Source organism: Phoca vitulina, unplaced genomic scaffold (genome assembly GCF_004348235.1).
Source record: "Phoca vitulina isolate PV1807 unplaced genomic scaffold, GSC_HSeal_1.0 scaffold40, whole genome shotgun sequence".
Classification (NCBI taxonomy): domain Eukaryota; kingdom Metazoa; phylum Chordata; class Mammalia; order Carnivora; family Phocidae; genus Phoca; species Phoca vitulina.
In genome coordinates this window covers 19,333,624-19,398,244 of record NW_022589743.1, presented here as the reverse complement: position 1 = coordinate 19,398,244, position 64,621 = coordinate 19,333,624, and the positions used below count along the sequence as shown (strand labels likewise).

The following is a 64,621-nucleotide window of genomic DNA, read 5'->3' as shown; positions in this document are numbered from 1 at the left end:
AAGTGTCGGGCTTTGGCTCAGGTCATGATCCCAGGGTCCTGGAATCAAGTCCTGCATCAGGCTCCCTCCTCCACAGGGAGTCTGCTTCTCCCTCTGCACCCCACCCCCCCCGCTTGTGCTCTTGTGCTCTCTCTCGCTCTCTCTCTCAAATAAATAAATAAATAAATCTTAAAAAAAAAAAGCCAGCTCATCTGATCATACCTATAGTAGGGATAGCACCCCACTAATGAGTTACCCATGCTGAAAACCTTCAATTAGCTTTAACAATTTTTAAAAACAGCTTTATTGAGTATAACTGATTTGTAATAAACTGCCAAGTATACAGTTTGATGAACTTTTTCCTAAGTAGATACCTGTGGAACCATCACCAAGATAAACATTTCCCTCACTTCCCAGAGTTTCTGTATAATCCATCCCTCCTTCAACCCCTGAATTCAAGTAAGGACTGATCTGCTTTCTGTCTTTAGAGATTCATTTGCATTTTCTCTAATTTTAAATAAATTTAATCATACAATGTGTACTCTTTTTTTCATCTGGCTTATTTTACTCAGTATAAGGATTTTGAGATTCATCCATGTTTCATTTCTTTTTTATTGCTGAGTAGTATTCCATAATATGGATGTATCACAATGTGTCTATTCATTTGCCTTCTGATGGGCTGTTCCCAGTTTTTTACTATTACAAATAAAGCTGCTATGAACATTTGTGTACAGGTATACAATTCTTTATAATATAACTATACTGGGAAGGTGGGAAGAGAGAAAGCATGGAGGGTGGTGTTATAAGAGAATGAAGTCCTTAACCAACATAAAAGGACATTAATGAATACTGTTTAAAATTGTTAAATCAAGAAATAGCTGTATAAGCATATTGCTCTATTTAAAAATAAGGAGATAGGCGCCTGGGTGGCTCAGTTGATTAAGCAGTTGGCTCTTGATTTCAGCTCTGGTCATGATGTCAGGGTCCTGGGATCAAGCCCCACATCAGGCTCCACTCTCAGCGTGGAGTCTGCTCCAGTTTCTCTCTCTCTTTCATTCTGCCTCTCCCCCTGCTTATGCGTGAGCACTCTCTTTCTCTCTTTCTCAAATAAATAAATAAAAATGCTTTAGGGGCGCCTGGGTGGCTCAGTTGTTAAGCATCTGCCTTCGGCTCAGGTCATGATCCTAGGGTCCTGGGATCGAGCCCCGCATCGGGCTCCCTGCTCAGCGGGAAGCCTGCTTCTCCCTCTCCTGCTCCCCCTGCTTGTGTTCCCTCTCTAGCTGTCTCTCTCTCTGTGTCAAATAAATAAATAAAATCTTAAAAAAAAAATCCTTTAAAAAAATAAGGAGATATTTATAGTGCTAGAAGAGTTTTGAAAGTGGCTGCCTCTGGGAAATTATACTAGGGTATGACATAGAAATCAGCTCTTTTTGGGGGCACCTGACTGGCTCAGTCAGTAGATCATGTGACTCTTTTTTTTTCCTTTTTTAAAAATTTATTTATTTGAGAGAGAGAGAGAGAGGTACAAGCAGGGGGAGTGGCAGGCAGAGAGAGAGAGGGAGAAGCAGGCTCCCTGCTGAGGAAGGAGCCCAATTCGGGGCTCGATCCCAGGACCCTGGAATCATGACCTGAGCCGAAGGCAGACGCTTAACCAACTGAGCCACCCAGGTGTCCCAAGATGGTGTAACTCTTGACCTCAGGGTGGTGAGTTCAAGCCCTACACTGAGCATAGAGCCTACTTAATTTTTTTTGAAAATTTATTTGTCAGAGAGAGAGCACAAGCAGGGGGAGTGGCAGGCAGAGGGAGAAGCAGGTCCCTGCTGAGCAAGGAGCCCGATTCGGGGCTTGATCCCAGGATTCTGGGATCATAACCCTAGCCGAAGGCAGATGCTTAACCAACTGAGCCACCCAGGCATCCCAAGCCTACTTAAAAAGAAAAAAAAGAAATAAGCTCTTTTTTTTTTTTTTTTTTAAGATTTATTGATTTATTTTAGGGAGAGAGAGAGCGAGCAAGCACGAACAGGGGGAAGGGCAGAGGTAGAAAGAGAGGGTGAGAATCGCAAGCAGACTCCCCACTGAGTGTGGAGCTTGACGTGGGGCTCAGTCTCAACCCTAAGATCATGACCTGAGCTGAGATCATGTCGGATGCTTCACTGACTGAGCCACCCAGGTGCTCCAGCTCTTTTCTGATAGTAAGTTTTGTAATGCTCTTTGACATTTATTAACCAAATACAGGCATTACTTTGATAAATATAAAAGTTAATAACTTTTGAAAAGGGGTGGGGCACCTGGGTGGCTCAGTCAGTTAAGCCTTGATTTCGTCTCAGATCATGATCTCAGAGTCCTGGGATTGAGACCCGTGGTGGGCTCCGCACTCAGTATGGAGTCTGCTTATCCCTCTCCCTCTGCTCCTCCCCCCAAACCCCTTTTTTTTTAAAGCAATCAATCAATCAATCAATCATTAAAAGTAGGGGTTAGCCAGATGGGGAAGATAATAAAAAACCCCATGGACACATCATAAATGCTAAATTGCTATACAAATATGAGAGCTCATTTAATTTAAAACTTATAAATGCCATGAACTCCTAAAGAAGAGTTGTGTAAAACACTAACTACATATTTAAAAATAAACTCAGTGCAAATGCTTAACAAACCAGTGCCGTTTAAATGCTTAGTAATTTTTTTAAAAAGATTTTATTCATTTATTTGACAGAGAGAAACACAGCGAGAGGGAACACAAGCAGGGGAAGTGGCAGAGGGAGAAGCAGGCTTCCCGCCGAGCAGGGAGCCCGATGTGGGGCTCGATCCCAGAACCCTGGGATCACGACCCGAGCCGAATAAAAAGCACTAGAGATATATACCCTGATAACCCAGCAATTCCACTTCTAGGTGTGTCTTCTGGAGAAACATTACACATGTTCAAGGAGATATAGAAAAGTGTGTCCACCTATTCACTGAAACAGAAAATTGGAGACAACATGAAGGAAATGAATAAATAAAATGTGCCTAGTTGGATGGAATGCTGAGGAATGAAAGGGAGTGAATCAGATCTATGTGTATCATGGATAGCTCTTGAAAACAATAATGAATGAAAAAAGCAGGAGGCTGAGTGATATTTACAGTGTTACCTTTTCTATAATTAAAAACAACACTAAAGATTTTTCTATGGATACATACATGTATCCATATAAAAGTATAAATGTTTGCAGTGCTACCCACGAAATAGGAAATAATGGCCACTATTGGGGCCAAGAGGAAGACACTGAGTTTGGGGGTCGAAGTCAAGGGGACTTTCAGTTTTCTCTGTAATTTTCTCTTTTATTTCTCTGCCTTGTCCTCTTCCTCATCCGTCTCCTTGGGCAATGTTCTTAGTCTACCGTGAGTAATAATAATAATAATAATAATAATAATAATAATAAAACAGAACAACGAAACAATATATAGAAGACTGAAGGTAGTGCAGTCTCCCTGAAAAACCTTATCCGGGCTAATAATTTTAAAAGAAAAAATAATTACCTCCAGTTTCATCGGAGAAATTTGTACCCTTTATGCTGTCAAAACAACAGCAATACCATCTTTATGGTATAAAGATGGACACAATTACGTCAATAGTTCAAAAGAGTATGCATAACCCGACGTAACAAGGTGGCTTCCCTTATTATTTGACGTATCCTTTTACTTGCCCTACTTTGCACTTAATACCATGCAGTCAAAACTATGCACTCAAAGTAAACATACTCTATATTATTGTCACTGCAACTGATGTAAAAAAAAAAAAGTCAAAGCTAAACCAATCCACGAAAACAATGTAAATGACGTATGAGATTATCATCACTACAAACCAGCAAAATACTGGTACCCTGCGACAGCTGAGCACTCCAACCAGCTGCCCGCGAGGACGAAGTCCATGGGAAGAAACTCCTCTTTAGCTCAATTAAGGGTTAAAAATCGCAATCTCGGATCCCGAAAGAGTGTATTTCGAGGTAGGACGCTTGCCAAAATAACATTCCGTCTGGGAGAAATGTAATCAATTACTTCCTTTCCTGCATTTTTCAAATTTCCAGTTTTGAAAAAGGGTTAGCCTGGGGCATCAAAAATCTAGGATTTTAATTCTGCGACCAACGGGCTTCAGTCATGTTCTCATCCGTGAAACTGGGCGTGAGAAGTTCGAATCTCCAAAATTCCCGCTAGTTTGAAATCCCACGGTGAGACCAATCCCGCCTCCTGCAGTTTCGCCCGAGAAGTATTTTGACCCTCTCTGTTTACCGTCCGCGCAGCCTCCCGAAGCAATCGTAAGCTCCGCCCCCTGCGCTCCGGACGGCGCGAAAACCCAATTGACAAGAACTCTCTCCGAAGCCCGCGGGTCCGATCTGCGTTGGGCCTGCTTTCCTAGCCGGGGTCACAGTCCCCGGCGCTCAGCCTGGGGCGCCCGCGTCGAGAGCACCCCGCGCTCGCCGGCCGCGTCCCAGAGTCCTCGCTGCCCGCGCTTTCTTACCGCCTCTTCCCGCGTCCGACTCGGCTGAGCTGGGCCCAGCCTCCGCGACCGTTCCGTCCCGGTGGGCGCGGGGGAGTCAGAGACGGACCCCGCGGCCGGGCTGCTCCCTCGGCGGGAGCCGGCCGCCTCCATGGCCTCCAGGCTGGCGGGGCTCGGCCGCATAACGCCCTAGGAGCCGGCATTCCGGGAAGCTGGGAGCATGGTGGGGGTCCTGGCCATGGCGGCGGCAGCTGCTCCCCCTCCGGTGAAGGACTACGAGATTGAGGTGAGCTAGTGTATCTCTGTCTGTACGAGGTGGGTAAAAGGTAATTCCGACTTTGGCTCTAGGAAGGGAAAGGAGAGACCTGCTGAGGCCCCGCAGTTGACATTGTGTGCAACAATTGCTGGAATGTGTCGCTTCCTAAAGTCGTGATAGGTATTAACAAACATTGAGATTGTGAGATGTTTGCGGGCCAGGAAAGTCAGGATTGAAAAGATATCTCGACCAGTTCCCAGATACTGAAATGTTGGTGGAACCTGATGTTTTGGACTTGTGAAGTGTCACAGAGGATCCCAGGATCAAGTGTGGGTTCATAGTAAGGAATCAGAATTTTAGCTTGAAAAGACTCTTTAAGTTCAACTAGTCTGTCCACCTACCTGTTCTAGGACTACCGCTTAGATTGTCACTACAGGAGTCAAACAAAGTAATTTTATTTAAAAAGCCAGTTTCTCGGGGCGCCTAGGTGGCTCAGTCGTTAAGCGTCTGCCTTCGGCTCAGGTCATGATCCCAGGGTCCTGGGATCGAGCCCCACATCAGGCTCCCTCCTCGGTGGGAAGCCTGCTCCTCTCTCTCCCAGTCCCCCTGCTTGTGTTCCTGCTCTCGCTGTCTCTCTCTCTCTGTCAAATAAATAAATAAAATCTTAAAAAAAAAAAAAAAATCAGTTTCTCATGGCTCTAGAGCTTAAGATACTGCAGTTAGTATCTATGGAATGCTGCTATTATGTATTCACCAAGTTTCAGTGAAATGCACTGAGCAGTCGTTACAAAGATACTTTAATGCCATGAACCTAATGGAGTAGCATCTCAAAGTGATGGTTGCTGTATTTTTACACCTTTTCATCTCAAGCTAGCATTCTAACTGAAATACACATACTCGTGTCCTTGAAGTGAGCTAAAATGTACCTTCACTTATTTAACTGGGACTCTTTCTTATTTTTTAGAATTGAATAACTTTTGTCTACTTGCTAATAGTTGTTATGCTGATATTTGCTAAATCAAGGCAGTTGCTCAGCTTTCTTGGGTGTGAAGAAGGACTTTTGGTACTTGAATTAGACAGTTCTTGATTTTTGTTATGGTCAGTTTATCAAGCTTTACCTTAGAGTTTCTGCTTTTGGTGCCCTGCTTACCTTATTTCATAGTAATGATACTTTCCTTTTAGTATTGCAAGGGTAAGGGCCTTGTATACATTATTTTGCTTAATATCAACCCTGTGCTGAGGTATCATTATCTGTATCCATACGGATGACGGAAGAAGGTAAAAAAATAAAGTGGGGTGCCTGGGTGGCTCAGTCTGTTAGGTGTCTGTCCTCAGCTCAGGTCATGATCCTGGGGTCCTGGGATAGAGCCCCACATCGGGCTCCCTGCTCAGCGGAGAGCCTGCTTCTCCCTCTCCCTCTGCCTGCTGCTCCTCCTGCTTATACTTTCTCTTTCCGTCAAATAAATAAATAAAATCTTTAAAAAGAAAAGAAAAAGTAAATTAGAAAGTTAAAAGTGGGCACCTGGGTGGCTCAGTTGGTTAAGCGTCCAACTCTTGATCTCAGCTCAGGTCTTGATCTCAGGGTTGTGAGTTTAAGCCCTGCATTGGGCTCTGCACTGTGGAGCCTACTTTAAAAAAAATTTTTTTTAAAGTTAAAAGTAATATGCTTAGGGTCCCATACTAGTAGATGTCAGAGCCAGCACTTGAACTTAGATCTGCCTGACTCCAGAGCCGGTAGTATCATGCTTTTGATACCATCTCAGGGTAATGATAATACTAACAGCTCATTAGCATTTTCTTCTAATGCTTTTACCATTTCATTTTAACATATAAAATTTTAATCTGTAATTTATTTTGCCTCATATTTATCCAACTGGTTAGAAATTTGTCCCAATACCATTTATTAATTACTTATTGGCTCACTAACTTGAATGCTACTGTTCTCATATACCAAGTTCTTAAATATTTACTTATTTCTTTTTCTGGTTTTCTAATCCATTCCATTACGTTGGCTACCTTATTCATGTATCAGTACTATGCCTTTTTTTCTTTTTTTTTTAAGTAATCTCTGCACCCAGTGTGGGGCTTAAACTCACAACCCCAAGATCAAGAGTCGCAAGCTCCACTGACTGAGCCAGCCAGGTGCCCCCAGTACTTTGTTTTTTTGTTTTTTTTAATATATTTTATATATATTTTAATATTTTATTGTCATGTTAATCAGCATACATTACATCATTAGTTTTAGATGTAGTGTTCCATGATTCATTGTTTGTGCATAACACCCAGTGCTCCATGCAGAACGTGCCCTCTTTAATACCCATCACCAGGCTAACCCATCCTCCCACCCCCCTCCCCTCTAGAACCCTCAGTTTGTTTCTCAGAGTCCATCGTCTCTCATGGTTCGTCTCCCCCTCCGATTTACCCCCTCATTCTTCCCCTCCTGCTGTCTTCTTTTTTTCCCCCAGTACTTTGTGTTTAATGATGATGGCTTTGTGATCCTTTCAATTTTCTATAAGTATATTTCCCCCATTCATTACTTTTCTTTTTTTCTTTTTTTTTTTTGAGATTTTTAAGTAATCTCTACACTCAACTTGGGGCTGGAACCCACAACCCTGAGATCAAGAGTCGCATGCTTTACTGACTGAGCCAACCAGACACCCCTCATTACTTATCTTTTTCTAAAAATTTCCTTGTCATTCTGGAAAGTTTATTTTAACAAATGAACCGAGGGAAGTTAAAATGAAAGAAAAGACTGATGGAGCTTTTTGTAGCTAATAATTTTTTTCTATTATGTAAGTTACTAATTTATGACCAACAGAAATACAACTTTATAGTATTATATATATTTATAGTCAACTTGATATGTGAGGGTAATAACATAGAGGCAGGCAGTAACTTTTAATAACAAAACACTGGAAAGTTTTGTTTTTTTTAATTTGTGGTAAGTGTCCTTCACCATAATTTTTACTTGATTAGTAAATTTGAGGATCGGGGCGCCTGGGTGGCTCAGTCGTTAAGCGTCTGCCTTCGGCTCAGGTCATGATTCCAGGTCCTGGGATCAAGCCCCGCATCGGGCTCCCTGCTCGGCGGGAAGCCTGCTTCTCCCTCTCCCACTCCCCCTACTTGTGTTCCCTCTCTCGCTGTGTCTCTCTGTCAAATAAATAAATACAAAAATATTAAAAAAAAAAAAAATTTGAGGATCATACGTTTGTTCACTGTGTGTCTGTTTCTTAGAAATAGAACAATTTTTTTTAAGATTTATTTGTTTATTTTAGAGAGAAGGAGAGAGTTCAGGAGGGGGAAGGACTGAAGGAGAAGGAGAGAGAGAATCTCTTTGCTTTTTTAAAAAGGCAAAAAAAGCACAGAGCCCAATGACCAGGGGCTTGATCCCATGACCCTGAAATCATGACCTGAGCTGAAATCAAGAGATGGATGCTTAACTGACTGAGCCACCCCCAAGAATAATTTGTTTTTAACTAAAAAAGGAAAAAGGGAATGGAATTAATATTTGTAGAGTCCCCACCATGCATTTGACTTCACATATTTTTATGCAATGTGTTTGTTACAAATTTTGTGGGGTGGGTGGTACTATTCAATGGTTATAGAGTAAACAGAGGCCAACAGAAATGAACACGATTTGTACATAAGTATAGTGGCCTTGGAACTTTTTATTTAAGTATATATAAAGTAAAATACACAAATTATAAGTGTATGGCCTGATGTGATGTTGAGATTTGAATGTAGATTTAATTTTAAAGCTCTTTCTTCAGGGCGCCTGGGTGGCCTGGTCTGTTAAGTGTCTGCCTTCGGCTCAGATCATGATCCCAGGGTCCTGGGATGGAGCCCCTTGTCGGGCTTCTTGCTCAGCGGGGAGCCTGTTTCTCTCTCTGCCTGCCGTTCCTCCTGCTTGTGCTCTCTCTCTCTGACAAATTTTTTAAAAAAGCAAAAAAAGCTCTTTTTTCTAATACATCAGGTTCATTACCTAGGGGAGCCTTCCTTTTTTTATCCAGTTAGGTAAAATATTAGATATGTGTTTACAATTTATGTTTTGAATTATTTTATTTGAAATAACTGCTTTTTTTTTCTCTTAAATTGATAGGCATGCAAAAAGCGAAGGAAAGATGATGACAGATCTTCCTGCAAAACGATTACAAAATATTTATCACCAATAGGGAAGACTGGAGACAGTGTTTTCTCTTCACCAAAATCCAGTAATATTCTGGATTATTTTAGAAAGACTTCCCCCACAAATGAGAAGACACAATCAGCAAAAGAGTGCAAGCTAAAGTCATCTGCACCATGGCCTGCTGACAGTGGCAAAGGCTGTAAAACACCTTTGGAAGTGTTCTCAAATCTAGAGTTTAAGAAGAGAGGAAAGAGAGTTAATTTATCTCATCGACTAAATAGTGTTAAAACTGAAAATGAATCTCCAATTAAAATTAGTAGTGATAGCAAAGAAGACACTAGTCTAAATAATGATTTTGTAGAAAGTAGTACTTCTGTTTTACTCTGCAAGAATCATGTGGAGGTACTTGCAGAAAGTATTCAAGATAAAAAACACTCAAGCACTATGACCTCCATAAAAAGCTCTAAGAAAGTGAATCCTAAACAAAGGATCACAAAAAATGATTGCAAAAAAATGAGAAAAAGGAAGCACAGGGATATAATAGATCTATCTGAAAGCATACCATTGGCTGAGGAGCTAAATCTCCATCAAAAAGATGGTAAAGATAGGGAACAGATAACCCCTTCCCTAACTAATGAGATCGAGAGTACTGCAAATGACTCCAGAGGTGGTATAACTAAAACAGCCCACTTAAATGATAGTACAATTACTGTCTCCTATGAGGAATTTTTAAAAAGTCACAAGGAAAATAAAGCAGAACACATACCAGACTCTACAATGTCGATTTGTATTCCCTCTGAAACTGTTGAAGATATGGTCAAAAGTGGTTGTATAAGTGACCCAGGAACCTGTGAAATTTCCCAACATGTACGCTATAAGACTGTTACTGTTCTTGCACAAGTTCACCCTATTCCCCCCAGAAAGACAAGGAAAATACCCTCCATTTTCTTGAAACAGAAGCAGTTGGAAATGGAAAATAGTTTGTCTGATCCTGAGAATGAGCAGACTGTTCAGAAAAGAAAATCTAACGTTGTCATACAGGAGGAAGAGTTAGAATTGGCAGTGCTGGAAGCTGGAAATGCTGAGGCTGTGAAACCGAAATGCACCCTAGAAGAAAGACAGCAGTTTATGAAAGCATTTAGGCAGCCGGCATCTGATGCACTTAAAAATGGAGTCAGAAAGTCTTCTGAGAAGCAGAAAGAGCTCAATGAAAAATCTTTAAACGAGGAAGGAAGACACAAGAATTCTAAAAAAATCACAGAAAATCCTAACATTCAGGTGGTTTCAAATGATGGCAGTTCACCGTCACACACTGAGAAAGGAAGTTTTCCTAACGAGAAAAGTAAAAAGCTGAAGAAAAAGGATAAGAAAATGTTAGGTACTGGTACTACCCCAGGTGGAAACAGACAGGGAAATACTCAAAAGAAAGCAGCAACTTTTTCCTTTAGAGATAAACAGAATCAAAATAGACTTCGAATGAGTTTAAGACAAAAGAAAACAGAAGTTTTCAAAAACAGCACATTACTTAACAGTGAAAGTCTTACTTGTAAAGATTTAGTAAATGATGACCCTGTAAAAATTTCTTCTCCGTGTAACAAGAAGTCTTCAAGAAAAACCAGCATACCAGTTAAGGATAAGGTTATACATTCTAAAGCTGAAACTGAAGACAGTTTGGTAAATGTTTCCACACCCAAGCCAACCAGAAGAGCTGTAAGAACCAGCAGCACACCTACTACAATAGTCCTTAGCGGTACCGATTCTGAAGATGGTAGTCCAGCAAAGGCTTCCACTCCAAAAGCAGCCAACTTACTAGAAAAGCATAGTTTATATACAGCAGAATTAATAACAGTACCTTCTGACTCAGAGAGCCCTATTAGGTAAAGTTTTGTTTTTGTTCTGAAGCTCTGAATATTCTGCATATATTATTAGCTGGGAAGGAAAATACTTTGAGGATTGGAGAGTGTTATTTTTTCTAGAACACAGCTGATTTATAAGAAAACAGTTTCAAAAATGCTGTTTATTTTCCACATTTAATTTAAAGCCAGGCATGATTTTAGAAGAATTCTGGATGTATTTTAGATGAGTTCAAACTCTTATCACGGTTATTAATTCCCTGGAGAAATATTTTTCAAATATGAATTTTAGGGGCACTTGGGTGGCTCAGTGGGTTAGCCTCTGCCTTCGGCTCTGGTCGTGATCCCAGGGTCCTGGGATCAAGCCCCACGTCGGGCTTCCCACTCGGCAGGGAGTCTGCTTCTCCCTCTTCCTCTGCCACTCCCCCTACTTGTGCTCTCTCTCTCTGTCAAATAAATAAAATCTTAAAAATATATATATATATATATATATATATATATATGAATTCTGTGCATCTAACAAACATGAGATTAAAAATAAGTAAGAGTTTTATTTCTTGGGTAAACGGAGCCATATATTTGAGGTATATACTTGCATGCTGGTTTTGGCCAATGGAAGAGTGATCTTAGGAGGTAATTTTCTGTAAAGCTTATGATTTCTAAAAGGAAACATTTTCTGAGAGTTTAGCTTTGAGTTTGGCTTACTTTGGATCAGTAGTTTGAATCTAACTGGGAGTATTTTTTTTTTAAGAACTGTCCAGAAATTGGAGCCCTAGTTGGTTCTTTTCTATATTTAATTGAAATTCTTACACATAATCATAGAAATGCTTCTGAATGTCTTTTTTTTTTTCCAGAATGAAATTCACCAGAATTAGTACTCCTAAGAAATCCAAGAAAAAATCTAAGAAAAGATGTGAGAAATCTGAAGCAACTGATGGAGATTTTACTTCTCAGACTAGAAAGGTAATTGAGATATTAGGGGGTTGTGTAAGTGGTATTCTGTTTCCTAAAACAGCAACTACTTTTAGAAGTAGTATGCCAAAAGAAGATACACATATTTTATAGATTGGTTATGTTAACTACAGCCATATACTGTTGCTCACTATTATTCTATTCCTCTGACTAGTTTATTGATCAGTCAACATATCTTACGGTGAGATGGAAGCAATTAATAAGGACAGTATAATTTACTTAGAAAAAGTTTTCTTGGGGACGCCTGGGTGGCTCAGTCAGTTAAGTGTTCAACCCTTGGTTTCAACTCAGGTCGTGATCTCAGTATTGTGAGATTGAGCCCTGTGTCGGGCTCCACACTCAGCCCTGAGTCCGCTTGTCCCTCTCCCTTTGCACCTCCCCATGCTTGCATGTATGCGTGCTCTCTCTCTCTAAAATAAATAAACAAAATCTTTAGAAGAGGAAAAAAAAGGTTTTTTGGTAAGAGTTACATTCTAATCATTTTCCTTAAGGCTGCTTATAGGTCATGATTGAATTTTTGGTTTATTTCTATAGATCAGAGGCTAAAAAGTGGGGTCTGTAACTCTGGTACAGGTCTAAAAACCCTGGTACTGTTGACATTTTGGGCTGGATAATTCTTTGTTATAGGGGACTGATTGTGCATTGTAGGATGTTTAGCAATAACCTGGGCCTCTACCCATGGAAATGCCAGTAGCTCTCCAGCTCCCTTGGTTATGATAACCAAAAATGTCTCCACACATAACAAATATCCCTGGGAGGGAAAGAAATCCACCCTCTCACCCTGCCCTATTGAAAACCACTACCCTAAAGGGAGAGGTAGGATGATATGTAAGAATAATTTAGCTGCTTTTACAAACTAATCTGCTGTTCTCCACTGTGAGAGAATTGAATTCTCTCCAGGGTGAGTAGGTACAGGTATGTGTATGTTGAAAAGCCCCCAATGTGACTGTGACATAATCCTTGGGTGAATACCACTGCGACAGAAGATTGGTGTCTCTTTTTTTGTTATTTAACAGCTATCATGTTTTTTGACTGTGTATCACATTCCAGGCGCTATGCTTAATACTTACCATTAATCTCATAAATATTTAACCCTGTTTTGAAGGAACAGTGGAGCCAAAGGAGGTGAGAACATTTTTAAGAGTAGTTGAAGTGGTGTACAGTGGGATCCAAGCTGCGTGGGGTGGAGTAGAGGCTGGTAAACAGGGAGAAAGTAAAGAGTGCTATCAAGAGAGGTTTCTGATGTAGTCAGGAGTAATCAAGTAAGGCTGGGAGGATGGGTGACTAGGTCAGAAAGTAGGGTGTTGGAAATGACTATTTTCAAGGTGATAGGATTATGATTGGTTTTAGTTTTCTTTATTTTTCTGTTTTGTTTTTTTATAAACATGAACTTTTTAAAATTTTTATCAGAAAAAAATAACTGGGGCGCCTGGGTGGCTCAGTCAGTTAAGCGTCCAACTCTTGGTTTTAGCTCAGGTCATGATCTTAGGGTTGAGAGATTAAGCCCTGGGTGGGGCTCTGTGCTAAACATGAAGTCTGCTCGAAATTCTCTCTCCCTCTCCCTCCCTCCCCCCCGCCACTTACTTGCGCTCTCTCTCGAATAAATAAATAAAATCTTTTTAAAAAAACAACTATTAGAAAAAAACAGTTTTCAAGTAATAGCAGAATTACTTGCCAAAATGTGTATGTGTATGGTTTTTTCCCACACCTTCACTAAAACATCTTTCTGTGTAACAGTTTCTTTCAATAATTGAGTTGTTAATTTAAATTTAGGTCAATTATTTTGTAAGAATTTATAAGATTTGATCAGCCTGCCAAAAATTTTGCTAGCAGAACAACAAATCTATTGCTCTACTGTACAGAAGCAAATCTTTATGTTTTCCTAACCCTTTTACATATATTTTGGATATCCATGCCTATGCTTTTCAGTACTTTTTAAAAAACAGCAAACATTGGTTAAAAAAACCAGAAATTCATAAAATTAAAAGTGAAAACTTTTCATCTTCTACTCTCTAGAGGTAACCCACTTTATTATTTTAAAGATTTTATTTATATATTTGAGAGAGAGTGAGTGAGCTTGAGCAGGAGTAAGGGCAGTGGGAGAGGGACAAGCAGACTGAGCTGAATGCAGAGCCTGACTTGGGCTCGACCCTGAGATCATGACCTGAGCTGAAATTAAGAGTCAGACGCTTAACCTACTGAGCCACCCAGGTGCCCCTGGATTTTTTTTTTTTTTAAGATTTTATTTATTTATTTGAGAGAGAAAGAGAGCACAGAGGGAGAGGGAGAAGCAGACCCCTGCTGAGCAGGGAGCCCGATGCAGGGCTTGATCCCAGCACCCTGGGATCATGACCCGAGCCGAAGGCAGACGCTTAACCGACTAAGCCACCCAGGTGCCCCCGGTGCTCCTGGATGTTTTTAATCTAAACATATAAGCCTATAGAATTCAGAATATGGAAAGCACATTGTCTGGAAGATAATATTTAAATGTGCAAGATCACTTAGTACATCAATGGCAAAGTCAGGCCTAAAGGCCAGACTTTATTCTTATCTAGTGCTCTTTTCCATTATTAGTACCTTTTCAGCCTCTCTCCAATGGATTCATCTTAAACGTGACTAAAATCAAAGAACAGATGCCATGAAGGTGGTGGGGAAATAACCAACAATTCTTTCTAATCCATGTGGACATGTAATATAGACATCTCTCTTGGTGTTTTTCACAAATGTAGTTATATTTATCTGAATAAATTTCCAGTTAGAAATAAAGGCAAACCAAGTATAACTAGACACATTGTAATTTAATTTCCTTGCTAAGATTTGAGTAACTGTTTCTTTGTCTTTTATTTAACATGATTTGTGATTATAGTCTTACATATATTTTTTAATGGACTTTATTTTCTTTAGATTGATTTTTTTTTTTTAATTTGACAGAGAGAGACACAGCGAGAGAGGGAACACAAGCAGGGGGAGTGGGAGAGGGAGAAGCAGGCTTCCCGCAGAGCAGGGAGCCCAATGCGGGGCTCAATCCCAGGACCCTGGGATCATGACCTGAGCCGAAGGCAGACGCTTAACGACTGAGCCACCCAGGCGCCCCTGAACTTTATTTTTTAGAACAGTTTTAGCTTGGGGTGCCTGGGTGGCTCAGTCCTTAAGTGTCTGCCTTCGGCTCAGGTCATGATCCCAGGGTCCTGGGATCGAGACCCGCATCAGGCTCCCTGTTTGGTAGGAAGCCTGCTTCTCCCTCTCCCACTCCCCCTGCTTGTGTTCCCTCTCTCGCTGTCTCTCTCTCTCTCTCTCTCTCGGCAAATAAATAAATAAAATCTTTAAAAAAAAAAAAAAGAACAGTTTTAGCTTCACAGCAAAACTGAGTGGAAGATACCAAGATTTCCCATATACCTCCTGCCCCCACACTGCATAGCCTCCCACATTATCAATACCAGAGTACATTTGTTACAATTGATAAACCTACATTGTCAGATCATTATCACCCAGAGTCTGTAGTTTACATTAGGGTTCACTCTTGGTCTTGTATATTCTGTGGGTTTAGATGTACATCATGGCATGTATTCACCATTAGAGTATCATCCATATAGTACGATATCACTGCCTTAAACATGCTCTATGCTGTGCCTGTTCATCCCTTCCTCCCCACTTAACTCCTGGCAACCACTGACCTTTTTTACTGTCTCCAAGGTTTTGCCTTTTCTAATTTTTTTTATTATTAAATATGAAATGTTTGCCACTGACCTAAATTAATATTTCATATTTTATTGTTTAGGCAAGCAGTGCTTCCAAAAATGTATTTAAAGCAAAACAATTGATTGAAAAAGCAAAAGCTTTACACATTAGTAGGTCAAAAGCTACTGAAGAAATAGTGACACCCTTGAGACGTTCATCTAGACATCAGACACTTCCTGAAAGGAAGCAATCGTCAGAAACAGAAGTAAGTAGTAGAAATATTTATTGGTATGAGTTCTGTCCTATTTTGCTGCTTGGAGTGGGAGAAGGAAACCATTATAAAGTTATAGGGTAGAACTGTAAGATACCCTTGAGGTGGTAGAAAGAATAGTATTTTCAGTTCTGTTTTAGAAGCTTTTGGTTCTTTTGCCTGTAGAATAATACAGTCTGAATCCTTATTAAGTCATTCGAGATCCTTTATAGGCTGAATTAGCCCTTCCCTTTCCTCAAAACAACCACCTTCCTCATACACTATTTGCTCTAGTCACACTAAATTATTTATTTCTCCCCAAATGGTGCAATTTTTACTTTTTCCACTTTGTAGTCTCAGCTTGAAATGCATATTCCAAGTACTCTCTTTTACCTGAGGAATTCCTACTCAAACATTAAGTCCTGCTAAATGCTAACACTTCCTCTTTTTTTAAAACCAGCTTTATTATAGAGATATAAGTCACATACCATACAATTCACTCTTTAAAGTGTACAATTCATTGGCTTTTAATATAGTCACAGAGTTGTGCATCCATCACCACAATTTTAGAACATTTCATTACCCCAAAAAGAACCCCCGTTCCCCTTAGCTGTCACTTCCTAATCTCCCCTCCCCCAGCCGCAGCCAACCACTAATCTACTTCCTGTCTCTATAGATTTGCCTATTCTGAACATTTCATATAAATGGTATCATACATACAAGATACAGTCCTTTGTGTCTGGCTTCACTCATCATCATGTTCTCAAGGTTCATCCATGTGGTAGCATCAGTATTTCATTTCTTTTTATTGCCAAATACCCCATTGTATGGATATATATCACATTTTATTTACCTATTACCTATTGATGGACATTTGGGTTGTTTCTGCTTTTTGGCTATTAGGAATAATGCCTCCACTTGAAAGCTTTACTGATGCCTTCAAGGCAAGTAGACTTACATGGTTTTTTGTATTTTGGTCAATACTGCTCTCACCATACTGTTTCAGAACTACCTGCTTATAGACTAGCTCTCCTTCTGTCCCCTAAGCCCTGGTGTAATCTTGAAGCCAACTCTTGTTTCATCTGTCTGTGTGCTCTCAGTGCCTGCGGTATTGCCTGACATGGAATAGATGCTCAGGAAATGCATGCTGACCACATGGAAATGGATCAGACTTCATCTAATACATTTATAGGACGTATAGCTTTCAAAGAGTATAGCTAAAATTTTTATAGTTTGGTCATATTGATTCTTTTGTCTGGAATAAAGTCTGTTGGTTGCTTCTTTAAAAAAGAAGACCCATGGTCATAATAAATCCACTCTTTGATATGGGAACTTGTATGATGTAGTGTAGGCTATTGTCACTATATGTTTTCTGTATTAGTCAGGTAGTGTCTGATGGAGAGAGGTATGGAGCTGCTAATGTCATTATCTTACCTATGGCTTCTAGCATCATAATCCTTTTGATATTTTAAAACATCAATTGCATGACATATTTTTAAAATGTTTTTCTTATTCTGTCTTAGGACTCTGTAATAATAATCGATTCAAATCATACTTCTTTAAAGCATCCTGAGAAAAATCAGAAGAAACTTCAGTGTCTGAATGATGTGCTAGGAAAAAAACTAAACAAGACTCCTAAAAATGTACCTGGTAATCAAATTTGATAATGTTTATGATGAACATTAGAATGTTTTAGAGGGATTATATTGCTCTGAATGCTGTCATTTTAATTTAATTCCCTGTCTTCTACAGTGTACACTTTTAATTATATTAAGTGTTCCTATTTTAATAAGTAAAGTTAGAAGGTAGTGAAGAGTTTTATAAAGGTAATTGAGTCCCTTCAGGTTATTTCATTTCTACCTATCTATTTAGCCTCAGTTAAGTTTAGAGGTTCCCAAACCTGATGGATCATCAAAATCACCAGAGTAAATTAAAAAGTTTCTTAAATCTTTAGGCCTTTCCCTAGGCATATTGACTAAGAATCTCTGGAGGTGGGTTGTGGGAATCTGTAGTTTAAAAAAAAGTTGCCAGGAGATTCTGATAATGATACTGGGAGACCAGATCATTATATAGAAATTTTTTAAATTAAAAAGTTAGGTTTTTTAAGGTTAAAAAAAGTTAAATGGGTTAATTTTTTTTAAGTTTAAGAAGGTAGAGGTATAATTTGAAAGCAACTGGAAGTAAGTAGAGATTATAAACACTGACACTAACCTAAGTATTTATTTTTCTAAGGGAAAATGAAAGTTGCTCCTTTATTTCTTACCAGAAAGGCTCAAAAAACAGCTGATCCTGTTCTTGGTTTTGATGAAAGCAGGTCAGTCCAATACAAATTTTTAAATGCCGAAGTATCTTACAGAATGTTTTTTGTATTTTTTCCTTTACTTTGATGAGAAAGCATGTACGTTATCATTTGAGGCTTTAATAAATGCACTTTTAAAGATGACGATATTGACAGTGCTACAACTGCAATTTGAAGATCAGACACTTTGTGGCCCATTTCTAGATGAAACTGTGGAGAAATAAACAAACCAAAATCACTGAAGAACTGATTATGAACTTATTCAGTAAATATTTAAATACCTGCTATGGAGCGCCTGGCTGGCTCAGTCGAGGAGCGTGCAACTCTTGATCTCGAAGTCATGAGTTTGAGCCCCACACTGGGGGTAGAGATTACATTAAAAAAAAATAAGTAAAAATAAATGAATAAAATAAAATCTTTAAATACCTACTATGTACCAGGCAGTGTATTTGGCACTGGGAATATTATGGGAAAAAAACAAGACACATTCTCTGTCCTCATGAGGCTTATACTCTAGAGGAAAGATAATCTATGATTAAACATTAATTGGGCCAACAAATGAAAAATTGCAGTTGTATTAAGGAGAGGTACTAAGTTCTACTAAAGTTTATATTAAGTGGATTTGGTCTGGTCAAGTAAGGCTTTGCTGAGGAAATGTCACCTGAACTGAAGGATGAACAGGAGTTCATTGGGGTGGAACAGTGTTCTAACCAGAGGGAACAGTCTGCAGAGTCCCTGTAGCTGGAAGGAGCATGGCAAATAGAGAAGGTTGAAAGAATGCCAGTGTGACTTGAGCACAGAGAGCAGAGGGGAGAGAAATGTAGGATTAAGCTGGAGAGGTGGATGCCAGCCCACGTAGCACCTTTGGACCAAGAATTTTGGTCCAAGAATTTTGTCATTACACCAAGGGCAATAAGAAGCAGTCAGAGGGTTTTAAACATAAGTATGGACGTAAACATTTGGAATTTTGGAAAGTTTATTCTGACTGCTGGATCAGTTTGCTAGATCAAAATCCATAATGATTAATTAGATCTGGGGGCTGGGGGTAGGAGAGAGGAAGGTGTGAGGATGACACTTTAGTTCTGGTATCCCTGTGCAAGTGTATGGCATGATGGCAGAAGACCAGGTTTAGGGACATCATGGTTCAGGTTATTTTTTCCTCTTCCACTTTTATTGAGGTATAATTACATATTGTTAAATGCACAAATCTTTTTTGTATTGAAGTATAATTGACATACAATATCCTGTTAGTTTGAGATGTACATAATAGTGATTCGATACTTTTATACGTTACAAAAAGATCCCCATGATAAGTTACCATCTGTCACTGTACAGAAAGTTGCTGCAGTTGATGACTATACTTGCTGTGCTGTACATTTCATCCCCGTGACTTAACTGGTTTATGACTTGAAGTTTGTACCTGTTAATCCCCTTCCCCTATTTTGTCTGCCCCCTCCCCTTCCCCACTCTGGTAGCCAACACTTCGTTTCCTGTGTCATCAGTCTGTTTCTGTTTTGTTTGTTCATTGGCTTTGTTAAATGCATCATTCTTCAGCATAACGGTTTTCAAAAGTACATTAAATCAAGATTTAACCTATTTCTTTTACTCCTGAAAGGTTACTCTTTTTCTGTTACTCCCATCCTACCACAACAAAAGGTTACCACTATCCTGATTTCATCACCATTGATTAGTTTCATTTCTGTCACCATGGATTAGTTTTGTCAGTTTCAGAACTTCGTGTAAACTTTATATTTCTTTTATATCTAATTGCTTTTGCTCAGTACACACACTTTTTTTAAAAATCAACTTTATTCAGGTATAATGTACATACAATCATATGCATACAATATCAAGTAAATAGTTTGAGGTTTAACAAATGCACACATCTGTGTAATCTCCCCAACAATAAAGAGAAAGCATTTTCATCACACTCAAAAAAGTTCCTTTGTGCCTCTTTGCAGTTAATCCCTGCCCCCAACTCCCGTGCAATTTCTGATCTGTTTTCTGTTGATTTAGATTGGTTTGCCTTTTCTAGAATTTCATAGAAATGAAATCATACAGGATTTTGAAATGAAATCATACAGGACTTTTGTCTCTGGCTTCTTTCAGTCAGGGTAATGTATCAGTAGTCTGTTCTTTTTTATTGCTGAATAGTATTCCTTATATGAAAATACCACAGTTTGTTTATCCATTCTTTTATTGATGGTCATTTGGGTTGTTTCCAGTATTTGGCTATTATTAATTAGGCTGCTGTGAACATTCCATACACGTGTGTAAACAGTGTTCTCATTTCTCTTGAGTAAATACCTAGAAATGGAATTGCTCTGTCACTGGGTGGGTGTATGTTTAACATTATAAGAATCTGCCGAGCTTTTTTCCCAAGTGGTTGTTCCATTTTACATTCCCACAGGCAGTGTATGAGAGTTCCAGTCCCTAACACTTGGCATTTCAGACTTTTTAAATTTTAGCCATTCTATATAGGTTTACAGTGGTATATTATTTTTTATTCTTTTACCTTTTATTATTTTTAATCGATTAGTTAAATTTTTAAACCTCATTGAGGTATAATTTACATATAGTCACCTTTATTGAAAGCATGTAGCTTGATGAGCTTTGTCAGTTGGATATGTAGTGAACGCACCACCCCTGCCATACAGATACGGATTTATTTCCATTGCCCTCCGAAAGACTCCTCATGCCCTCCAGCAGTCCTCCTTCTAGTCCCGGCCCAGACAAGTGCCAATCTCTTTTTCTCTATGTTAATTTGCATTTTCTAGAATTCTTTATTAGTGAAATCATATGTACTCTTTTTTTAACCTGGCCTCTTTCATTCAGTGTGCTGATTTTGAGGTTTATTCATGTCCTTAAATACAGTCAACTCTTTTTTTTTTTTTTAAGATTTTATTTATTTATTTGACAGAGAGAGACACACAGAGAGAGGGAACACAAGCAGGGGGAGTGGGAGAGGGAGAAGCAGGCTTCCCGCGGAGCAGGGAGCCTGATGCGGGGCTCGATCCCAGGACCTGGAATCATGACCTGAGCCGAAGGCAGACACTTAACGACTGAGCCACCTAGGCGCCCCAAATACAGTCAACTCTTGAACAACATGGCTTGAATGGCGCAGGCCCCCTTACATGGATGTTTTACATTATGGTGCTGTAAAATGTATTTTCCTTAGGACTTTCTTACTATTTTTGTCTCTAGCTTACTTTATTGTAAAGAATATAGCATATAATACACACAACTTAGACTATGTGTTAAATCAACGGTTAATGTGAGTCAGGAAGGCTTCTGGTCCACGGTAAGCTATTATTAGTAGGTAAATTTTGGGGGAGTCAAACATTACACATGCATCTTTGACTGCACAGGGGGTCGGCACCCAAACTCCCACGTTCAAGGGTCAACTATGTATCGGTAGTTCATTGTTATGTTTTTGCTGAGTAATATTCCACTGTATGGATACACCACTTTTGTCCGTCTCTTCTCCTGTTGGTGGACATTTGGGTTGTTTCCAGTTTTAAGCTATTATGAATAAAGATGTTAGGAACTTCATGTAGAATTCTGCTGGGATTTTGCTAATGATTGTATTAAATTGTGAGAGAATTGATATCTTAATAATATTAAGTCTTCTGATCCAAGAACATGGTATATATTTCTATTTGTTTTTAATTTCTGTGGTTCTCAATGTAGAGGTTTTATACGTGTTGTGTTAAATTTATCTCTGAGTATTTCATGTATTTAATATTATTGTAAACGGTATTATTTTCTAATTGTTGATTTGGAGTATATAGAAATACAATTGATTTTTTTTTTTTAACCTATAGATCCCACAGTCTACCATTTCATCTTATATGCATTTGCTTTAGCCAGTAGAATTGTTTGAAGGAAGAAATTTGCTGGTTTTGGACTACTTAAGTTTATTAGAATTATTCTTATGTTCCTAAATTGGTGTGCGATGAAAGAATTTAAAAAATAATTTATGTTGAAATAACTTTAAGAAAGTTGCCAGAATACTACAAAGAACTCCATATCCCCTTCACCAAGATTTCCCATTTCCTTGACCGTTTTTATTGACGTGCGCAGACTGCGTTTGTTGTAGGATGACTCTCAACCTGGGTCTGTCTGATACTTCCTCACTATGAGACTACGGTTCTACATTCTTGTCAGGATTACCACAGAAACGGTACTCTGCTCTTCTCAGTACATCACATACAGTGGTGTATGTGACCTTAACCCCTCTCCTCACCAGTGATGCCGACCTTGAGCAGCTGGACTCTTGACATCTGCTGTATTTCTCCACCTTAAATTCACCCTTTCCCTTTGAAACTGATTCATATTTGGGGGAAGGCATTCTAAGATAATGCCAATATCTTGTTCTTCAGCAGACTTCCAGTTATTAGCATTAACATTGATGGCTTCCACCTGGATTAACCACACTGTGATCATTGTCAAATGGTGATTACTAGCTGTTGCTGATTATCTCTTGTTTTTCTATTTGTTGGCTGCTATGAGAAAGTGCTTTTACATATCTCATTTACCTATTTATTCATTTATTCATTATTTCCTATTTTTTTATGGAATTTTAATCCATTAATTTTTATTTTGATACTCAGATTGTTTCTCATTTAGCCAGTGGGAGGCTTTCACCTTGGTTTCTGTGCCCCTTTGACACATCCCCGTCATTTATTCAGCATTCCTTACTTTCTGAAACAGGAAGATGTTCCAGGTTCATCTTTGATTTGCCCTGTCCCAGCTTTGTAAAACAGCCTTTTCTCCACAGAGCCCTGGTTCCTTTTAGTGGAGGATGGTATTTAGAAACCAAGATCTAGGTGCTTATTTTACTCATTGCTCCTGAGGTATCAATGCTTCTAGGCCTTCTTAGCAGATAAAGCTAGGAAATACACACATACACACACACGCACACACACACACACCCAAACTATTTATAACTGTATATAACACATATTGTATAACATATATATAATATGTATATATTTTACATTACTACCTTAAAGTTTACCTTCTGCTATAGGCACATACTCTTTTTTTTCTAAGATTTTATTTTTAAGTAATCTCTACAGCCAACATGGGGCTCAAACTTACAACTCCGAGATCAAGAGTTGCATGCTCTACCAACTGAGCCAGCCAGGCACCCCAGGCACATATTCATTTAGCTACAGCTTCACCCATCTTTTCCTCCTTCTTCCAATTAACAGTAAAAAAGGTACACCACCTCTTTTCTAAGATTAATTCCTTCACTCTGGCTTTAGATCTCATCTTTCCCTCATTTCTCTCAAATAGAAAAGGAAACGAGAAATGGAAGTTTTTGTAGCCTCTTTTTAATTACCAACCCAAATTTCTGTTTGTAGAGAATATGACAATCCTCACTCTGTATATGACAGGCTAGGAAGGGCAAATAAGCTGTGATACCACACTCTCCCCCCTCCACTACTCCAGCATCCCATCCTCCCCTACCCCCTCACCTCCCTCCCACTGAAGTCAAGACTCTTAGATTAGCAATATGAAGATAAGCCAGGTAAAACTGAGGCATCAGTAGTAAAGGCCCTAATGTTCTTGCTATTATTTGGGAAACAGTATCACATTAGAAATTTTTGCATTAACTTTTTGAAATATAACACTTATTTTGTTTTCTGATTATAATATAAATGCTTGTTTTTTAAAAAAGAAGACAAAAGACATAAGGGAAAAAACTCACCACTCAAAGATAGTCTCTGTTAACATTTTGGTGGATGTCCTTCAAATGATTTTTCTATATATACTTATTTTTACTTAATTTCTTACAACTGATAGACTTGTTTTTATGATAAGCAAAAATGAATTTGACCAGCTAACATTTCAGGAAGCTGATTTTTTCAAATTAAATTAGAAGTGTTTTATAGTTTATTTTTTTTTAAGTGTGTATAACCTTAGCTTTCTTCTTTCACATCATTTTCTTGAAAGTCAAGATACATCCGAAAAGACTCAGGATTATGATGTGCAGTTTAAAGCAAAGCGTGACTTTCTAATGAGTGGGTTGCCGGATTTGCTGAAACGACAGATCGCAAAGAAAGCTGCTGCATTAGATGTGTACAGTGCAGCGAGTGCTGGTTTCCAGAGAGTCGTCCATGTACGACAAAAAGATGATGGTGAGTTTGTCATAATGAAATATTTTTAAATGTTGGAAGTAATGTGAAACCGTAAGTTGACTTAAAATGAGGCTAAGGTTTAAAGATAATTCTTAAGGGGATTTTAGTGGGAATTCGAAGGATGTGTTTCATTCTCTCTTCCTCAGTCTTGTACCCACTTTCCGAGGTTGGGGGGGGTCGGGGCAAGAGAGTCAGCAGCATCCTCATCCCTTAGCCGCTGTGCACCCCCTGTGCTGGTGAAGAACAGGCACGTGGGTGGGACCCCAGCGGATATTGTTCTCCAGAGAGGCACTGTGTTCTAAATGGAACGCAGTGCTCTTTACACACGTAGCCTGTGTGTGAACAGATGATTGCTAAGACTTTCTCAGAGGAGCTCCAGCTCTATTCTTTCCAATGGGCTGTTGAATGTTCAAGGGCAGTCTGTTTGCCTCCTTTCCAGAACAGCTTTTCCTCTCTCAAACCGTATAAATATCTGCTGGAGTAGGTAACAAGTCGCAGTGCTGCACGCTCCACTTCACCCTTTCCTCACATGCACCGTGCACAAGGGTGAGCTGCTTGCACAAGCCACTTGCACAGTGGTCTTAGCTTGATCAGAACCTGCTTCTGTTTGGATTCAAATGCTGTAGCAACCACAATCTTATTTTACTTATCTAGTTTTTAATTACCAAAGGTGTATAAAGCTTTATATCTTTCTCATCATTGTCCCTGCCTAGAGGTGTTTTTTTTTGTTTTTGTTTTGTTTTGTTTCTTTGCCAGCACAAAAGCCCTTATATTCTTCTTAACTGGCTTTGTGGTTTGGTTTAATGCACTCCCTCTACTCACGAAATATATTCTGTGTTCTCTTTTCATTTTGTGTTTCTGACCTTGGTAGTTTTTTGTTTGTTTTTTTTAAAGATTTTATTTATTTATTTGACAGAGAGAGACACAGCGGGAGGGAACACAAGCGGGGGAGTGGGAAAGGGAGAAGCAGGCGGCCCCGCCATGGTCCTGGGACCATGACCCGAGCCGAAGGCAGACGCTTAACGACTGAGCCACCCAGGCGCCCCTGACCTTGGTAGTTTTTGAGTTTTCTTCAGCCTCCCATTTAGTTTTTTTTATTTATTTATTTATTTATTTATTTATTTATTATTTATTTATTTATGAGAGAAAGAGCATGAGCAGGGGGAGAGGGACAAGTAGACTCCCCGCTGAATGGGGGGCCCGACACAGGGCTCGATCCCAAGACCCCGAGATCATGACCTGAGCTGAAATCAGATGCTCAACCGACTGAGCCACCCAGGCGCCTCTCATCCTCCCATTTATACAGGCAAATTCCTAGCCAGTCTTTCTAATGATATTTTACTTTCCCTTTCTTCCCTAGTTCAGCCATTGGCCAGTCAGTTGATGAAACTTTTCTTGTTATTTTCACCAGTTCAGTTTTATACAGCATCTTTTTTTTTTTTTTAAGATTTTTATTTATTATTTGACATAGAGAGACACAGGAAGAGAGGGAACACAAGCAGGGGGAGTGGGAGAGGGAGAAGCAGGCCTCCCACAGAGCAGGGAGCCTGATGCGGGGCTCGATCCCAGGACCCTGGGATCATGACCTAAGCCGAAGGCAGACGCTCAACGACTGAGCCACCCAGGCACCCCTACAGCATTTTTTAATAGTATATTCAACTATAGAAATTACTTCTGTTTTTCTTCCCTGATATTAATAAACACTTTTTCACCAGAGTGCTACTGTAAAACTTAGCATATGTATTTGTAGATGAGGAGATGAGGCAAGCACAGAGAGAATCTCTTTTAGAACCTTAAGAGTTATTGCACATTGGTTTACTAGTATCTGGCATTCTGCTGAGCACTTTGTATGCATGACTAATTTAATCTCCATAACAACTCTAGGAGGTAGACTATTGCCACCCCCATAGTAGAGAAGAAGAAACTAAGGTTTAGGACCTTGCCCATGCTCACCTAGCTAGCAAGTGGCACAGTCTGGATTTGAACCTAGGTCTGACTTCAAAGTTTAAATTTTAAAGCAGGATGCCAACAGCCCCTGAAATTTTTACCCTGAGTAGCAAGGTTGATTTAAAAAGAAAAGAGGGCACCTGGGTGGCTCAGTTAGTTAAGCGTTTGCCTTCGGCTCAGGTCACGATCTCAGGGTCCTGGAATCGAGCCCCATGTCGGGCTCCCTGCTCAGTGGGGAGTCTGCTGCTCCCCCTGCTTGTGCTCTCTCTCTTTCTGTCGAATAAATAAATAAAATCTTTTAAAAAATGAAGAAAGAAAAAGAAAAGAAAGGTTGCTATTGCTTGGTTATTTTAAACAGTTGGAACAGAAGGCTCAGTAATTTTTATAAATTGTATTTGTTCACAGGAAGAATGCGTTCGCTGTGCGCTCACTGAGTTCTGGGATCTTTGTGTTTATGTAGTTGTCAAGTCTTTTCATGTTTGCATATTTGGCATTTGATGTATGTGAACGCAAGTAATTAAGATATTTGTTTTCTATTTTTCTTTAGGATCCCATTTGTGGCATTTGAAACCACCTACTTGCTCTCTCTTAACTAAACTTAAAGAACTGAATACTAAAGTACTAGATCTCTCAACATGTGTTCTTGCTCTTGGTGAATTTTCAACATTGAATTCAAATTCTAAAAGTACTAAGTCTGCTGTTGGGGTAAGTACTGGAGAGCTCATCCATTGCAGGGTGTTTCCTTCACCTCTTTCAAAGGGAAAAAAAATTTGGAAATCTATTGTTGTCTGAAGTTCATTTTTTTCCCTAGAATCCAGTTTTAAAAAATAAATCCCGATTGGGGTAGGCATCTCTTTTAAATATTCCTAGAGCTTTAGAAACGCTTTAAGAATTAATGGTAGCCCCCCCAAAAAAATAATTAATGGCAGCCAATTTCAAAAGAATACTAGATTATATAGCACATTTAGATATTGTATAAGTCAGCATTCTAATCTAATAAATGTGTAAGTTGAAAGAGGGAACAAAAAAATATGAACTAAGTCCTTCAAAAGTATGCAAATGCAGCTTCATTGTCAAGGTTGTATTTAGTCACTAAAGCTTCTCCTGCATTAATACTGACTTATTATAGACAGAAAGTAGTTGTGACTAGTATTAATAGACAGTGTGGGGGCACCTAGCTGGCTCAGTCAGTGGAGCAAGAGACTCTTGATCTCAGGATTGTGAGTGTGAGCCCCATATTGGGCGCAGAGATTACTTTATTATTTATTTACTTATTAATATTTTATTTATTTGAGACAGAGACAGAGAGCAAGTGGGGGGAGGGGCAGAGGGAGAAGCAGACTCCTCCCCTGAGCAGGGAGCCTGATGCCAGGCTCAATCCCAGGACCCTGAGATCTTTTTTTTTTTTTTTAAGATTTTATTTATTTGACAGAGACACAAGAGAGGGAACAGAATCAGGGGGAGTGGGAGAGGGAGAAGCAGGCTTCCCGCCGAGCAGGGAGCCTGATGCGGGGCTCGATCCCAGGACCCTGAGATCTTGACCTGAGCTGAAGGCAGACACTTAACCGACTGAGCCACCCAGGCGCCTGAGATTACTTTAAAAAAAATAAAAATCTTTAAAAAATAGACAGTGTCTGTTATTGAGCATTTTATTCTTTATTATAGTTTGTGGAGAGAAGGAAAGATTTGACTGAAGAAGTAAGAAATCTTTTGCTGGAGGAAATTAGGTGGTCAAATCCTGAATTTTCTTTGAGGAAATATTTTTCTTTGCTTCTAAAAAAACGAAGTGAGCACCAGGTGGTTTCTGAGTGTCATCGTAAACAAGGTTAGTGATAAGTATTATCATTTACATTAACATTTTGCTTTTGAAAGCATTAAGTCTTGGTCATTGACTCTTGCAAGTCCACAGAGAATATTGTTTATGGTTGGCAGGGAAAATTGTTCAACTTAAGTAAAGCATCTTGTTCAGTGCAGTGTTGGCCCCTGCTATTTTCCACAGATGCAAGCCCAAAGACAGCTTTAATTATGTTAAGATATTAATAAATAGTTCATTAAAGGAAAGCCTTAGATGAGATCATTTGAATTTACATAGTTTGTATAAAAGGCAATCTAAATAACAAGATAGCCTGCTTGCTTTCAGTATGCCACATTTGATTCTTCTTCATTTTGTAGTAATAAGATTATTGGATATTTTGAAGTGACATTAAGATGGTCGGATATTAAAATTTGGTTTTCGTTGATTAGTAAGCACATGCATTTCTGTAATTTCTGAAATAGAAAGTCCACAACGAGAGCCCAGTATCAACCAAAAAGAAAGCAAAAGGAAACGAGTGGAAACGGAAATTCATAAGTCAAAAAGAAAGAAACCAAACGAGTATTCACAAAGTCCAAAAAAGATAAATGGGAAACCAGAAGAGCTTGACAAAAGAAACAGCTCCACTGGGATAAAGCTAGACTCTTGTAAAGGCCTTCTTTCTAAAACATCCAGGAAGAAACAAACTGCCTTGAGTACAACATGTAAAGTAGAAACAGAAGCAGTTGAAGATCCTGATGTTCTGATAATAGATGATGGCAAAGAGTCTTCCTCAGAAAGCTCTCTTGTTCCTGGTAAATTAGATCTTCTCCTTCTGGTCCTAGAACACTTTTGTTTATTTAACCTCTCATTTTCTCTTCTCTTTATGTTCATCGCAACATTCAAGCAATGTATGTGTATAAAACAAGTGGAAGCCTTACTAATTACAGCCTTAAAGAATACCACATTTAACAGATTGGTGTTTGGTCTTTGATTTTTCTGTGCTTCTGTAAATACATGTGCTTTTGTAAAAACCTGGAATTATACTATACAATTTATTTTATATCTGTTTCACATGTCTCTGACATGTTCCTATTTGGGTTATCTAGCTTTTTCAAAGTATTCTGTTGAATTAATTAATTCATCCCGTTACATAGCTTTAGAGTATGTTTTGACACTTGTACAGCAAGTCTTCTATCGTTTTTTTAAACTGTGTTCATGTAGCTACATTGCTGAATGAACTGTAGATCCTCCTACCACAAATCCCATTGGGGTTTTAATTTTGCATTAGTATATAGATTAATTTGGAGTGAACTGGCATCTTTACAACATTCAGCCTTCTCAAATGGGAGTGTAGTACATGTCCGTTTACCCAGGCTGACTTAATAGGACAGTTTAATGTTTTATTTCAGGGGGTCAAAGGAAGTTGCACTAAAATTATGCTGCCTTTGCTCTTTAGATTATTTCTTATAGTATGAATCATTTTTCATATTTCATGTTTTTTAGTGATTATTAAAATTTTAAATGTGTACTTTTATTTATTTTTTAATATACTTAAATTTTTTTTAAGTAATCTCTACCCCCAATGTGGAGCTTGAACTCATGACCCCAAGATCAAGAGTCACGTGCTCTACCAATTGAGCCAGCCAAGCACCTCTAAATGTGTACTTTTTTTTTTAAAGATATTTATTTATTTATTTATCTACTTATTTGTCACAGAGAGAGAGTGCGTGTGCTCCAGAGCACAAGCAGGGGGAGCAACAGGCAGAGAGAGAAGCAGGCTCCCCGCTGAGCAAGGAGCCCGATGCGGGGCTCGATCCCTGGACCCTGGGATCATGACCTGAGCCAAAGGGAGACACTTAACCGACTGAGCCACCCAGGCGTCCTAAATGTGTATTTTTAAACCTTACTGTCATGAGACTTTATGGTGGTTAGCCTTTTATTTATTTTTTTTTTTTAAGATTTATTTATTTATTTGAGAGTTGGAGAAAGCATGCTGGGGTGCAGGGGTGGGGGGTGACAGAAGGAGGGGAGAGGAGCAGACTCCTCTAAGTGTGGAGCCAGACATGGGCTTGATCTTGCTACCCTGAGTTCATGACCCTGATATCATGACCTGAGCTGAAATCAAGAGTTGGATGCTTAACTGACTGAGCCACCCAGGCGCCCCCCTTTTTTAATTAATTAATTTATTTATTTATTTTCCCCTTAGATTTTATTTACTTATTTGACAGAGACACAGCGAGAGAGGGAACACAAGCAGGCGGAGTGGGAGAGGGAGACGCAGGCTTCCTGCAGAGCAGGGAGCCCGACGTGGGGTCCAATCGCAGGGCCCTGGGATCATGACCCGAGCCGAAGGCAGACGCTTAACGATTGAGCCACCCAGGCACCCCTCCCCACCCTTTTTAAAGTTGGCTCCATGCCCAGTGTGGAGCCCAACAAGGCTTGAACTCAAAACCCTGAGATCAAGACCTGAACTGAGATCAAGAATTGGACACTTACCTAAGTCACCCAGGCACCGCAGTGGTGGTTAGCTTTTAAGGGGAAAGGTTTTTGATTTGAAAAATACTATATGTGGGCCGCCTGGATGGCTCAGGCAGTTAAGCATCTGACTTCAGCTCAGGTCATGATCTCAGGGTCCTGGGATCAAGCCCAGGGTTGGGCTCCCCAGTCAGCAGGGAGTCTGCTTGTCCCTCTGCCCCTCCCCCCCACTCGTGCTGTCTCTCCCCCGGCTCCCTCTCTCAAATAAAAATACTAAAAATTAAAAAAAAAGCATTTTAAATGTAATGTTAAATTTTGAAATTGACCCTTTTGGCATTTTGTAGATATAAATACTTGTATAAATACTCATTGTTTACATGAAACAATACTGTAGATGTCTCAGAATATATTCTTATGTCAAGGACAAATATTTTAATATAAATTTTTTGCTTTAGATTCTGGAACTGAAGACATGCTTTGGACAGAAAAGTATCAACCTCAGAACTCCAGTGAAGTCATAGGCAATGAGCTAGCTATAAAAAAGTTACATAGGTTGGTAAAACTTGTAAAAAAATTGAGAAATTGTTTATGGATCTAGTTTTACTGCTTTGTTTTATTTATACTAAAATCTAGAAATTATAAAGTAATACATAGTAAAATCTTAAAAAAAGAAAAATGTGAAAAGTAAACATCCCTCTTTTCTTCCATTTCTACTTTCCAGAGGTAACAACTATTAAAGGTTTCTTGTAAAACCTTACAGAAAAAATTTTATGCATATATTAGCTCCTTTCTGCCTAACAAATAGGATCATATTACTACTAATTCAGGTCCATAATCCCTTGTCTATGATTCCCACATCCAAGAAGTTCTGTAAACCGAAAGTTATTAACTTTATTATATATTACGGTTTTTATGGGTCCCACTTAGTAGGAGTACATACATTTTTTAAAAATAGAAATATTAAGTGATTGTGGATGTAACGCCACAGACCCCATTAGAGGTATTGTGTTATATGTGGTATATGTACCAAGTTACTTTTCTAATATCTGAAAATTTTTGAATTCTAAAACTCACCTGGTCCAAAGGATTTCATATAAGAAATAGGGACCCATGATAATAGTTAACACTTTGAGCCTAGCACTATTCTAAGTACTTGCATTGTTCTTAGCTCATTTAATCCTTAAAACTATAATATACTGTTGTCCTTATCTTACAGATGAGGAATGGGCCTACAGAGGTTAAATTATTTGTCCAGAGTCACACAGCTCTAAAGTTGGGGAGCTAGAACTCAAGCTTGGGCAGTCTAGCTCCAAACTAGGACTTCATCTTTCCACTTACGCTTAGCACCGTGTATTAGACATCTTTCATGTCATCACGGGGTCTCCTCAGTTCTTTTTTTTTTTTTTTTTAAGATTTTATTTATTTATTTAATTGACGGAGAGAGGGACAGCGAGAGAGGGAACACAAGCAGGGGGAGTGGGAGAGGGAGAAGCAGGCTTCCCACCAAGCAGGGAGCCCGATGCAGGGCTCGATCCCACGACCCTGGGATCATGACCTGAGCCGAAGGCAGATGCTTAATGACTGAGCCACCCAGGCGCCTCTCCTCAGTTCTTTATAGTTGCTCCGTACTGGTTTCTTAGGTAACTGTACTGTGTGTATCTTTTCTTCTACTGAGGTACTTTTAGGTTTTTCCGTTTGGAAGCTAATATGAACAGTGTTGCCATGAAAAACGTTGCTCCTATAGTCTTGTGTGTTTTGGTAAAAGTTACTTCATTTAAAAATATTCATGCCCATGTAAATATATTTTACTATTTAGTTGATTCAAAGAGATATATCTCTATTCTGTGAATTATTTTTATTAACATACATTTTCTTATGGCAGTTGGTTGAAAGACTGGAAGAGAAGAGCTGAATTGGAAGAAAAACAAAATTTGAAGGGAAAAAAAGATGAGAAACAGGAAGGTATTTTGAGTTATTTTCTCCATTTCACTGGACATTTTGAGTTAGATTAGCTAAATATTTATATAAAATTTCTTAACTGGTATTTTGTATTTGATTTTCTAGTTTTTGTAAATTAAATTTCCAGCATTTACCGGCAAGAAGTTTGTAAGGTTTGATCATTGGGTTTCGTGAGGTAGAATTGCTGCCTGAGCAATTAGCAAATGGTAATGTGCATTTGAATAATTTTTCAGATCTGTCGGACAGCATAGATTTTAAAGGCAGTTCAGATGACGAAGAAGAGACTCGCCTTTGCAATACTGTTCTTATAACAGGGCCAACAGGAGTGGGAAAAACGGCGGCAGTGTATGCTTGTGCTCAGGAGCTTGGATTCAAGGTTAGTAAGAGCTACACTGGGAGAATGTTAATGTAGTAGTTACACTTGAATTAAAGGAAAACCAACCATTCTGCCTTGCTTTCATATATTCTTCTTTTAGATATTTGAAGTCAATGCGTCTTCTCAGCGCAGTGGTAGACAAATTCTATCTCAACTGAAGGAAGCTACTCAGTCCCATCAAGTGGACAAGCAAGGTGTAAACTCTCAAAAACCTTGTTTTTTTAATAGTTACAACCTAGGCAAGTCACCAAGTAAGTAAATTATTTTCCTTAGGTCATAACATCATTGGAAAAAATAAAAATCTACAAAAAGAATTATAATAATCAGCATTTTGCCATTCATTTTTTATCTTTTCCTATACACATACATGCCTTTTTAATTTTTTCCTGTACAGTTTTAAAACAAATCTCAAGACCATCATATAATTTTACCCATATGTACTTCATAGGTATCTCTAACTGATAAGGACTTTATTTATTTACTTATTCATGTATTTATTAAGATTTTATTTTTAAGTAATCGCTACACTGAACATGGGGCTCGAACTCAAAACCCCATGATCAGAAGTCACACACTCCTCTGACTGAGATAGCCGGGCACTCTTGATAAGGACTTTTTTTAAAGATTTTATTTATTTATTTGAGAGAGAGTGAATGAGAGAGAGAGCACATGAGGAGAGGGAGAGGGAGAAGCAGACTCCTTGGCTGAGCAGGGAGCCCGATGTGGGCCTTGATCCCAGGACCCTGGGATCATGACCTGAGCCAAAGGCAGACGCTTAACCGACAGCCACTCAGGCAACCCCGGATAAGGACTTTTTAAAAAGCATAACCACAGTATCATAATTATACCTAATGAAATTAACTTGATACCTTAATTTCATCTCATAGATACTCCTCTTTTGGCTTTCTATTGTTTCAAATGCTGTGTGCAAATTCAGATCCAAACAAGGTTTACATCTTACATTTGATTAATGTCTTTTGAATTTTTTTCAGTCTCCCTAATAATTCCCTCATCCTTTTCATATCATTTATTTGTTGACCCATTTGTTTGGGTCATTTTTCATAAAATTTCTCACATTTTGGATTTGGCTGATTGTATCTTTATGGTATCAGTTAATATATTCCTCTTCCCTATTTACTTGTAAACTGGCAGTTAGATCTATGGGCTTGATTAGATTCAGGTTCTGTTTCGGGGCTGTCATACATGCATAGGCAGGGCTGTGCACTTTGTATGGCATCAGAGCCGAAGATACGTTTATGATATTAACATGGATTGGTGAGTTCAGTTGTTTCCACGCTGATCCATCCATTATAAAGTTCCCACATCACTCTTTGAACTAACAGTATTTTGTAGCCATGAATGATCTTTACCTAGTAGATTGTTTCATTAAGGGTTAAAAAAAATGGTGATTTTGTAATTCACTTAGCCTTTCTGAATTTATTAGTTAAAGTTCTGAGAAGCAGTTCTCCTCATGCAGTGTCTGGATACTTTGACATAGTTTGTACAGGGAAGGCACGAGAAATGCTTTATTCTTTCCATTTATTTTTCACTTCATAGAGTAATGGTGCCCTAGTAATCTCTGAGGTTGTCCAATGAGTTTTGGGGTAGTTTACTTTTTTTTTAGTATTATGATGAACTCATGGATTTGTATATATATGTGTTTCAGTCCCTTGTGTTCATTATTCTTTGCTGCTTTTAAGATTTTCTCTTTGTCACTAGTCGTGAGTGCCTGTGACTTTGATGTGTGTTGGCGTAGTTTTCTTCATGTTTCATGTGGTTGGGGTTTGTTGAGCTTCTTGTACAAATGGGTTTATATTTTCATCAGATTTGGAAAATTCCAAGCAGTTGTTTTTCCTCTTTTTTTTTTTAAGATTTTATTTATTTATTTGACACAGAGAGACAGTGAGAGAGGGAACACAAGCAGGGGGAGTGGGAGAGGGAGAAACAGGCCTCCCGCCGAGCAGGGAGCCCGATGCGGGGTTCGATCCCAGGACCCTGGGATCATGACCTGAGCCGAAGGCAGATGCTTAATGACGGAGCCTCCCCAGGCACCCCAGTTTTTTTTTCCTCTTAACTAAAATATATTTGACCTTGGGCGCCTGGGGGGCTCAGTCGTTAAGCGTCTGCCTTCGGCTCAGGTCATGATCCCAGGGTCCTGGGATCGAGTCCCCCATCGGGCTCCTTGCTTAGTGGGGAGTCTGGTTCTCCCTCTCCCACTCCCCCTGCTTGTGTTCCCTCTCTCGCTATGTCTCTCTCTGTCAAATAAATAAATAAAATCTTTAAAAAAATAAAATAAAATAAAATAAATTTGACCTTAACATTGTATATATTTATACATGTTAATTTTATAGATTTATGTATTGTAATATGTTTGCGATTGTGTTTATATTAGCACTTCTATCACATTACATAATTATTTATTTTTAGTGGTTGGAATAATTAAGGTATAGTCTCAGGAAGTTTGGTGATTATAATAGAATTTTGTCTGTATTTACTATAGCATGCATTAGGTCTCTAGGATTTATTTATTACTCATTGCAAGTTTGTACCCTTAAACAACATCTGTCCTACCCCCCTACCCCATCTTCTGGTAACCACCATTCTACTCTCTGTTTTTATGAGTTTGGCTTTTTTAGATTCCACATATAAGTAATGTTACACAGTACTTGCTTTTCTGTGACTTACCTCACTTAGTCTAATGCGCTCCGGGTCCATCCATGCTGTTACAAATGGCAGGATGTCCTTTCTTAGGGCTGAGTAATATTCCATTGTGTATAGATACCACATCTGGATCCATTCATGAATGGGCACTCGGGTTGTTTCCATACTACATTCTGTTGTGGATAATGCTGCTAAGTTGTCTCAGCTTGATGATTGATTGTTCAGGTTTGCAGTCTTCTTGTTCCTATCTGTATTTCATCTTGGATAGTTTCTAACTACTCAAATTCACAAATCTTATTTTCTGCAACATGCAGTATGCTGTCCGTGCCATCCAATGTATTTTGTATTTCACACATTGTAGTTTTCATTTCTAGAAGCTGGACTTGGGTCCTTTTTATATCTTCTGTGTTACCATGCCCAATTTTTTCTGTAAGTTTGATTGTTTTGGGTCTTTTATGCTATATTAGGCGAGGCCATAGAAGCATCTAGTTTAGGACTAATTTTGCCCTGTTACTTAGGCAAAATCCTTCTGAGTACTCTATCCAGTGCCCCATGAATTCTGAAGTTTGCTCTTCTGTCTAGTGCAAGAGGAACTATTCCCAGCTGTCTGTGAGCCTCAGGGATTATTTTTCCTAATCTTTTACTGATCACTATTCAGTTGAAGACTTGAGAGGGACCCTCTGTAGATTTCTGGAGCACTCCATGGAGCTCTCTTCACTATTCTGCCCCATGAATGCTATCTGCCTTGGCATCTCCAGGCTCCTCTTCAGTCTCCTCAGCTCAGGAAACCTCTGGACTGGCTTCCCCTTCCTCACTGTGGCCTAGACATTCTCTCACAAGGCAGGAAGCTAGGCAATTCCTGGGGTTCACCTTGTTTGTTTCTTGCCTCTCAGGTATATCACTCTTCTTTTTTGCATGATGTCCGAAGTCTTGAAAGCATTGTTTCATCTATTACGTTTGTTTTTTGGTGTTATTTCAGATATATGGGTAAATCCAATGTATGTCTTGGCCAGAAGCAGAACGCTTTTTTCTTTTTGTGCTCATATCGTCTGCTCTTTGACTAGTGGGAACCCAATTGAATTGGCTTGTGTCCTTTTGATGTAGCCCCAGTGATCTTTGATACTTGTTTTTGCTTTCTGGCTTGTTAAGATGTCTCAGACCTAGTAGGTAGCTCTCTCTCCATGGAGCTGATTGCTTTTGTGGAAAATCCTTTAAAAAGAATATATCAATAAAATTTAGCCAAGTACTTAACTAAGTATCAAAATTAAAAATTGGCACATATTTTCTAAAACCAGTCTTTGGACTGATGCCAGTCCATGATCAAGCAATCCTTGTACTATGTCAAAATTAGAAAAATAAGGACAAAATGTTGAGTTTTTTATAAATTGAAATCTATTCAATATAAAGAAATATTTTTTGAGATTTTGTGCCTCTTACCTTGTGTTAAAATCCCTATTTTTATGAGATAATAGTGATGTCTAGGATAATTTTTCCAACTCAAAATTTTTTTTTCATTTAAATTTTAGGTGGTTAACATAACAGTGCAATATTGGTTTCTGGAGTAGAATTCAGTGATTCATTCCTTACATACAATACCCCGTGCTCATCACAAGTGTCCTCCTTACTCCCCATCACCCATCTAGCCCATTACCCGCCCACATCCCTCCATCAACCCTCAGTTTGCTATCGTTAAGAGTCTCCTGTGGCTTGTTTCCTTCTCCTTTTTTTCTTTTCCCCCTTCTCATATAGTTCATCTGTTTTGTTTCTTAAATTCCACGAGTGAGATCATATGGTATCTGTGTTTCTCTGACTGACTTATTTCACTTAGCATAATACACTGTAGCTCTGTCCATGTCGTTGCAAATGGCAAACTGAAAGTTTTCAGTAAGTTTTCAAACACCTATAATATGCAAAGGATATGATAAGATCTGTGGAAACGGGGTGTGAAAAAATATAATTTGGACATGTGAGGACTGAATCAGAGCACTTAGAGGGGAGAAAAGGACATGCTCTGGAATAAATGCTTGGCACCATAGGACTTCTGGAGGGTAGAGGTCAACCATTTATTTTTAAACTTTGTATCTGTCCTCCACAGCATCTCTAGAAAAACATATTTTCTGCTTGCAGTTTCCATTTACTACAGGGCTAAACTGAAGTTGGATAACAGTGTTCCATAATGTGCTCAGTATGTACCATTATCACTTTTCCTCCAATCTCTTCTGAACTCAAGCAGATGGAGAGAAAGTGAATGGAGGGATTCTGAACATTCTTTGCCTCAAGGATGTATGTTTCATTGGAAAAGAATGTCTTTTTCAAATGACTGGTTTTACCTTCTCTCATGATAGAATGAATAACTATAATAATACAGTACTATTTGTACACAGTATTTGAATGTAAGAATGAAAGAAAATTTCTGTATCAATTTTTAACTGGTAAGAGTAGAAATGTAGACTGTGGAGAACTCAATCTTACCATCCATTTAACTTTTAGAATACTTATCGTTAAGTAAATTTGTTTTTGGCAGAAAAATTAAGCTCCCCTAAGAAAGTTGTTACATCACCAAGGAAACTTCCTCCACCGTCACCACAAACTAGCGTACCAAAGCGAACACTTCCACCTAAAACTTTGGCAAATTATTTTAAAGTGTCTTCCAAGCCAAAAAATAATGAAGAAGTAGTACTTCCGGAAAATAATAAAGGTAAGACATTAAACGGACAAAATATATGTGGCAGTTTTTAATACTAATGACCCTGATACATAAAAATATCATATCTCCTCAGTTTCTATTGCTCTTTATTAAACCTCAGCTACACTGAAGGTCCTACATAGAGGAGTTTTGATATTTTGTTTCAGTTTTTTTTTCCCCACCTCTTGTTTAGTTTTGATAGAGGGTTTCAGTTTGAGTTTATCCTGCAGAAACATCCAGTGTTCTATTAAAAGTTGATTTTATCTAAAATACTAACATTTTATTTATGCAGGAATAAAAAATTCTTGTGAACAAAAACCAATTATTCAGACTAAATCTACAAACACAACTAAGTCAAATGTCAAAGAATTTGGAGCTGAGGAACCCAACAGGAAAAATGCAACATCTCTCATTCTTTTTGAGGAGGTAGGCTTATGGGCATATGTTCATGTTATCTCATAATAAGAACTTAGTCAAAAGGTTACTGTATGTGTTACTATAAAGTATTCTAAAATAGCCAAGAAAGTCAGGAATACTTGTATCTGAGTTTTTAAAAAAATTTTTAAAGATTTTATTTATTTAGAGAAAGAGAGCGTGTGTGTATGTGTGTGTGCATGAGTGGGGGGAGGGGCAGAGGGAGAGAGAGAATCTCAAGTGGACTTTTTGGGAGAGTGTGCCAGAGAGAGCATGAGCTGGGGGAAAGGCAGCTGGAGAGGGAGAGGCAAACTCCCCACTGAGCAGGGAGCCTGATGCGGGGCTCGATCCCAGGACCCTTGGATCATGACCTGAGCCGAAGGCAGATGCTTAACGACTGAGCCACCCAAGCGCCCCTGAATTTATGAAATTTATGAACAGTATGAATTCAGCCCACATTGAAAGCCTAAAATGTTTTACACTATTAAAAGTAAAAAAATTGGGGTGCCTGGGTGGCTCAGTCGTTTAAGCGTCTGCCTTCAGCTCAGGTCATGATCCCAGGGTTCTGGGATCGAGCCCTGCATCGGGCTCCCTGCTCGGCAGGAAGCCTGTTTCTCCCTCTCCCACTCCCCCTGCTTGTGTTCCCTCTCTCGCTATGTCTCTGTCTATCAAATAAATAAATAAAATCTTAAAAACATTTTTTTTCATAAATTCATAAATTTTGTCTCTAACAGACATACAGTGTATTTAGTATATATACAGAACCTATCCAGTAAATGTTTTGTTACTCAATACAGTATTATTCTCATAAATGGCTCTTAGGTTGATGTTATTTTTGAAGAAGATGCTGGGTTTTTGAATGCAATCAAAACATTCATGGCAACAACTAAAAGACCTGTGATCCTTACTACTAGTGGTAAGTAACAGTGATTTTACAACTAATTGCTTTTGGTTAAAATATTTTGAGAAAGCTTCTCATTTTAGTTAGAAACGTTCCTTTAAAAGTCTGCTAGTAAATTAAGTCTTTTTTCCTAAAATTTGGAGGCTCCTAGATCATTTTTAAATGAAGAATTATTTAAATTTGCTATTGATTCACAGCCTTGAGTAATTATAAAATTACTATATTACCCTGTGAATAGCTGTGGTGTGGAAATTGGATACTACTTTGAATCACTGTGTTTAGTATTAGATATTTAGGATGCTTACAACAGCCTAGAATGCAGGCAAAGAGATTTATGAACTATCCAGGAAAGGGGTTTTGGTAGGGGCGGTAACAGAGCCTTCTCTTCGCCTCTTCCTCAAACTTAGATCACCAAATGTTACTTGTCAGAATTTTTTATGGAGCTCAACCTTTCTGCAGTGCCTTAATATTGAACTTAGCCATTCCTTATTCCCTGAGAACACTTCCATGTGGATTATTGCATATTTTAGTTAAAGTACATAGCCAGCCTAATGGAATTGGTCCACCTTCTTTTTTTTTTTCTTAAGATTTTATTTTTTAAGTAATCTGTACACCCAATATGGGGCTTGAACCCACAACCCTGAGATCAAGAGTAACACGCTCCACCGATGGACCCTGGAATTGGTCCACCTTCCTAATAATTTGCATTCAGTGTTCAATTTTGAGAGTCACATAGTTTTGTTTTTTTTTTCATTATAAACACTGAATTATAACATTGTTTTCTAATATTTTTCATTGCACTTATTCAGTAGCATCTCTCTGCTATGGATTTCTATAGGAAAAAGTATTTATGTTAGACTCTACTTAAAATTAACAGCTCGTTTGACTGTTAATGATTATACTTTAAAAATATTGAAATAAATCATATTAGTCAAGGTTACATGATAATTTAATTAAAAGATCAAAAGTTACTTTAGGTCAAGACAGAAATTCAGTTCCTTAGTGATTTATAATTTAAATGATATTTTCATTACCAATGAAATATAGAATACTTTCATAGAAAAAGTAACGGAAAAATTAATTTAGTAGTCTTAATGGTTTTTTAAAATGTTTTTTTCCTATAGATCCAACATTTAGTTTAATGTTTGATGGCTGCTTTGAAGAAATTAATTTCAGTACTCCTTCGCTTGTAAGTTTTCATTTTGTTCATAAATCATGTCACAATTCTATACAAGGTGGTTTCTTGTGATAGTGCCGGTGTATCTTCCATACATGGTTGAATGGGAGTTAAGAGCGAGTATCTCTGCCTTGTTTCTGAATTTGGGGCTAAAGTAGGCATTCTTTTAGCATTAAGTGTGATATTAGCCATATATTTTCATATATGCTCTTCATCAGTTAGCTGTGTTTTTATTGTGAATGGTGTTAAGTTTTGTCAGATACTTTCAATCTTTTGAGGCAATCATACAATTTATCTTTTTAATTCTATTAATATGGCGACTGATGTTAGTTGTTTTTTTAATATCAGCAGTCTTGCATTCTTTTTTTTTTTTTTAAGATTTTATTTATTTATTTAACAGATAGAGACACAGCGAGAGAGGGAACACAAGCAGGGTGAGTGGGAGAGGGAGAAGCAGGCTTCCCGCCGAGCAGGGAGCCCGATGTGGGGCTCGATCCTAGGACCCTGGGATCGTGACCTGAGCTGAAGGCAGACGCTTAATGACTGAGCCACCCAGGCGCCCCTCAGTCTTGCATTCTTAAGATAATATGGTCATGATGTGTTATGTCTTTTTGTAGTTCTGGATTTGATTTGCTCATATATTGTTATGGACTTTCGTGTCTGCGTTTATGAAGGATGTTAGTGGGTGGTTTCCAGGCCATTTGAAATGGATTAGGACATAGATTTTAGTAGTTTCTTTAGAAATAATAGGCATTCTTAGTTTTTCACAGTGTATATTTTTTTAAGATTTTCTTTATTTGAGAGAGAGAGAGCACAAGTAGGGGGTGGGAGGCAGAGGGAGAAGCAGACTCCCTGCTGAGCAGGGAGCCCTAGATCCCAGGACCCCAAAGTCATGACCCAAGCCAAAGGTAGAAGCCCAACCAACTGAGCCATCCAGGCGCCCCAGTTTTTCATAGTGTATTTAGTGTTAGTATTATACTAATTTATAGAGAATCTAAGAACCTTGCAAAGATATCAGTCCATTTACCATCCCTCTCTCATATGCTTTAGTTTTCAGATGTTTTACATTTACACATTATAAACTCCCCAATATAATGCTCTGCTTTTTTGCTTTAGCCAGCCATGTGTGTTTGAAAGAAATTAGGAGAATAAAAAGTTGACTTTTATGTTTACCTATATACTTATAATTTCTAATATACTTCATTCCTTCCTGAAGATCTGACTTTTTCTTTGATTTTGTTTCTCTTCAGCCTGAAGAATTTCATTAACAATTTTTATAGAGCTAGTCTGCTGGCAGTGGATTATATTAGGTTTTGTTTACTTGAAAATGTCTTTATTTTTACTTCATTCTCAAAGAATATTTTCCCTTGGTATAGAAATCTGGGTTCTCAGTTTTTCCATCAGTACTTCTTTTTGTGAGTAGGCTCCACACCCAGCATGGGGCTTGAACTCACCACCCAGAGATCAAGTGTCGCATGCTCTACCAGCTGAGCCAGCCAGGCGCCCCGTATCAGTACTTTAAAGATGTCATTCCATTTTCTTTTGGACATTGGTATTTCTGATTATAAGTCACCTTTTTTTTTTTTGCCCCCTATGTAGTATGTCATTATTTTCCCGATGCCTTCAAGATATTCTCTTTAGTTTTCTTTTCTTTCATTTTTTTTTTTTAAAGATTTTATTTATTTATTTGAGACAGCATGAGAGAGAGAGCACAAGCAGGGCGGGAGGGGTAGAGGAAGAAGCAATCATCCCACTGAGCAGGGAGCCCAATGCGGGGCTCGATCCCAGGACCCTGGGATCATGACCTGAGCCGAAGGCAGACGCTTAACGACTGAGCCACCCAGGTGTCCCTAACTTTAGTTTTCAACAATTGCCTGTGATGTGCCTAGGTGTTATTTTTCTTCATATCTGTCCTGCTTCTGGTTGTTGGATATCTACAATCCATAAATATATGTCATTCCTTCAGTGAGGTTCACTTTTAAACTTATTTTTTCAAATTTATTTTATGCCCATTTTCTCTTTCCCTCTCGGGAATTTAATTATAAGTATGTTAGACATTTTACATTGTCTCCCATGTCGCTGAGGCATGCTGTTCTCCTCCCCCCCTAACTTTTCTGTTTGTACTTTTGATTTGATCATTTGTATTGATTAATTGTCAAATTTACTGCCATTTTTTTCTGCCACCTCCATTCTCCTATGAGGCCCATCTAGTAAAATTTTTATTCTGATATTATGGTTTTTAGTTTTACAATTTCTGTTTGCTTCTTTTTATGGCTTCTGTTTTTCTGCTGGGCTTTCTTATTTGTTCATTATGTTCTTTAAGCATAGTTTTACTAGCTGTTTTAAAATTCTGCTAATTCCAGGTCGCCTGGGTGACTCAGTCGTTAAGCGTCTGCCTTCGGCTCAGGTCATGATCCCAGGGTCCTGGGATCAAGCCCTGTATCGGGCTCGCTGCTCAGCAGGAAGCCTGCTTCTCCCTCTTCCACTCCCCCTGCTTGTGTTCCCTCTCTCGCTGTCTCTCTCTCTGTCAGATAAATAAAATCTTAAAAAAAAAATTCTGCTAATTCCAATATCTTCGTCACTTTTTTTTTTTATTAACATATAACATATTATTGTTTCAGGGGTACAAGTCTATGATATATCAGTCTTACACAATACACAGTGCTCACCATAACACACACCCTCCCCAATGTCCATCACCCAGCCACCCTATCCCCCCACCCCCCTCCCCTCCAGCAACCCTCAGTTTGTTTCCTGAGATTAAGAGTCTCTTATGGTAAAAAAAAAAAAAAAAAAAAGAGTCTCTTATGGTTTGTCTCCCATTTTCATCATCTTGTGATTAAGTCTATTGATTGTCTTGTCTCTGAGGAATTACTTTTTCTGTTTCTTTGTATGTGTACTAGTTTTAGAGTTTTATCCTGTACTTTGCTATTATGTTGTAGATACTCTGGATTTGGTTCTGTTCCTCTGAATAAATATTCTCCTGTAGTATGTAGCAGCTAAAGTTTCTGTTCAGTTCTTTTAGTTTTAGCTGGGCTGCTTTGAGACAGACCCACACATGTGAAGTTCAGGCATCAACCAGGGATTTGCATTCTTCTTTAGCTAGAATTTGTTTCCTGGACGCCTGGGTGGCTCAGTTGGTTGGGCAGCTGCCTTCAGCTCAGGTCATGATCTCAGGGTCCTGGGATCGAGTCCCATGTCGGGCTTTCTGCTCAATGGGGAGCCTACTTCTCCCCTGCCTGCCATTCCCCCTGCTTTTGCTTGCTCGCTTGTCTCCTCGCTCTCTCTCTTTCAAATGAATAAATAAAATCTTAAAAAAAAAAAAAAAGAATTTGTTTCCTTACTTTCATAGACATCCCCTCTCACTTTCCAGCTATTGCCAGCATCCCAAACTCTGTCCTCTGGTTCAAGCCAGTAACACTGTGAGTTTCTGTCTGAGTTTTAGCCACCACTGCTGCATCCTGTCCTAAGTCAGAAATCAATTTGGGGGGGGGGGGGTTGTGAATTCACCCAGGGCCATTTTCTTTTGTCTAAGTGTTGATTTTCCCTTCAGTTATCTTCTGCTTTCAGTTACTGTCTTGTGCCTTCAAATAGTTTGTTTTTTATATTTATTTGTAGCTGATTATTGAGTTTATCGTTATTACTGATGGCAAGATTTGTCTGATAGTAGGTACTTCATTATTGAAAGCAGAATTCTTAGTTTGTGGGAAGCAGCACTCCCAGAAGTATGCAGGAGTACTGTATGTGCATAGAATGAGGTCAAAGATTTATTTTTTATTTTTTTAAAGATTTTATTTATTGGGGCACCTGGGTGGCTCAGTCGTTAAGCATCTTCCTTCGGCTCAGGTCATGATCCCAGGGTCCTGGGATCGAGCCCCGCATTGGGCTCCCTGCTCTGTGGGAAGCCTACTTCTCCTTCTCCCACTCCCCCTGCTTGTGTTCCCTCTCTCACTGTGTCTCTCTCTGTCAAATAAATAAATAAAATCTTTAAAAAAATAATAAAATAAAATAAAATTGCCTTCAGCGTTCATGGAAAATCTCCCATAAAAGTTTCATTGCTGTTTTAGATTGTATACAGTTACTAAAATAAGTATATGTAAAATATTTTTAATTTGGAAGTATATTCCTTTATTATATTTTTCTAGATCAGTTTCATTCTCAAGAGCTAAGATAGTGTGAATTTTAGTGAAATTTGTCCCACTTTTAGATGTGTATTACTGATGTATTTCTGTTAACTGTGCAATTCACCATGTTTCTTTTTTCTTTCTCTCTTTTTCTTTTTCTCAGCTAAATGTTGCCAGCTACCTACAGATGATCTGCTTGGCTGAGAACTTTAGAACTGATGTGAAAGACTTTGTAACATTGTTAACTGCAAATACTTGTGATATCAGAAAAAGTATCCTTTACTTACAATTCTGGATTAGAAGTGGAGGTGGATTTTTAGAAGAAAGGCCATTATCGCTTTGTCGTAAGTTGATCTGTTATAAAAGAAATTTCTACAGTGGGATCCTATGTTAAAGTACATGCTATACCAAAATGTCTGAAAGATTTTAAACATTTTGAGCATAAACATATGTATAAATATACATATGTCAACTGTGTTGGTGAAAATTTTATAAACATTAACTGTGGGTAAATAGAGTTAAACTGCACACGGAACAAATTGTTACTTATAAATTTATTAGCATAGTTTCTTTTTTTATTTTTTAAGATTTTATTTATTTTAGACAGAGAATGAGCATGTGCACAAGCGGGAGGGGCAAAGGGAGAGGGAGAGAGAATCTCAAGCAGACTCTGTGCTGAGCATAGAGCCCGACGCGGGGCTCGACTCTAAGCATCAAGAGTAGGATGCTTAACTGACTGAGCCACTCAGTTGCCCTGTAATCATAGTTTCTTATAAACAAATAGAATGATATTTAGCAACTAGCTTCCTTTTTTTACTTATTAAAAAACACTGGTGATTTTTCCATATATATATAAATTATTTTTATATGACTGTAAGTTCTCTTTTAGCTTCTTCAATAGTCTATAATTCTATTTTTCATAAGAACTTTATCATTTCAGAAATGTTTTATTTCTTACCGATCTTCAGTCATTGTTACCTAATTGAAGTCACAGACATTTATTGAGGACTTTCTCCATGCCAGGTCCTGTGTTTACATGAATAAGACATGGTTCCTTCCCTGAAGAAGTTCATAGTTTGTGGTTTTCATGCTCCATAGTCACAGTTCTGTAGTTACAGATCCTGCTCTGGGAAATACACAAATATTTAAATAAAACCAAGGTGAAGTTCTGTAATATTAATCCCGTCAAGTTTGTTTTTTCTTTGATCAGTTCAAAATTTTAATATGTTTTTCTTTTTCAGAGTAGCAATCATATATATTTAATTCATTGTGAGCTTATATCTTTAACTGTTTCTTAGATGTAAATATGATAAATAAGAAATGGAAAATAACCTTTTATAAAAAACAAATTAGTAACTATTGCCATACTATTGGATATAAAATGCTATACCAGAAACTTTAAAAGATAATAAGTATAGCATTATTTCTTTTCTTGAAGATTTTTTTTTTTTTTAAGATTTTATTTATTTATTTGACAGAGAGAGACACAGCGAAAGAGGGAACACAAGCAGGGGAAGTAGGAGAGGGAGAAGCAGGCTTGCCGCTGAGCAGGGAGCCCGATGCGGGGCTCGATCCCAGGACCCTGGGACAATGACCTGAGCCGAAGGCAGACGCTTAACAACTGAGCCACCCAGGCACCCCTTTTCTTGAAGATTTTATATGCATTTTCTTTCTTTCTTAAAAAACACAGATACGTACTCATTGGAAATTCAAACAGTGCAGAAGTATATAAAATAAAAAGTAAAAGATTTTCCCCACTTCTTAAAGTTAGCCACTGTGAGAGCTTTACCTATGCATGTACAAATGATCGCTACCTACTTATTTAGCAAAATTAACCAATACTATGTATATTGTTAATCAATTTGCTCTTTTTTACTTGAGAATTTATTGTTAGTACGTGCAATTCTAGCCCTCTTTTTCACAGCTGCATGCTATTCCATAATAGGGAATGGATGTAACATAATTAACCATTACTTATTAGAGGAAATTGAGGTTTTCTTCAGTTTGTCATTAAACTATGCATTGAATATCTATACACATATCCTTGAGCATATCTGTGAGTACTGCTGTTGGAGAGAATTCTAGAAGTATTGTTGCTGGCCAAAGGCTAGAATACATTTTACATTCCGATAGGTATTGTCAGGTTGCCCTCCCAAAGATGATTGTCCTGATTTATGTTCCCATGAATAGTTTATGATGGCTTTTTGATGTATGCCTCTGAGAAAACTAGGTTACCAGTTATTTTACTTTTGCCAATTTAAAAGGTGAAAAGCGGTATCTTATTTTAATTTGCATTTCCATGATCACTAGTGAAATCGCACATCTTTTTATGAGTTTATTAGATATTTGTTTTTCTTCTGTGACTTGTCTGTTCATAGTCCTTTGCACTTTTTTCTTTTGGATTGTTTTATAAGCCCACCACCAACCTCTTACCCCCGTATGCTAAAAATAATGTTTGTATTGTAATTTTTATGAGTTAAATACATATGTGGAGAAGAACAAAATGGGAGTATAGGTCCAAAAGATGCCAGAGGATCTTAGATTTTAAATAATTGTTTGCTACAATTTATTAAAAATATAGATGGCTAAGGTTTTCTTTTATTAATTTTGTAGGAGGAACTAGCAGAAACATTCAACTTGTTTGCTCTGAAGATGGCCCTGATTCCAAAAATAAACCTAAAAATACTAAAAGGAGTCCTGTAGACCTTCCCAAATGTGACACTGGCTGTGTTGAGACCTTGTTTGGCCTTAAGAACATTTTTTCCCCATCTGAAGATTTATTTTCATTTCTAAAGGTATTTTCAATATCTAGTGTGGGATATCAAATACGTATTCCTTTTCATATTCCTAACACTCCCATCTTTTGAATCTTAAGGTTAACTTAAATTTGCCTGTAATTTTTATAGGCTTTAGATTTCTGATTTTAGTATACTGTACTACTTTGACAAATGATGCAGAGACAAATAAATGTATATTATAGGATTTAGACTAGAATTTAGAAAGATTTCAGATTAAAAAGACAATTTCAGAAAAGTAGTTTTTAAACAAATGAGCTTCTCACTATTGAATTGGGGTATAAACTATTAGAAAATTTAATTCTTCAAATATAAATAGTCTAAGTTTATTTTTTAGACTCAGAACCATTTTGATGAATTTAGGGAGTACAGGTTAATAAAATTATGAGAGGGTAGTGACTCATTACTTTTCAGATAGACTAAGGATGCCACTGTATTCATATAGGTAGAAAAGTGTTCAGACTGTGTTCTAACACTTCTTCACTTAAAATTGTTTTTCAGCACAAAGTCAGAACAAAGGAAGAATGGCATCAGTTCATCCAGCTTCTTACAGAATTCCGAATGCAGAATGTAGATTTCTTATATAGTAATCTTGAGTTCATTCTACCACTACCTGTTAGGGTCATTCCAGAAACAGAAAACTTTGGTGGTGCATCAGTAAGTGTGGACACCAGTGCAGCAACAAAAAATATGAAATGTCTTGCTAGGAAACATTCTGAAGGAGAGAAGCCATCGAAAAAGCCACAAAAAAAGAAACAAAAGAAAAAGATGGTAACTCTAGATGATAGTGACTTATTTGACACTGAATTGGACTTCTCTAATGAATTTCTTAGCCTTTCCCCTGCACCTTCCTCCTCAAATTCAGAAGAAAGCAAAACCAGAGACAAAGAAAGGAAGCCAGAGACAAAGAAACTGAACAAATGTTTAGAGTCTAACATGGAATCTATTCCTTGTTCTCCTAAAACACCAGCAGAAAAGAAATGTTCTGCCCTTGTTTCTCACTGTTTAAATTCTCTCACTGAGTTCATGGATAACATGTCCTTCTTAGATGCTCTTTTAACTGATGTAGGAGAACAAAAGGAATTTGGTCAGAATGACTTCAGTTGGACAAATGTGAAAAGCGGACTTTGTGATGAGTTTAGTCTGGAGGCCAGTGATGGATGGACTTCTCAGAGCTCTGGAGAATTAAAGGCAGCTGTAGAAGCTCTCAGCTTTACCAAATGTTCGTCTACTATTTCAAAAGCACTGGAAACCTCCTTGAATTCTTGCAAGAAATCAGGAAGAGATCCAACGAAAGAGCTTACTCTTTATGTTTCACAGAAGCACAGCAATGTATACTTTAGTCAGTCAGCAACTAATTTAGAGTAAGTCTTCCTTTTACTTTTAATTTTTCAATAATAAATGATAAAGAGGAAATGATTAGTTTGTTTTTACTAACTTTGAAATGCTGGGCTTTATTGATCATGGTAAACCCTCAATATTAATAATATAGCTTCTGATAAGACAGGGAGACCAGCCTGATTGCTGGGAAGAAAAATGAGAGAGATTAGGAGACTCTTGAATGACAGGGAATGGGGTTTGGGTTTGCTGGGGCAGCTGGCGGGTAGCCATTAAAGATTTTTTTGGTATGGGAGTGACGTGTTGAAAGTAATACAGGAAGTTAACCTGGAATCCGGTTAATCTAGTCTAGACCAGAAGCAAGGAGAAGCAGAGACCAGAAGTTGGTTGTGTTGGGGATTGTTGCATTTTTCTTGGGCAGTAAAAATCAAAAGTAATGCACTACTTTTCATTTACAGCAGTGCCTGGAAGAGGATAGCAGTCATTAAAAGTGTATTTTCTAGCCGATCCCTTCTGAACCTGGGTAACAGACAAGCTAGTATAATTGAGTACTTGCCAACTCTTCGGAACATTTGTAGGACTGAGAAGCTAAAAGAACAAGGAAAAAGTAAAAGAAGGTAAAGGCTCTATATAAAATAACGTTGTAGATAGCTATTTCAAGATTAATAAATATCCTCATCTGATGGTTAAATTGAATTTTTCCTTGTAATTTTGACAGGTTCCTACACTATCTTGAAGGTATTCATCTTAACATTTCGAAAGAGACTGTGAACACTTTGGCAGCTGGCTTCCCTTAATTAACAATGCCTTGTACAGATTATTATGTGTTCCTCAAGATACATTTTTATATTGATTTTCATGGAAGAATTTCTTTCTCTTAATGTACATTTAAAAGAGACTATTTGTATTTTTTTTAATTAGTGTGCAAATATTTAAAATGAAAAAATTTGAGTTATAAATTGTATTTATGATTGTGGTGGTATTTTTTTTTTCTGAATTTTTTTTGTATTATTTGACTTAGCTTTGTTGTATTATTGCATGTGAGCGAGCTGTTTCTAGAAGGTAGAATTCACTATATTTCTAAAGATGTTTCACTATTAAATTAATCCATCATTTTTCTCTTTCCTGTTACCTTTAATCCACTTCTCTCCAACCCAACTGTCAGTACTGTCAAGTTGTATATAGAATCATCTAGGTGGTAATCTAGTTAACACAATACAAAATTATGTAATACATGAGAACTTCCTAGGGAAGAAATTATACTTCATTTTTCAAAAAGTACCATCTTCCCGATAAATTTATTTTTAGTGTATTCCTCCAGCGTATATTGCCATTGAATCATTGAATGTTGACAAAGGGAAAACAAAATTATGAATTGTCGTTTTCATAAATCTTTTTTAGCAACCATTCATATGTGATTGCTTGTACATTTTGCCAACTCACATCATTTGCCTTGTACATTTTTCTTGTATTTTTATATCAGCGATGTTTTATTTCATAAAGATATTAATGATGTTAATATATCTATTTTGGACAAACTGCTATTCATTAAAATTGTAACAAAGAGGATTCTACTATGGACTTTCTACATCATAGTCATTTCCACTTAAGGTTGTTTTTGGAGAAAGTATGTATTTTTAATTACAAGATTTTAAAATCCCACATTTCACTTAAAATCATTTTTGCAATCATATAATCAGGTATATCTGAAAATAGTTTCCTATTATATTTCAAATGTTTATATTATGTATTAGCCTAGAATTCCAGTTACATTATCTGGTGAATTATATATTTACCTCAAAGGTAAGCATCCTAATTTTGTACAGATGGAAAATATTGATGTATACCTGTTTACAAATGTGTATGAAGGTATGTTTTTACCTCTTACTTGTTCAGTCTACTTTTTCGTTGATAGTATATTGACTTAATTAAAGGTTAAAGCTAAAAGACTTAATGCAATATTTAAATAGGTGGTCCAGATGTAACCATCTGGGTAAATATGGATATTTTATAGGTTTGGATATAGGCTGTATCTTACAGGTTTCATCCTTGTACAAAAGAATAGATCTGAAGTTCTGTGGGATTTTTTTTTAAGTATATGGATTTTCTTCTATTGCATACCTAGCGTTCACTATTTGTAGAGCACTTACCTGTTAATTTGGTCTTATTATTAGAAAATTCTGGTAATAGAGAATCAAAGTAAAATAACTTTAGAATTGGGGCACCTGGGTGGCCCAGTTGTTAAGCATCTGCCTTCGGCTCAGGTCATCCAGGGTCCTGGGATCGAGCCCCACCTTGGGCTCCCTGCTCAGTGGAGGCCTGCTTCTCCCTCTCCTGCTCCCCCTGCTTGTGTTCCCTCTCTCGCTGTGTCTCTCTCTGTCAAATAAATAAATAAAATCTTTAAAATAAAAAAATAATAACTTTAGGATTTTATTTAGTAAGATCAAAAATCAAGAAACAGGGGCGCCTGGGTGGCTCAGTCGTTAAGTGTCTGCCTTCGGCTCGGGTCATGATCCCAGGGTTCTGGGATCGAGCCCCACATCAGGATCCCTGCTCTGCAGGAAGCCAGCTTCTCCCTCTCCCACTCCCCCTGCTTGTGTTCCCTCTTTGGCTGTCTCTCTCTCTGTCAAATAAATAAATAAAATCTTTAAAAAAAAAAAATCAAGAAACAATGGGGATATTTTCTTCCCTAATAGGGACACATTTAAGATTTTCTTTTAGGCTTAGCTTTATTGGGGAGGAAAATATATATATATATATATTTTTTTTTTAAGATTTATTTGACAGAAAGAGAACATGAGCAGGGGCATCAGCAGAGGGAGAGGGAGAAGCAGGCTCCCGGCTAAGTAGGGAGCCCGATGTGGGACTCCATCCCAGGATCATGACCTGAGCCGAAGGCAGACACTTAACCTACTGAGCCACCCAGGTGCCCCAAAGATTTATTTGAGAGAGAGAGAGAGAGCACAAACGGGAAGGGCAGGGAGAGGGAGAGAGAATCTCAAGGACCTAGACTCCACCCTGAGCCAGAGTGCAGAGCCCAAAGTGGGGCTCAATCTCATGACCCTGAGATCACAAGATCATGAGCTGAAACCAAGAGTCAGATGCTTAACTGAGTGCACCACCCGGGCACCCCAAAAATTATGAATTCCTAAAGGTTTAGATTCACTTTTGAGATAAAGTAAGCAAATTCTGATGGCTTTCTCAGTACTTAGCATCTTACCCTATAAATGTCTAAAATGAACACATTTTCACTGAAAGCTATTTCCAGAAATATGTGGGAGGTAGAATGCACATATCTGGCATGAACAACTGGATGGCTGGTGAAGCTATTTACCAAAGTATAGAACAATGGCAAAGGAGGTGATTTGAAGGAAAGATTATTTGAGATGGATAGTTTGAGATACCTACAACATATGGAAGGTGGAGATGTGTGTGTACAACCATATATATAAATGTAGAGATTTACAAGTGAATGGCAATAAGTCTAGACTGTATCCCAGATTCCCTAGGGAGTTGGGAGGTTCTGGAAGAGAGGACTTCTACTCATTTTACATATTTGAATGTTTTTCCAACAAGCATATTTCACTCTGTAGATTAAAGGAAAGACGTAATGCTTTGACATCAAAGAGTTTTGGGTTCAGGACTGGTAAGATATGGTGAGGGCCTGAACTAAAGCAAATGTAATACTGGAAAATGTGAGATGTGGTAAAAAAATTATGTGCTACTTTTCTCAAAAGATGGTCTGTCTAGGGGCATCTGGGTGGTGTAGTCGGGTAAGGGCCTGACTCTTGGTTTCCGCTCAGGTCATGATCTCAGGGTCCTGGGGTGAAGCCCTGCATCGGGCTCTGTACCCATGGTGAAGTCTGCTTGGGACTCTCCCCTCTTCCTCTGCCCCTCCCCCCGCATACTTATTCTCTCTCTCTCTCTCAAATAAATCTTTTTGAAAAAGATGGTCTGTCCAAGTAAAATATTTCAAAGTGAAAAAAAAAAAAAATGTATTAGACAAAAGCTTCTTTGTTCTGGGCTGATAGACTAAGTTGATGACAATCGATTCCCTTTTGGGAGCAATACATCAAACCACATGCTACTTAGAGAATTAAGAGGGTTTCATAAGTTGTGTTTTCAATTATATTTAGCGTTATTCCCATGATGAGCACCACCCAGAAAAATCATTACTCTCTATTAACAATAAAAGGGTGCAAATCATTAGTATAGGATGGAATTTGCTTTTCAGGGGAGATAACTTTGTTTCTTGTTTTGGCTGTTTAGAGGCATCTTACTGTTTAACACTTAAACCCAAAAGGCACAGAATCTCCTAAGATATTTATTGATTTCGCTTATTATTGTGTGAACGATTCAACAGCCGAAGGTCTGACTTTAAATACAAACATGTTTTCTTCTCCATAAACATGGATGTTAAAAACAGTTGGCTTTACAGCTTTAAGGCTAATAAATATAAATTAATATAACCTTAGAGCTCTTTATATTAACCTAAGCGTTTTAAGGTTCAGTGTCAAAAACTGCTAATTCATAGAAGGCAACAGCTTGTAATAATGAATCATATAACTCTTCTGCTCTCTGTTGTTCAGTAGATGAAAACATCTGTCTGTAATGGACGATCTTCTCTGTGGGGAAGACGACCCGAGGCTCTTCCTTCAGAACAGACTCTGAGAGGAACTGCTTCACCAGCTCTTTTCCACTAGTCCGCGTGTCCCCAATCATCAGTTCAAAGTGCTTCCCCACTCCATTTCGATTCATGCTCAGCACCTGATGCTGGCCATCCTGGGCAAAGGTTTTGTTTAATAAGGCATACAGCATGGCTTCCATGATATGAAAATGTAACACTACAGGAAACCGAGATGAGTTCTGAATTGAAAGCCCGATTTTTTCCAGAACATAGAAGTCAGCTTTAGGCATCTTTGAAATGACTGAAGAAATCTTTAAAAAACAAAAAGAAAAAATAAGTGAACAGAAATAATTCATTAAGTTTTGTTGTTTGGGTCCCCTCTCCCATTTTTATTTTTAAAATATATAACTTACCTTATACTGCTACTGACAGTTTTGAAGTAACTGAAAAATCAGCATTTTATGGAGGAGTCAGGAACCAAGTTCTGCTCATGGTTCTATCAGGAATAAGCTGAGCTAAGGCAGATCATTTAGTCCCTCTAAGTACTAGTTTCTTCATCTCGCAAATGGGCTTCATTATCTCTAAAATCTATATTGACTTTAAGATTAGACAACTTAAAACGTTTATTAACCTTTTAAAAATATCTAGAGTAGAGCATAAGGGTTAAAATACCCAGCCTACAATCAGGGGTGCCTGAGTAGCTCAGTTGGTTGAGTGCCTGACTCCATCTCAGCTGAAGTCTTGACCTCAGAGTTTTGAGTTCAAGCCCTATGTTGGGCTCCACAATGGCTGCGGAGCCTACTTAAAAAAAAAAAAAGAAGAAGAATATCTAGCCTGCAATCTGCAACTGACTAATCCTGTCAGATGCTTGATTATACCAGTTTTTGTATGTGTAATCAGGATGGTAACATTACCCATCTCACAAGGTTTTGAAGACTCAAATGAGACAATTAGTGAAGCATTTTGAAAAATAAGCTTAGGGGTGCCTGGGGGTGGCTCAATCGGTTAAGCGCCTGACTTGATTTCAGCTCAGGTCATGATCTCAGGGTCCTGGAATCAAGCCCCATGTCCGGCTCCGTGCTCAGCAGGGAGTCTGCTTAAGGATTCCCTCCCTCTCCCCCTATGCTCGCTCGCTCTCTCTCAAATAAATAAGGGGCACTGGGATAGCTCAGATGGTTGAGCATCTGCCTTCAGCTCAGGTCTTGATCCCAGGGTCCTGGGCTCGAGCCCTGTATCGGACTCCCTTCTCAGCAGGGAGCCTGCTTCTCTCTCTGCCTCTCCCCCCTGCTGTGCTTTCTCTCTCTCAAATAAATAAATAAATAAAAACTTTTCTAAAAAAAATGAAAAATAAGCTTTATAAATATAGTGATGAAGTTTTTTAACATTTAGAATAATGTCCTTTACCACCAATTTTCTCAGTATCTGCCTTTGATACATTAAGGTATTTCATGAACTAAATGAAGAAAGATTCAATTTTTAAAAATCATAGGTGACGGAAAACATGATAGGAATGGGTGAGTAGGGGCGCCTGGGTGGCTCAGTCAGTTAAGCATCTGCCTTCAGCTCAGGTCATGATCCCAGGGGCCTGGGATCAAGCCCCACATTGGGCTCGCTGCTCAGCGGGGAGCTGCTTCTCCCTCTCCTTCTGCCGCTCTCTCTGCTTGTGCTCTCTCTCGTGTTCTGTGAAATAAATAAAATCTTAAAAAAAAAGGAGGGGTGCCTGGGTGGCTCAGTTGGTTGGGCGACTGCCTTCGGCTCCTGTCATGATCCTGGAGTCCTGGGATCAAGTCCCACATCAGGCTCCCTGCTCAGCGGGGAGTCTGCTTCTCCCTCTGACCCAAACCCCTCTCATGCTCTCTCTCAAATAAATAAAATCTTTAAAAAAAAAAAAAAAAAAAAAAGGAATGGGTGAGTAATAAGCACCCAAAGGAAATCCATCCGTAGTATTGTATTACATTCCCTTTAGGACTAGAAGATTAAATAACACAAGGAGTTCTAGCAGATAGGAATTTGGAGGTGCAGTTGCTTTACCTCTTGTAAATAGACAGATGATAAGTATGTTCCTTTCATCAACTGGCAACACTCATTCTGCTGCCAGTCCAGCACCGCCAATTTACGATCCATGTGAGCCCAGGCAATTCTTCGAGTTCCAAAAACGATGGATACGATACTATTAACTGCCTACAACAAAAAGGCTGGTTTAATTACAAGTATAAACATTTTAACAGATACAAAATTTAAGCTATTAACTCAGAATGCCAAATCAGTTTATGTGCTAGAAATATACTGGGGTGCCTGGGTGGCTCGGTTGAGCATCTGACTCCTGGTTTTAGCTCACGTCGTGATCTCGGGGTCATGAAATCAAGCCCCATGTTGGGCTCCCTGTGGAGCTCAGTGTGGAGTCTGCTTAAGACTTTCTCTCCTTCTGCCCCTACCCCGAGCTCTTTCTCTCTAAAATAAATAAATCTTTAAAACAAAGAAATACACTTCCACTTTATGAACTGAGAATTGTTAAAGAAATGCAGGAATTATTTTTATTTATTTTTTTTAGATTTTATTTATTTATTTGACAGAGAGAGAGGGAGAGCAGGAACACAAGCAGGGGGAGTGGGAGAGGGAGAAGCAGGCCTCCCACCGAGCAGGGAGCCTGATGCGGGGCTCGATCCCAGGACCCTGGGATCACGACCTGAGCCGAAGGCAGACGCTTAACGACTGAGCCACCCAGGCGCCCCATAATTATTTTTTTAAAGATTATTTATTTATTTATTTGAAATAGCATGAATGGGGGGCAGAGGGAGAGGAAGAAGCAGGCTCCCCGCTGAGCAAGGAGCCCGACGTGGGGCCCGATCCCAGGACCCTGGGATCATGACCTGAGCCGAAGGCAGACACAACTGACTGAGCCACCCAGGCGCCCCCTAGGAATAATTATTAAAAGATAACCAGTAGCAGTCGGTTTATAGACAAAGAACCTTACCTAGCCCAAGGTAGGCATTCAAATATTCCAGTGTTGCTGGGGACTAGATACTGGGAAATAAGGAACATAGCCATACGTTATAAGAAATGCCACCACACAACAGGGGTGACGGAGAGACAGCGAGAGAGGGAACACAAGCAGGAGGAGTAGGAGAGGGAGAAGCAGGCTTCCCACTGAGCAGGGAGCCCGATGCGGGGCTCGATCCCAGGATTCTGGGATCATGACCCGAACTGAAGGCAGACGCTTAATGACTGAGCCACCCGGGCACCCCAAATACAGACCTTCTTTTGATTCTTGAGCTCAACGATTCTCAAGCTTTAGTGTACGTAAGAATTACTGAGCCAGGTTGCACACAGTACTTCCCGGGCAACAGATTTTTTTCAAGGACTACTGCATGATTTTCACCATACAAAATGACTATTTTTTTTTTTTTTTTTTTTGAGGAAAAAAATAATACTGTATTTGGAAGTCAGTACAATTTTTCTCATCCCATACAAAATGACTTTAGAACCTATCCCTCTAAATAAGATTGCAACTCCACTATAAGAGTATAAATAGTATTTGTAGCCACAACTTTGAAGGGAAATCCAAACCCTGAAAATTTTGGTTCAAATATTTTCCAGATCAACTGCAGGAGGAGTTCTGTCCATAGTCCATGAATGGACTTCATGAAACCTACAAGTCCTCTGAAAGTGTATGCAATATTCTATGTAAATGCGCTTTTTTTGGTTGTTTTTCTGAAAAGGGGGTCCTTAGCTTTCATCACGTTATCAGAAAGTATCCATAATCCTCCCCAAACTGAGAACTACTGGTCCAGAAAGTGTGCTTACTATTGGTACGCAATAAGAGAATATTTTATCACATATTGCTACACAGGACCTAAGCTCCTCCTCCAAGGTTTAACGTTCAATGTGCCGAGTAATTCTAATATTTGTTTTTTAAGACAACACTGAAAAGGATTTGCTTGTAGAATGCTTTTTAAAAGGCGAAAAAGGGGAGGGACAGAAAATAACTTTAAATCCTACTGAAAAGACCAGTATAATGTTCTGAAGTCACTCCCTGGCCATAACCCTCTCTGCATCTTAATTTCTCATTACCCTCAATATAACCCCTCAAGACACGGTCAGATAGCTCCTCAATTCCTCTTAAATAAACCTCGCACAGACCTATTTCTCTACAACTGCTGTTTCTTCCTAGAAAGCCCGCCTCCTCCAACGAGCCTCATTCTCCCTCTCTGAGATCCAGGTTTTGGTCAACTTTTGCCCCACAGGTACAGCCCACGGTTCCCTACCCACTTAACTCTCTCTCCATCTCACTCTTCCGTGCTGATCACATACCAACTAAACTATAAGCTGTCTGCTGCCCAAAATAGTGCTTTGCAAAGTAGGTTCTCAATATGTAGGGAGTAGTATAATGGACATTAAGAAAAACAGTATACCTTAAGTCTCTCTCTTTCTATTTCTGGTTTGATGAGCTTTCTCAAGAGCCGGTTGTCCTGGAACTTTCTTTTTTTCCCTCCAGTCTCTGGACAAAGAATGGAGTTACAAATTTGAATGGTAGTTTTATACTGGAACAAGGGCACATTCATTAAACTCTCCAAATTCTGAAATGGCCCAAACTTCTCTCTGTGCTCTATAATATTGACAGATTTTCTTCCACGAAGCAATCTGAAAGTTTGAAGTTCTTTATTAGATGCCGTATTCAACACATGCAAGATGGAAGCCTGCTGCTCTGAAGAGAAGAGCTTGTCAAGTGCGTTTCCAGGTTCCTTTGTATTTTCATCACAAATAGCAGCATTGGGAATAATCTTCTTAGGTGCAGTGGATTTTTTCCGACAGCAGGAATTATGTAGCACCTGGAACAAGGATGACCTTAATGGAACTGGAAAACATCGCCACCTTCCTAAAAGGAAAATTTAGCAAAATGTAAGCTGGAATGTCCTACTTCTTTTTAGTATTAGTTGTGGCTTGACAGGAGCCTTCGCAAAAGGACAGAGACTTTCCCATAATCTTAGAACTAGTATACCATACTCACAAGAGATGTCTTCTATTTTTTGTGGATAAGTCCTAAGTTTTACTACCTAGAAATCTTATTTTATGCCCTTAAGAAAGCATGTATTTAAAACAATGATTTCCACTGCTTAACGTTTTTCACATTTTTAACTTTAGAGGGATCTTTCTGTAATTAATATCTCTTGTTAAGAATATTTTCACTAGGGGCGCCGGGGTGGCTCAGATGGTTAAGACGTTGCCTTCGGCTCATGAGGGGTCCTGGGATCGAGCCCCGCATGGGGCTCCCTGCTCAGCTGGGAGCCTGCTTCTCCCTCTGCCCCTGCTTGCGTTCCCTCTCTCGCCGTGTCTTATGCGGTGGAACTAAATAAAATTAAATTGTATACGTTTATAAGGCACGTTTTGGCTGAATGGTAGATGTAAGGGGCGGTTTTTATTTTCACCGGTACACTTTCCCAGATTTCTACTGACTGTTTCCGCAAGCAGAAAAACAAAACACCACATAAAAAACAATTCTGCAAAACCAATGGGAAGTCACTCGGACACTGCAGCCACAGGAAAATACCACAGCCAGAGGTGAGCAAACGGCTGTTAGCATCTCAACCCTCCGCCCGCCACACAGTCGGGGAAGGGGCCGCTCGCGGACCCCTCGCCCGGGAAGCACACTCGCTCCGAGGCGCCCCGTCAGCTCAGCTGGGACTCCAAGAGGGACAGCTGGACATGGGACCTGCGGGAGAAAGTACTCCAGGACCAGAGGCTAAGGACAGGCGGGAAATTAACCCAGTATTCCAGGTACCCTACCTCCCGCCACGAGGAGACTACAGGCGCTCATCGTCCCAGGCAAAGCACTTGGTTCCCACAATCCAATCTTCCTCCACTTCCGGCCCGGACGTGCTTCGCCTCAAAATGCCCCGCCTGGCGGCGGAAAGGTTCCGGCCGAGTGGCGTTCCGGGGCCGGCCGGAGGTGTGTCCCGCTGAGCCTCGCTTGAGCCACTCCTGCTCTGCGGGCCTCCGGGCGGACTTCCGCCTGGGTGGTGTCCCCCGATCCCGAGCCCCTGGGTCTGTAGTTGGCAAGTTCCCTCCTTCAGGGAGCCTCCCTGGGTTTCCATGGACTGATAAGTTCCTGTTGTGGCCCTAGCTGGGGGGCAAGGAGCGGAGTCTGGTGGGGAGCGTAGACGGGTACACAAATCACCCTCTCACTAGGCAGAATGGGGTAACCGGGAGAGGCAGGGGTTCAGGAAAGGGCGAAGTAGGAGGAGGTGGCTTTGCCACTGAGCCTGGAAAGTCGGAGCAGCATTCCATTTGGAAGGGATAGGGGTCGGGGGGGCGGGAAATGAGGCTGGCACATTTGGTTGGGCCTCGAATGCATAATGAGGTTAGTTGAATAGGGTCAGACCAGAGGTTTGTTACTAGAAAATTGGCCATATATAAAAGTGTGAGGCTGGATTGGAGGTGAAGAGCCAGGGAAGCAAAGAGAGTCAGGAAACTAGTGTATCTTCCCAAGGGACAGGCAACCATAAGGAATTGAACCTGGAAGATGTAAGGAGAGTGGAAAGGATTCTTTCTGGAAGGTGGGGAGATTTTAGCTAGTTTTGTGGAAAAATAAGGAAGTCAGGAGGGAGGTGGCTTTTGAAGGGAAAGGTGGTGGGCTTGTGTTTTTATGAGGTGGCAGTGTCTTGTAGATATTGTCCAGGAGGCAGTGGAGATGTATGGACTCCTAAGTGTTCATAAGAATTACTCATGGGGGGCGCCTGGGTGGCTCAGTTGGTTAAGCGACTGCCTTCGGCTCAGGTCATGATCCTGGAGTCCCGGGATCGAGTCCCGCATCAGGCTCCCCGCTTAGCGGGGAGTCTGCTTCTGCCTCTGACCCTCTCTCCTCTCGTGTTCTCTCTCTCATTCTCTCTCAGATAAATAAATAAAATCTTAAAAAAAAAAATTACTCATGGGATGGGGCACCTGGCATGCTCAGTTGGTTAAGCGTCTGTCTTCGGCTCAGGTCATGATCCCAGGGTCCTGGGATCCAGCCCAGCAATCAGGCTCCTCGCTCCGTGGGGAGTCTACTTGTCCCTACCCCCCTGCTTGTGCTCTTTCTCTCTGTGTCAAATAAATAAATAAAATCTTTAAAAAAAAAAAAAAGATGTTGAAGTCCTAGCCCTCAGTTCCTCAGAATGTGATCTTATTCGGATATAGGGTTATTGTGGAGGTAATTAGTTAAAATGACGTCATCCTGGAGTAGGGGCAGGTGACTAATTCAATATGACTGGTGCCCTTAAAAGAAGAGGACCATACGGGGCGCCTGGGTGGCTCAGATGGTTAAGCGTCTGCCTTCGGCTCAGGTCATGATCCCAGGGTCCTGGGATCGAGTCCCGCATGGGGCTTCCTGCTCCGTGGGAGCCTGCTTCTCCCTCTGTTTCTCTCTGTCTCTCATGAATAAATACATAAAATCTTTAAAAAAAAAAAAAAAAGAAGAGGACCATACGAATGCCATGTGAGAATGGAGGCAGAGGTGGGAGTGATGCATCTACCAGCCAAGGAAGGCGAGGATCACCAGGGGGTCATCACAATCTAGGAGGGAGGCATGGAACAGATTCACCTTCAGAAGGAACCAACCCTGCTTACATCGTGATTTCATGCTTCTAGCCTCCAGAACTGTGGAAGAATAAATTTCTATTGTTTTAAGCTGCCCAGTTCAGAGTAATTTGTTACAGGAACCCTAGAAAACTAAGACACGGAGCCATAAAGAGCCCTGGTGATTGACGCTTTCAGAGATGATGACGTTCCCTGGCACCAGATGCAACAAATCAGTCACTAACTGCACAACCTTAGACAGTCTCATCCTCTCTGAACCTCAGCTTCCTCATTTGTGAAGTGAGGATAATGTACTTGCCTCACACAGCTGCTAAGAGGATTTCTCATTAAAAACTGGATGCCGAGAGCCAGGCACATACTAAGGGTTCAGTAAATGTTAGTTCCCCCTTGAAAGCATTCTCTCTTCCTGATAGCTAATAACTAATGACCTTCAGGGGAAACTCCCGCATTTCTCAGAGCATTCATTCAATACCCTTTGATCTGAAGCTGGAAATGGTAGGCAAAGAGGCAGCTACGGTAGGTGCATGATTTACTGTAAACCAGACTCTGTTCAAAATGAAAGTTGTAACTTTCCCCAAACACCAGGTCCTTCTCACTTCCCTGTCTGTATTGCAGAAATCCCTGGCTCCTCCCACTCCTTTCATCATTTTGTCTAGCCTGTTACCTGGTTTCTGTGTGTGTGTGTGTGTTTTTAAGATTTTATCTATTCATTTGAGAAAGAGAGAGAAAGAGCAGGGGGAGGGGCAGAGGGAGAGGGAGAAGCAGCTGAGCAGGGAGCCCCACGTGGGGCTCTATCCCAGGGTCCTGGGATCATGACCTGAGCTGAAGGCAGATGCTTAACCGACTGAGCCACCCTGGCGCCCCTGGTTTCTATGTTTTTAAAACTTTTTTGGCCATGACACAGGACGCATAGATGTATGATGTGAAACAAAAGCTTCATTAAAAAATACTTGCATTATTACATATAAGGCATCTTGATATTTTCTATTTTATTTCATTAAAAAAAAAACCCCACTGATCCATTTTTAAACCTGCAGGACATCAGGTGGAGATGTTAGATATGTAAGTCTGAAGCCAAGGGAGGACTGAGCTGGGGTATAGATTTGGAGGCTGTCAGCGTAGAGAGATGGCGTTGTATCCCATGAGAGTGCATGGGATGAGCCAGGGAGAGGGTAGTGTGAGAAAACCACACCAAGAAGATTGGGAGCACCCATACTGGGGTTGAGTAGAGAATTCAGATTCTCAAAAGGACGAAGAGGCAATGTTTAGAAAGATTTAAAAGGAAACAGGACAAAGTCAAGTTAAAGAGACTAAAGACATAAAGGATTTTGAGGAGTTAAGAGATTTTCTTTTTTTTGAAAGCTGGGTTAGTTGGAACCACTAAGTCAATATTAATTTCATGACTCACTACTGCATGGTAATGCATACATTCTTAAAAACACAAGAAGTTAGGGGCACCTGGGTGGCTCAGTCGTTAAGCGTCTGCCTTCGGCTCAGGTCATGATCCCGGGGTCCTGGGATCGAGCCCCGCATCAGGCTCCCTGCTCGGCGGGAGGCCTGCTTCTCCCTCTCCCACTCCTCCTGCTTGTGTTCCCTCTCTCGCTGTGTCTCTCTCTGTCAAATAAATAAATAAAATCTTAAAAAATAATAAAAATAAAAATAAAAAAATAAAAACACAAGAAGTTCTATCAACCTTTACTGCAAAATGTCTTTTTTTAACTCTCCCTTGCTGTGGCTACCCTAATGAGGGTCTCGTATCTCTCACCCGGGCTCTTGCAATACTCCCTCCCCCCCCCATCAATTTCCCAGCTGCCTATCAACCTAACCCCTTCCCTGTCCTTCATACACATCCTACCTGTCCTGGCCAACAGCCCCAGGCCTGACCAAATCTCCCAATTCCCGCCCTGAGGTGGGGCCTCACCTACCTCTTCTAGCCCTCTCTCCCCGCCAGGCACCTGCGGTAGCACCCCAACCCCCAGGGCTCCTCTCCTGATAGGTCCCTGATTGAAGGTGAGTGGCTGTGTCTTCAGGGAAGGTGAACCTGTTATGGTAATCCCATGTCCTTTGCTAAGGATTAAGATTAAGAGTGGGTGTGATTCAGTTTGGGGGCATATCAGGGAAAGATTTTATATCGTGATAAAGAGTGGGCAGAGAAGCGGCCCCCTCCCCTTTCTTCCTGAGGCTCTGATGGGCTGAGAGGAGCAGTCTCCTGCTGCAGGACGGGCAATGCTTCCAAGAGCATGAAGAACAGAAAGAAGGGGAACTCCTAGGCCTCGATGACATTGTTCAGCTGCTGGATCATCCCTAAAACCATCCATCTGCAGACTTCTGGTTCAGTAAGAGAAAAACTGACCTAATTGTTTCAGCCACTTGTAGATCAGTATTCTGTTGCTTGAAGCTGATAACTTCCTGCTTAATACACACACTCAGGAGACAAACAGGGTGACGTGAAGTTCCCCACACACGTCTCATGCTGTCTCACCTCTGTACCTTTGTGCCTGCCAGTTCCTAAGATTCCCACCCCCTCTGCAAAAAAGTGGTCTGAATTCTCACCTCACAAGGGCCAACAAGTGTGCCCCCTGCCCTGTGAAGCCTCCCTGTCTGCCAAACCAGAGCATCTTCCTTTTTGCCAAGCACTTGACTTATCTCTCTCAAAATACATACTGTCTTGAACTATAAGGCTTTTTGTTTTGGTTTGGTTTTGACTACATGTCTTTTCCCCCTTATTTGACTCCCTATACCTTTACCCAAGGGGATGTGGAAGCTACCAACCAGAATATACCAAAAATCCACCCCTAAGGTCTCAACATCCCTCCTAGAGATAGAGGAGCCCAATGGTTATACTCAGACTCTGGAATCAGTCAATCCTGTGTTTTAACCCTGTGTTCCAATCCCACCATACTAAAAGCATGAACTAGGGCAAGTCACCTCTCCAAAATCCCTCTAGAGTGCATGAGGAATATAGGCCATAATCATATCCCCTGTAATACCCAGCACATTGCCTGGCACTCTGAGGGTTCATTAAGTGTTTGTTGAAAAAAAAATTAATGAATGTCACATACATTACATCTAAGAAGTTCATTTTGTTTGGGAAAAGACATTAAAAATTAGTGATTCATGCAGGGAGCCTGCTTCTCCCTCCCCTTCTGCCTCTCCCCCTCACCGTTTTCTCTCTCAAATAAATAAATAAAATCTTTAAAAGAAGTGTAATTCTCCAAGTCATTTGAATTAGATATGCATCATATAAGGTTTAAATGTTTATTTAGTGATACCACCTACTTTATTTTTCTTCAAAGTCAATCACCTCCTCAAACAGCCAGGATTCCCACAAAAAGGCAGCCCTCAGGTTACTTCTGTAAGAACAGTTTTCTCTTTTGCAAAATAAAGTTCAAAGTACCACTCTTACAAGGTGGTTGTGAAAATGAAGTTAGGGGCGCCTGGATGGCTCAGTCGCTAAGCGCCTGCCTTCGGCTCAGGTCATGATCCCAGGGTCCTGGGATCGAGCCCCGCATCGGGCTCCCTGCTCAGCAGGAACCCTGCTTCTCCCACTCCCACTCCCCCTGCTTGTGTTTCCTCTCTCACTGTCATCCTCTCTGTCAAATAAATAAATAAAATCTTTTAAAAAAATGAAATTATATAAATCATTGGGAAAATAGAAAATGTTATACAAAGGAAGCTATTTTTTTTCCCTCAAGAGGATAATACCTAGGTGCTTTCCAAAATAATCCTTGGGGCGCCTGA

At 39.4% G+C, this 64,621-nt stretch overlaps 2 protein-coding genes across 4 annotated transcripts; one reads left to right on the top strand and one right to left on the bottom strand.

The window, feature by feature from the left end:
* Nucleotides 1-4,304: 4,304 nt before the first annotated feature.
* On the top strand, nucleotides 4,305-49,569 carry ATAD5 (ATPase family AAA domain containing 5). Of its 2 annotated transcripts, XM_032429000.1 has the most exons (23): nucleotides 4,305-4,739; nucleotides 8,809-10,712; nucleotides 11,543-11,651; nucleotides 15,439-15,603; nucleotides 17,112-17,238; nucleotides 17,821-17,902; nucleotides 23,849-24,033; nucleotides 26,528-26,685; nucleotides 27,646-27,805; nucleotides 28,258-28,587; nucleotides 30,706-30,802; nucleotides 32,133-32,212; nucleotides 32,443-32,585; nucleotides 32,686-32,836; nucleotides 37,771-37,944; nucleotides 38,225-38,358; nucleotides 39,169-39,262; nucleotides 40,372-40,436; nucleotides 44,712-44,892; nucleotides 47,162-47,343; nucleotides 47,845-48,707; nucleotides 49,140-49,298; nucleotides 49,400-49,569. In XM_032429000.1, exons 1-23 carry the CDS (start codon nucleotides 4,674-4,676, stop codon nucleotides 49,476-49,478), a joined length of 5,688 nt encoding a protein of 1,895 aa, XP_032284891.1. In that variant the 5' UTR covers nucleotides 4,305-4,673; the 3' UTR covers nucleotides 49,479-49,569. The 2 variants fall into 2 exon arrangements, with proteins under 2 accessions (XP_032284891.1, XP_032284890.1); XM_032428999.1 differs by lacking the exon at nucleotides 37,771-37,944.
* A 3,118-nt stretch (nucleotides 49,570-52,687) lies between these two features.
* TEFM (transcription elongation factor, mitochondrial) lies at nucleotides 52,688-59,170 on the bottom strand. 2 transcript variants are annotated; one of them, XM_032428847.1, is made up of 4 exons: nucleotides 59,093-59,170; nucleotides 57,721-58,184; nucleotides 55,340-55,489; nucleotides 52,688-53,619 (listed from the first exon to the last, which is right to left on the bottom strand). In XM_032428847.1, the coding sequence occupies exons 1-4, from the start codon at nucleotides 59,121-59,123 to the stop codon at nucleotides 53,182-53,184; spliced, it is 1,083 nt and encodes a 360-aa protein (XP_032284738.1). In that variant the 5' UTR covers nucleotides 59,124-59,170; the 3' UTR covers nucleotides 52,688-53,181. The 2 variants fall into 2 exon arrangements, with proteins under 2 accessions (XP_032284738.1, XP_032284739.1); XM_032428848.1 differs by lacking the exon at nucleotides 55,340-55,489.
* Nucleotides 59,171-64,621: the final 5,451 nt, after the last annotated feature.

What these genes read in the sequence shown, in the direction of transcription:
- ATAD5 (XM_032429000.1), top strand. Translation starts at nt 4,674, where the DNA reads ATGGTGGGGGTCCTGGCCATGGCGGCGGCAGCTGCTCCCCCTCCGGTG. An exon ending in ATTTCAGTACTCCTTCGCTT is followed by an intron (nt 40,437 to 44,711) that starts GTAAGTTTTCAT and finishes TCTTTTTCTCAG; the next exon opens with CTAAATGTTGCCAGCTACCT. An exon ending in ATTTATTTTCATTTCTAAAG is followed by an intron (nt 47,344 to 47,844) that starts GTATTTTCAATA and finishes ATTGTTTTTCAG; the next exon opens with CACAAAGTCAGAACAAAGGA.
- TEFM (XM_032428847.1), bottom strand. Translation starts at nt 59,123, where the DNA reads ATGAGCGCCTGTAGTCTCCTCGTGGCGGGAG. An exon ending in TAGTCTCCTCGTGGCGGGAG is followed by an intron (nt 58,185 to 59,092) that starts GTAGGGTACCTG and finishes TTTTCCTTTTAG; the next exon opens with GAAGGTGGCGATGTTTTCCA. An exon ending in CATCTGTCTATTTACAAGAG is followed by an intron (nt 53,620 to 55,339) that starts GTAAAGCAACTG and finishes TGTTTTTTAAAG; the next exon opens with ATTTCTTCAGTCATTTCAAA.